Here is a 72,089-nt window from a genome sequence, read left to right as displayed (position 1 = left end):
TGTGACGTCTGTTATACTCTGATACTCTGGAGGCTGAATTTGTCTTTCCTCGCTGCTGCCAACTTTGTGGCTCACTGTCTGCTGAAGTGTGCTCTTTTAGCTTCACCTTCAAGCGGTGACATACTGAGACAAAAGAAAAAAGTTGGTGCTTATTGCCAGCCCCTCAGCAGGATTTGTGCACGATACTTCCGTATCAAACATTTTATAAAATAGTGCAGTTTTGGAGAGAGTAGTTTGAACGGAAATAGAAGTTTTTTGTTTTTTTGTTTTTTAAAAAAAGAAGAAAAGTTTACCTACACCGGTGACATTAAATCCTTGCTGCAGACCTGGTGACCCACTTTGCACCTGTCAGAACCCAATACAGGGCTCTTGGAGGCCATAAAGCTTACTCATGCAAACACAATCATTTCTGTTTCATTTTCATTTTAAAGTGATGTGTCAACTTTAACTGACACATACTGGTTCTATACCGGTGAGGGTTCACCTTTACGCTAATGATAACAGAGGTTTTTTATAAAATAAACTCAAGCTAATAATATAAATAATGTCTTGTCTTAGGTCTAGGTGGGAGTGGAGGAGTGGAGGAGTGGAGGTGGAGGAAGAGAGGTGTCCACTGTCCCAGTATTCACTTCTCTGCATGTGCTTCAGAGAACAGGAAATGCATGACTGGGCGTTGCTGCTCAGTGTAGGGATGGACGTAGCATTTGTATTCTTTTTCCCAGGAGTGGCTATATTTATGTCTATTGTTTTGGACAGAGAACACCCCCCCCCCCCTCCCTTGTCTCTTTGTGTGGTGTCCAGTTTGTGTGTGTTTGTGTGTGTGTGGGCTGTTGTCTGCTGCTGGCCAGCTGGCCAAAGTCCAGTAATGAAAATAACATGTTGACCAAAGGATGACCGCTAGAAGATGACAACGGCAACTTTCTTTCTCTACCTTTTGTTTACTTGTGAGTGAGGCTGTGAGATTCCCAGCGTAAGTCACTGAATACAGTCATAAACAAACGTACAGAGGCAGCACAACAATGGCTGGGAAGATGCATGCAGGACATCACACGTGTGTGTCTGCATGCGTCCGTCTGCATGTGTCCTTGTGCCCTGCATGTATACTGGACCACTGCAGAATAGTCTTTTTTAGTAATATATTCATGAAATATGAATATATCGCACTTAGTCAGGTGTTTATACTAATTAAATTACTATCAAATTAGATTTATACTACTATTAAAAGACCTCCTGCTCTCTTTATCTGGAAACTTTTCGCAAGAGACACAAATTAAGAGGCAACTTTATATATATGTACTATATGTGCTCTTCAGGAGCTACAGCATTTTTTTTTTTTTCAACTCAAATTTTTGCTCATAAATAGTGTAAGAAGTTTGTCTTCAACACCTCCCTTCTCAGGTGAAATAATGTTAAGGTTTAAAGGTTTTTTGTATAATCCAGAAGAAAAAAAAAACTTTCTTTGTGTCTCTACTTTGAAATAAAATTTGATATAAAATCCCTTCATTTGGTCTTTTTTAACTTCTATTTCAGTGTAGGTAGTTCTGTGACTTAAGGGTACATTGATTGGTAACTACCTTTTATTTGAATAATGAAACCATTCAAAAACTGAAGACTTATTTCATGTCATCTTAACGTATCGTATCTTATCATAACTTATCGTATCATATTGTTATCATAACTTATCGTAATGTTTCGTTATAACATATCGTTATTATAACTTATCGTATTGTATTGTTTTGTTATAACTTATCGTATTGTATTGTTTTGTTATAACTTATCATATCGTATTGTTTTGTTATAACTTATCATATCGTATTGTATCATATCGTTATTATAACTTATCGTATCATAACGTATTATGTTGTTATCATAACTTATTGTATCGTATCGTATATTATGCCAATTCAAAGTTCCTATATGTGGTGCTGATATGACCATAAAATAAGCCCTAAGGTACATAGGTGGTTAGTTCCCCACAAGGAGTTCCCAAAACTGCTTAATCTAAAAGCACTTTATGTAAATCAGTCTTCTCCCAAGAGTCAATCTAAATGAAAGCAGCCTGAAGTGGGCCTAGGGCTGTGATAAAAAGTTCAGTCATAGCAACAGAAAAGCCACCTAAGCCACCATTTTCCTTGTGTACACAGTGGTGAGGGACACAGAACAAATATAGACACGAAACAAGGAAAAGACGTAGGACAGAGGAAGGAAGTTACATCGGTGTACAAAGAAGAAAAGCTACGCAGGGAAATCAATAAGCTAATGAGGAAGAAGGAAAAGAGGTGAAGGAGGGAACTGCCAAAAATATGACAGGAAAATAAAGAAAGAAGGCACAGGGACCAGGGTTGGTAAACAGTCAGACATGACCAGGTGGGCTGCAAGAGGAAAAGTGTGCGTCCTTTTACCTGCGACAACCTGCAATAGAGGAAAGAGGACGGTGCAGTGTGGGTTGGATTTAGTAAAGCATGTGGATAGTGAAGGGATAAAGGAACTGTGTAAGGAGAACAAATGGTGAATACATCTAGTAATGTAATACCTGCTGCATGAAGAATGGGTCTAAATGAATAAACAGAACTCATTTAGTGGTCGATTTCCCAAGCAACTACAGTTCAACAGTTATTTTGACACAAGCTTAATGCACAGGTGCAGCAGCAGTAAAATGAAACTGGAACATCCTGAAATTAGATTTAAAACAAAAACAAAACAAAACAAAAAAAATACAAATAATATGAAAAAGGGACTGAATAACAAGACAAAAGCGTTTGACCATAAGGTTTAATGTCAAACCTCAACTTTGACAAGCAACTGATAAGAAAGTCCAAAGGAAAATAGTGGAGTGCGTACTAAAACAAGGAGGATGCTGGAAACTGGTTTCTTCCCCTGGAATCACTGCCAAAATATTTTGAAATTTAAGTGGGAGGTGGATATGCTTCATCTCTGTGTGAAGCAACTCAGAGGACGTTGACAACACAAGTAAACAGTGGACACATGTCTTAGGCATATGCAACTAATGGTGAAATTTGGATTAAATAAATGACTAAATGTGTCAGTCTGAAGTTTGTGCAGTGAGTAAAACCCAAGTTTAAGTTTTGAAGATTCTCATATGTGAAATATTTAGAAATCTGGCCATCTGTTACATAGACTTCTGACATCAAACTCACATAGAAACGACCGAAATGACGAAAATGCTTAAAATGCGAACTTGCAGGCATCTGTGCGCTGAGGTGGCCACGGGAAAACTCGGCCACCCACCCTGATGGAGAACACACAGCGAGACACTGACGAGATCTGATGCAGATGTGAGCTCCACTGCTAAATGTTATCTCAGGACCCTTCTCTGTTGTGACAGTGGATAGCGTTTGCCTCCTGCAGCTCTGCAAGGATGGGACGTACCTCTGTACCAGGAGTAGGGTTGATGTGACCAGGAAAGCACTTGTTCGTTTTCATCTAGCGCATTTGACGGGTTAATTGTCCCCGAGGAGGTTTCTCTGGGTTCATGACAACAGGAGTTTATTAGAGGAAACAACAGCTGTTGATGAAGCAGTGAGCTAGCACAAAGTTGTAGCCTTAGGAGAAGTGTGTGTGTGTGTGTGTGTGTGTGTCCTGATAAGTCTTCGTTTTCCTTTACCCTCAGATCTCTCATCTTGCATCATCCATCAACCTTCTTCCCTCATCTGTCTTCCATCTTTCACCCTTTGTTTTTGCTTTGCTACTTTTTCCCTTATATCCTATCTCTGCCTTTTTACGTCGACGCTACATACGTCAACACTGTTTAAATGGTAAAATATCTGATTTGTGTGTGGGCAACTTCTGTGCTTTCATTCAATTTACGCCGCAACGTTGCCAGCAATCCCCACTCTGTCGTTCTCTGTACTGACCTGACTGCCTGTAAATTTACAGATGCTACGTCATTTGTGCAAACAATCAAATCTGTCATTCTTGGCAGTTTTTTCAAATTGACCGGTTGTTTATGTAGATGTATGATCTTTTCCACTTTTATTTAATCGCTTTTTTTTTTTTTCACTGTCTCTCCGTGTGTCTCAACCTTGGTGGTTGCAGGAAAGAAAAGCCACTGACAAATCAGGAAATCAATGATAGAACTTAATGCCGTCTGTTGTAAGTAAAGGTGTTCATTCTGATTTTATCTATTCAGTTTTTTATATCACACAGCTTATTGTGAATGACAATGTGGAGCAACAGCTGGAGCATGAAATGCTATTACTCTGACGCCTACTGTTTTGTATTTCCAACAAAGCTCTTAAGTCTTGGCCTTAGCAAAAGTTGACAGTCAACGATTGGGAGAAATCCAGTCCAGTGTTGTCTGAACGCAAAGTAATTGCTAAGTATCAAATCAAATCAAATCCGTTTTTGTTGGCATTTCCTTGCCTACATGTCTCATAGTTCCTTTGTCAACCTCCTTCAAACTGTCTGCTCAGATGTCGTCTCTCTTTTATGTATGGCAGAGATTTCTGTGAAAGTAACTGTTGTTCAAGGCTAATTAACTTTACCTCAGACGTGAGCCACTCAGTTCCAACCACACAAGGACACTCGACACAGTTGACTCGCTACTAAGTAGAGTTTTAGAGGCAGACATACAAAACAAATACGGCATACCAGCTCGCGGGTGTAAAAGCTTTCACCAGCGTAAGCCCCCTTTAAAGCAGGCTCTGCTAGGACCATTGCGGGATTATAAATCGAGCTGCTGTATGCAAATACACATCATTTGGGGCCTTGTAGAATATCTCAGCTACTTTCTCACATCAGTCACTAAGACTGATTCAGAACTATAAACAACGCTGTTTTTTGTAATCTCCGGTAATAAAGGTAAATAAAGACAGTGGTGAATGAGAAAATATGCATCTTAATCACAAATGGTTCCATTGTATGCCAACATGACTGCATCAGCAATTAGCCTGATGCTGATAAGTTACTTGATGACAGAATGACACACTCATGTTAAATATTTTAATTTGTTAATTTTTAAGTGTTGAGATTCAACACTCGTAGCACCGGAGATTACGGAGCATGCTGAAGCTTCCAGGGCACGAAATTCAATCTGAGTTTTATCTAGGTCATAGTGGAGATGGACACATAACATGTGAACTCAAGTCATGATGCACACACAAAAACAGCGAGATCCATACAGACAGTAGTTATTCAAATATAATGCTGCGCCCAGAATGGTGTCAAAGTTCATCTGGATACGAAACGCAAAACTGAGATCCGATCTGAGGAGCTGGCTTGACACGCATGCTGAGACGAGTGCTAATGTCAGGTGTGAACACAAGGACCAAAAGCTGGCCACATGTCAGATTGCCCAGATGTTCATGAAGGGTTTGACCAGGACCCTAGGCCACCTTCAAATATGGTCAGAGATTGGATCTTGTAAATGTGACCTAAACATGTCCTGTGGGTGTTCACACCTGCTTCAAGCTAACCGCTAGTGATCGCATTCTGCGGGACAGATGTTAATGCAAGGTCTGAACGAGCAACTTGTATATTTAGATCAGTGGATAGTAAGTATCAGTTAGTAGGTCTCCAGTGAAGCCCCCCTCCCGAGTTGGTAGCACGTGAAGCTGTTTTTAATGATCGCTAATGCTAATGTGAAGTTGAAAGTGTGCGACGTCGTCGCCACTGCATCGCTGATTAGGCGTTGCCACATTTTAGCGTATCCCAGCGATAGACCACAAGAACGCGGTAGCAAGGAAGAACATCTGGGGTGTCACAAATCCTCACATTGAATCACATTCGTTTAACTTTTTTTGCTTCGTAATTACTTAGAACTGAGTCACAAACACTGGAAAAAATTCACTCATTCAAGTCGTACGTGTTGTAAAGAAGAGGGGTAAGTGTAAGACAATAAAATTAAAGTGAACCGCCATTTTGTTTTATACTTTAAGTTTAAAATATACACACAAAATGACCCAAAAATTAGTAATACAACCTTTGTGGGAATAATTATTGTTCAACTTATTCATTATGTGTGTTCAATCATTCCTAGTAGTGTACTTTAAAGGCTTTAGTTTATTAGCATGTATAAGCATGTGGAGTCTTCAGCAATTAACTTCTTCATATATGAATTATAATATAATATAATATAATATAATATAATATAATATAATATAATATAATATAATAGTAAAAGGTGGAACTGCTGCAGGCCTTTTTTTTATTCTAAAATATAAATGCCCATAAACCCCAGTTTGCTTGCCAGTATTTGAAATTGTTATTTCCCCTCATTATGTAAGTTCTTGCCTTTTCCCTTTGCAGTACAGGTCGATTATCCTGGCTCGCTGCATCTGCTGTGCAGGAGGCATTGTTATGAGGCTACCCTGTTAGAGCGTTGATGAAAGAGTCCTTCTTAACAACTAATTTAACACCTGGTGAATGTGGCGGCTAGCACTTTATCTGCTAGGGGCCGTGGGAGTTAGGAGCGAGGGACATTCCCCAGAGACACAGCAAGTAATCTGGGGCAAGAAAGTGGCCAAATTGTAAGCAATAGGTCTTATTCTGGGCTATGAAACATGAAAACGCCCACATTGTCAAAAATGTGGTGGAAGGTTAAGTCATATGTAGGCGCAGACCATTCAGGAATCATCTATTTAACACAGTGGTGTGAAGTCAAGAAAGAAGCTGTAATTTTATTTGATGACTCCCTCATTATTAGGCTTGATAGTGCAGGAGAGAGTGAGAGGCAGAGACAGCTGTCCAGCGCCTGGTATGTTGTTACTCCTTAGTTTGCCTCAGGTCACAGAAAAAAAAAACCCAAAACATTTATGTTTGTGTTTACCAATGAGAAATTACCAAATATGCATTTTTACTTAGAGTGTTGAAGGGCCATATTTGCAGGTTCGAGATAATTTCAGGACTGTCAATGTGCTCACATGCATTCAAATTCTGACTTTGTATAGCCGTGTGCATGGTGTCTAATGTTTAGTTTAACGCTTGGGTATCATTTGTGTGCATGTGTCTGTTTGAGTGCTCTTGAGTGCAACGGTGTGACAGCACTAAACAGCTTGGCCTCACCCAGGAGGTGTCACAGTCATTTCAGCGGGTGTCATAAGGCCAGCTCGCTCGCCCAAATCAGGCTGGTAAACTCAAAGAGCTGCCGTCACGCCACTCATTCCGCTCAATACAGCTGTCAGTCGCAGCGGTCCCACTGAAAAAAAAAAAAGCCAAATGGAGCGAAGAATGTGCGGGTAAGATGAGAGGAGTGCACTATAAGGTCTTTCCAGAACACCGACTAATCAAATTCCAGCAGCAAGCACCGGGACTTGGGACTTGGGTTCTAAATTTGTCAGGGGTGGCTGGGGACCTCAGAGGACCCAAGGGACGGGAATGATGAGTTCAAAGTGGGAGTGCATGACAAAAGAATATGTGATGGGCAGAGTAATTGATTTGTCAATAGCCTCCAATCAGGGATCTGGAGTTCCTTTCTTAAGCACTGGGAAGCAGTCAGGAAATCTTTGCATGTCATCACTCAGTTTTGTCAGGCTGAATTTTTCAGATGTGGATTCTACGATCTCCTAATAAATTCCCATCAAGTCTATCAGTCCAAAGCTCTCTGTCATTTTATGAAATCAAACAGAGCAGATTTTAAGTTCTATTCAAAGAGCTGACAATAAAGTATTTATTTTATCAAGAGGCACCTTAAGAAGCTATGCACTGAACACATTAAATCTCTGTTGTAATGCTACCGATGTAAAATAAGAGGTGACTTTTTGCTGGTCACAAGTGACAGACAGCAGGAAGGAGTGCGTTCATTGGCCTTTAGGACAAACTTTCCGATGCACCCATCCCTCAAGGCTTTTATACCAGAGGTCACATGAGCACCTTTGTAGTTCTGCAAACACATGAATCAATTTACTGTCCCGAACATCAGCACCTTTGGCTAACAGATCTCCAGAGTACTGTTTTGTTTTACAAATCTTTGGTTTCCCTTCCTTTTCCAATCAAGTATTTTCTTTTTTTTACAAGACCAGGATGAGCCCGGGGGCTCTGAAGCGTTTACGCTTGGAGCCAAGGGTCAGTTAAGTTTAGTTGCGCCCTGGAGAGGGAGCGAGTGTTTCACCAGAGAGCCTGACGAGAGAAGTCACCTCCTGCACAACCAGCTACCTCCATATTGAATGTGGATTAGGGCGGGCCGGTTCACTCCCATTGTCAGGATGAAAGAATGGATTGTCTTTCATGTCTTGAAGCTGGCTGCCCTCTGGGTCTCCTCGTATCAGCTCTGCTGATCTGACTCCTGCTGCAGGGAGGGACTTTGAAAATTAAAATGCTGTTGCTGAATGCTCCTGATATGATAATCAAGAGATCAAGCAAAGTGTTTGCATCTCATTTTTATTAGTGCTGTTATTGATCAAAATGAATGCTCACCCTTGATGGGCAACACCCACAGATGTTCCCATTTACACCGTAACTCCCCATCGGTCTTTAGGAACTAATGAAGCTGTTTGCATGAGTGGTAAAACGCCTTCAAGAAACTCTACAAGTCCAGTTGCACTTGTTTTTATTGATAAAAAGAGGCACATTTTGAGGCTAAAGGTCTTCTGTTACATTTTCATCATCATTTAACTCAGCCCTTTCTCTCCATTTGTGCCCGTGCCCCTGCACATCATTCTGCACTCTTATGGAACTCATTACGTCTCATTATGTTTCATTATGTCTTTCTCTCAACCAAAATTTCCCAAACAGAGTAGGGTTGCATATCTTCTTGAAAATGTTCCTTTGTTGTATTTAACCTGCGAGAAGTCCTACGTATGTGTGGTGGCGGCGGTGGTGGTGGTGGAGGGCGTGGGGCAACTTCGGGCCTATTTTGTGTGGTCAGTGCAAAAACTGCCAAAATGATTTTCAATTTCTTTCCTGTGATTGTCTCTGTGCTTTGGGGATTTGCATTGTGTTCAGTTATTTTTTTTTTCTTTCCACAAACTCCACCCATCTGGCTCTCGAGCTGGATTCAAATAAACACCCAGCAGACATCATTTGGCCATAGTTGGCTCCCAGGTCTTTTCATATGTTCTTTTCTCCACCTTTCAATTTTGTGTAAGCCGTTACTTAATCTAAAGGAAACTGTGTAGAAAAACACTGTCACATTTTAATATACATTTTTGCAGAGTTAATCCAAGTTGTCCCTTCAGTAAAATAGAAGCCATGGGTATGAAGTCATCTTTAGAAGAACCATTCAATCTTAAATCTGAAAGCTCTCAGCATTTATGAATTTGTATGGAATTTGGTTCACACATTTAGTTACCCCTCAGGATGGAGTTTAAACAAACTCAAACAGTGCCCAACCTGAGAAGCAGTAGCTTTGCTCTACTCTGTGCTTATTAGTAGCATGCTGACATGTTGACATTCTACACTGTGACCGGGAGGATTAGCATGTTGCTGAAGTTAGCATTTATTTCAAGTGAAGTGCAGCCTCCCAGATCAGGGCTGCATTTGCTACCAATCATCAAACATGGAACGCAGGATTTCTTTCTTGTTTTGTTGTGTACATCATTACGTGCACAGTGACTAAAAAAAAAAAAAAAAAAAAAAAAAAAGCCCGCAAACGTATGACGGTGGTGCCAAGAGCCGATCAGTGTTTCAAAGCAATCACTAACTAAAGATACAATCAGTGACAGACAGCGATGGCACAGAGACAACTGAGTACATGATTACTGTTCATCATCTGAAATTAGCAAGCAGTTAATACCATTTAAAATCAGCTATAGGAGCTTTATTGGGTCAGCGGGGCCGTGCATGCCGCATTGTGTAAATTCTGTCATCTGTCCATGCCGAAACAGTGGACCAACAGTGTGGACCTCCCAAGATTTATGCCACGCTGATAAACATGTGTGGGCAAGTCAGTTTATGCAGACACCCAATATACCGCATAGAGCACAGACTGCATGTCTACAGACCGTGTCCGTTTTGGAGTCCATAAACAGTTTGTGTTTCTCTCATAACTGTGAGAATTTAATCTGATTGAAAAGCCACTCTTTTGATTTCTGCGTATGCATCTACTTGTAGACAATACGCTAACCCCCAAACAATCACCATTAAAAGAAATACAGTGGTTATTATTGTAAAACCAATAGGAGGAAGTTTGATTTCATTACACAGTATAAGATAGAGTTGTTACGTTTGTGGAGACTGGAAATGGTCAGTTTTAGTCTTTACTCTGCCACTGACCTCTCTCTTTTCTCCCAAACGCTTTTTGATTCTGTCTTGTTGTAATTCTTTGATTTGTCAGATCATTGGATTTAGCAAAGGTGAAGGGCCATAGGTGTTAAAATTTCAAACAGACAAATGGGTTTGGGGCCTGGCAACACAACTGAGGGCGATACAGAGGTCAACACAGCGACGCTGGGGTGCTCTCAACATGCAGACCCCACTGTGAAGAGCTTTTCTCCAGAAGACAAGGCCTCCACACATAGCAGCCAAGGCCTCCTACTGTTAGCGGAGGGACCTAGGGGAGGCTACTGTTTCTGCCACTGTCAGCGAGATGGATGAGGGGGGAAACACAGGAAGAGGGAGAGCCTTTTTAGGCACGGTGACATCTTAGACTGTGTTTGACACATGAACACAACATCACGCACGCCCTCAACTTCACTTGATCGCTCACAATGAACATATGGTGTCCCCAAACACTTAAACACATATGCAAATGACATCACATCACTGCTGACTAAAATGACCAAATTAGATTATCGCGCCCTCACGGGGGAATACAGAGTGCTCCGGACACACGAGGCAGGGCGCACATATATGAAGGCACACGTGCCCAGGACAAAGGTTGGAATTCACTGAGAAAGGGCAAAGGATGAAGCTATACTGTGTCACTGACAGGCAGGGTGATGGATATGACGGATCAATCACCCACTCAATTTAATCAGGACATCAGTCACTAAACCCTATGGGATGGAGGCTTATAGTAAAGTGGGAGACAGGAGGGGGAAGGATGAGGAGGGGACCGGCGACTAGAAGCTCTTTATAACCACATTTAACCCCTGATGAGCACGGGGTTATAAATCAAAGTGCTGGACAAACTGATAGAACTGGACTGTGGTTAGCATTTGACAAAAAAGCCAGTCGGTATGCAGGCTGTTAGTTAAGCTGGAGGAACTGAAGTTTTTTTAGTTAAGTTTAGTTTAAATGTTGACCCTAAGATGCAGCTAAAAGAAAAGCAAGAGGATCATCAATGTTGTCAAGATTCAATTAAAAGCGTCTGTACAGAGAAAATGGTGACTTGATGACAGGCCAACAAACTAGACTCCAATTCTCTTAAACCCTTTTTATAAAGGAATCTTTGTACAGTACATTGTACTTTAGAGGTGGCACAGTGTTGTAGTGATTAGTAGTAGTTCTCCATGTACCTAGGTGGGTTTTACTTTGGTTGCTCTCGTTGATATGTCAGGCGGTCTCAGTATATGCCAAGAGCACAACAATTACTGGGATGTAAAAAGAGCACGTCTGGTTTATTGTGACTGAGAGGGTTAGCGTTACTAACCCTGTCCAGATTCTAGTACACACAACCCTGTGAAAATGAAGACTGTATCCACAGCCAGTCCACGATTGCCATCCCAGCACATTTTTCGACAGCCCATGTGAGACTGTAAAATTCATCCAATCCCGTGTTCCATGTCTTTCTCAAGGAGCGTGCTCATGAAATCTGACATGGTCTTTTTAACAGCTGGACATGGCTACCTGTCCCTGTCCATCCTTTTTCCTCTTCACAATGAAACTGATAAACTTATCCAAACTACTGACATTGCAACTCAGAGGACTATGCGATGAAACATGGAACTGGTTAGAGGGGGACTCAGATGCACGACTCCAAACTCAGGTGGTGGGTAAGTCTTAACTTCCAAAAATAACGAGGGAAAAAGGTTACAAAAAAAAAAAAACACAAAAAAAAGACTAAAACAATACTGACAATGGAGTACGACACACGTTAGCAAAAGACTGGAAAGATATTGACATGAGTCAGAACGGCAAACTGGCAAAGGAGGAAACATGGAGATTAAATGGAAAGGGAATAATGAGGCACGGGAGAGACACATCAGGGTGGGGCCAACAATCAGGGACAGCAACTACACGGGGGAAGTGAAGACATCTTGTCCTCTGGAGGGTTGTGGGGGGGCTGGAGTCTATCCCAGCTGTCTTTGGGTGAGAGGGGTGGTACAGACTGGAAACCTGTCTCAGGGCCAACACAGAGAGACAGACAAGCATTCACACTCAAACCTACAATTAATTTAGAATCACCAATGAACCTGACGAGCATGTATTTGGACAGTGGGAGGAAGCTGGAGTACCTGGAGAGGAACCCCCACAGACACAGAGAGAACATGCAAACTCCACACAGAAAAGCCCCAGTCGACCAGTGGATTCAATCCCAGAACCTGTGCCAATCACCACATCACTGAACCATTCATTTCAAACTTAGGTCCTGTTCAGACCTTGCATTAAACTGTGTCCTTACTAATCTGAAAGGTAGAACTTAGATATGAGAACCAGTTCATCGCTTCCTCTTTAGTTTCACTCTTCAGCTTGGGCTGCACCTGCAGCACAGAAGGCAAGCAAATCACGAACAGCACTTCCAAGACAGACAAAACGTTAAAGAGTGGATCATAGGCCGCTCCCACGGAGATAAACTGAAGAAGTAGCAATGAGTGGAAGAGTTGAAAGCCCTTAAGTAGTGTTCCAGGCTTGATTGGATGATGAGAAGCAGGTGAGTCAGCAGCAAAGTCCCAGTGAGCAGCAGCTCCAATCAGCACACCGTGAGGAAGAAAGGAAACAGACGGACACACAGAAGATGACAGTATGGATTGTGTGACATGTCATGGAATTCTACAACGAAATACCTCCTCTTTTTGCTGTCTGCAGCTCACCATGTTTTTCTAATATTCCTTCAGTATTTGGAACTCGCTCATGTGTCCACGGCCCCCGCTGTAATATGTCTAGAAATATGCAGAAGTTGGGGCGCTCACCTGATGTAAATGTGTGCAAGTCCCCTGGATGATCTTCACCATGATGAGAAGTCAGCTCACGCATCCCCTCTGGAACCATGGGGCACGTGTGGATCACCGCAAGATGGCAATTGATGCAGATCATCGCTGTCGTCATTGCTTTGCCAGAGTGACAGGGCAGTTTGAGGGGGCACATCGCCTCACTGACTCACGCCAGTGTACTTGTTGTGCTAAAGATTATAGAAACCAGTGAAGGGAGACTAAAAGTCAGTGCTTGGCGCTTTCATCTCGGTATGAATGTTCTCCCCGCGCCATTCAATCACGGTGAAGTGTTTCCTGAACAGCAGCCAGAAAATCCACATCTGGGAGGTGAAGCTGTTCCGGGCCCGAGTTGATAGAAATCTCTGCTGCATATTTGCTCTGCGCTGATTAAACTGAGTCATGCTATCTTCAGACGCAGCAAATCAGCGAGATTCCTTTGTGAAATGTTTGTGCAATGCTAAGACGATGACCGCTGCCCAGTGAGGAAACAGGTTTCTGAACATGAAAGCCGTCCCCTCGTTGTGCGTGCTTTTCAAGGAAAGTACTTTGAGTGATAGCTGTACGTTAAGACCTTGGGCCTTTCCTTTTTGCTGGTTCTTGAGCTTTCACACACTGGCAACTCGGTGCTCACAGCGTCACTGCGACTGTGTCTTCAGGAAACGGCCATTGTTACAGTGGGGAACAGTGGCGAGTGTGAATTTGGGAGCTGTGTGTGTTTGGCGGCAGGAGGAGGAGGAGGAGGAGGTGGGCGCAGCCTTGTGATGGATGTGTCTCTCTTCCTGTTTGTAGTTTCTCAGGAGTGCTCATTTTCCCATGCAGGGAGTTATGTGCACACACTTGCTGTGCAGCACACAGTGGGAGAAAGTCAGGCCAAAGAAGAAGGAGTAGAGGGAGATGAAAGGGTTGCAGGAGTAAATCACATTCCCCTCGGACTAAGAGATATACGCCAGGAGGGCTAGATACTCTATTAATTCAAACTCTTCATTCCCTCTTGCATTGGCATTAAACTGTAGCCTTTGGCACATACTCATATTTTTGCCTTTTCCTATGAGTTGAGCAAACATGTATCAACTCTCCGCAGCCACTGACAGGTTTTAATTTCAGCTCATAATTGCCCCCACGCCCGTTTACTCGCTTCAGTTCTGGATGACAGAAAAACGATGAGACCTCCGGGGTACTGCGGCAAGACGAGAGGAGAGGCAGACCGTTTCTTCTCAGATGAAGACAGAGACAAAGAGCTGACCGGATCAGCTTCCAATGCTTCAAACCTGACCCCCGACCTTTCCACTCGGCCTGTCAGAATCACCTGTCCTCCTCTCTCCCTTTTTGACCGGCCCCCACAAGTAAGATGACCCACTGCGCTGACCACCGCTTGTCACATATATGTGGTGGTGACAGCCAAGTTCCCTCTGAGTCTTTTGTCGTAGAGGTCATCTCTGAAGCTCATCTAACACTTAATTGCATCTCTTGGGAAGAAGGAGACATGCAAGTCACATGCAAGGTCTGCAAACAAATCGAAAGGGGGGCAACATTAAGCATATGGCAGTCGTACTGAACAGAGAGCTCTTTCAGGGTTAGAGAGTTTGAATTGAGTGGGTCGCTGGGATTGCCGTTCTTGAGTGATGGTCAGTCAAAGGATGGACATCTGGCCAGTGAGAATATACTTTTGGCTGGTTGGGTATTTGTCATTCTGGTCTGAACAGATCTATATTGAAACTCTTACCTAGCGTAACAATAAACGTAGATTTGCAGCTATGTCAGTGACAGTTGAGTTTTCTGTGAAAAGGAGTTTCCACCGGACACCCTCACAAATCAGCATAGTTGAATACAATAGCTTTTCCAAAAAAAAAAAAAAAAGTAGAGTAAACTTGATTAATTTCCTTCCTCATCATATCTAAGTAAGAGACTCTCGTCACAGCTGTCCTTTCCAATTGTTTGTCTGTGTTTCCTATCTGGTTAGATCAGGTCTGAGTACCCACAGGATCACTGAGGTCAGCTTTAGCTGTACTTGGTTCTCCACAGATCGAGTATCTCTGTTTTCAGACCCAATCCACATGCTTTCCACGTGTAATGTCAGGGGAGCAGAGCCCCGGTGGAGACCTTTATGTGCAAATACATAGAACATGAACGCTGAACATGACACAGAGCTAGTTCAAAACAAAAGAGTCCACAGTGACTGAGCAACAATAACCCTAGCTACAAGTAGTTTGTAAAAATGAATGAATGCCCTGCCCCTTCCCTAAACTTAACCGTCGTGCTTTGTCTAGTAATAGTCTAATAATATACTCTAAGTTCTCAGCTTTTGTGCCCTTGAAAATTGGACTTTTCTCCCAATTTTCATGTGAATACACTCAAATTAAAGCTGAGAGTCTGCACTTTAAGTCCGTGTTCATTGTACAACAATGCATTGAATAACAAACAGATGAAATGAGAACAGAATGCCTTTGTGTCATTGTCCACATACAATGAAATTGAAAGGGCAGATGTTCACTGAGCATGCACAGCAAAACTATCAAAACAGTAAAAGCTATAAATAAAATGTATTCGACTCTAACATAAAAGTTTAACAACAAGACAAATCACCTTCACTGCATGACCCTGTTCTCTTAAAGAGATCCAGACTTTGCAGCATCTAGTGATTTATGACTCTGGGTTAAAAACTGTTTTTAAGTCCGTTTGTCCTTGTTTTGATTGTCCGGTAACGTCTGCCTGAAGGCAGCAGTTCAAACAGAGGGGGTCCTGGGTGGGATGGGTCTTTGAAGATGCTGCAGGCTTTATTGAGGGAGTGGGAATTGTGTAGAGACCTTCGAGGGAGGAGAGAGGACAGCCAATGATCCTCGGGGAGGTGCTGACAGCACTCTGGAGCGTTTTCCTCTCTGCTACTCTCCAGCTGGCAAACCACACACGGGTGCAGCATACTGCATGTAAATGCTTTTTGAGTCAGTTGATTCTTCCCGAGAACAGAAGTGTCTGCTGTAATGTGCGGTTTATACCTCTGCATCAGTTTGATGGTTTAGTTGTGCATCAGCCCAGAACCTACGCAGACCCTAACATCATAGCCTTATGCATCTGCATATGTACACATTTTCTAATTGATTGTTTTGAATCAATGAAGAACACACTGAGGAAGGGTTAACTGAGGAGGTTCAAACTGTACGGCAAAAGTTTCATTCACCGACAAGTGTTTGGTGTTTTTGCAGAGCGAGCCAGACTGACAAGTGCACCAGAATAAAATCCTAGCACCGTAGCCGGCATAGGTGCGGTTACAGTATCCCACAGAGATATAAACTTTGATTAACTCTGTAACACTCTCCAATATGCTCTCTCTATATGATCAGCTCCATCGTTCGAGGGGAGACCCACCGCTGTTCTGTGTTGTCCAATACCTCTTAGTCTCTGCGACTGTTTACCAATTTTAACCATTTTATTCACCACCACTCTGTACAAACAGCATGTCTTTATAATTCTATTTCTCTCTTAATATTTCTCAGCGTTGTTAGTTTTGTATGTTTTTATCATTTCCTGTAAATTTGTTATTGTTTCTTGTACATGTTTTTGCGAAATTCTGCTACCGGGACAAGGAAATTTCCCATACATAGGATAAATTATCAATGTTTTATGTCTTCTGTAAACCTGTCTATGGTGGTGGGTGTGCAGTTGTAGGTGTAGAGTAGGGGGCTCAGCACATAGCCCTTTGGGCTACACACTATACACTATGGTCACTACTCCCTGGACATTTATGTCTATAGTCCATCAAGAAATCTATGTCATACTGTGTATAAACGTATATATTCATTCACTCCACCCACTCTTTTCTGCACTATTCAACTCAGGGTTGCATCAGCCACTTTATGTATATTGTATATTGTCACGCGCTATGTCATGTACTCTTTAGTCTACTTTGTATATACAGGATATATACATTTATTTTATATATACTCAACATTTGTAGTAATTTCAGTAATTTCAATCTTGTATTGTGTTGCACATGTCAGAATTGGCAATAAAGTTGACTTGACTTGACTTGAAATACCAGTGCAGACACTGCAGAGATGTGGAGGCCTACTCCAAACCTTTGTGGGCGAGCTGACAGGAAGTCTTCAGTAAAAAGGCAGAGGGAATGGGACGGTACCAAAAATGTGTCAGTTAACATCAACCTAACGGTGAAATTGCAATTTCAAGCTGACAAAGTTGAACCTGATCAGAATGATTATCTCCTCGACCTGATCCAGTCCATATCCCCGGGGATATCTTGATAAGCAGGGACCAAGTGGACATGTAAGGAACACAGATTTAATACAGCCAACATTTAACACAAAGCAAATGCTTGTAATAGTACAGTATTTATTGTAAGCAAATGTGGCAAACTACACACACTAGAGAATAAACATACAGCTCCAATGAGTGAGTAATGATTGGTGTGTTGCGTGGTATCATTTGTCTGCCCACTGATTGTCACTCTTCAGTCCAGTGACCTCTACCTCCTCCTCTCCTTTCTTCCACATCCTCAATTTCTTCCCCATCCTAAAATCTCCACCTTCGCCATCCTTCCCTTTTGTCTCCCGCCGCTCCTCACTTCTCACATAGCCAGCCTGAGGTGAAAGGACTTTTCTCATTCAGTTCTGTGGAAGGGTGGGGGGAGGTGGGGCTGGGGTTGGGGCGCTTGCTTTCAGGTTCTCTTCCTCAATGGCTCTTTATGCCAGGACCCTTGGGTCATCAGCATGACAATATGACAATGTGGCAGGGCTTTTTAAAAGAGATCCTGTGTTTGTTAAGTGTTTCTCCCCCTGAAGAGCAACCACGGGCAGGGTCAGGGGACGTGAAAAGTGACTGTGAAAGAAGAGGGCCAACTTTGATCAAACAATAGGATTGACTTTTTCATTAACTTGAGCCATGAGAACTGCGTTGTCTTTCGGTGTGTTACAGATTGTAGTTGTGGTATGTCTAAATGGGATAATGTATAATTCATCGACATCTTGCTTCCATGCTGAGATTTTTAATAAACCTGTAAATATGTGACTTACATATTCTTAGGGAGTTCTCGATAGATAGAATTCATGTACACCTCATGTGTGAAGTAGTGTTGAAGTAGTAGATCGCAGAAGTTTGTCATAACACATGAATATCTGTGGGATCAGTACAAACTCTCCGATTGTAACAACATGTATGTTTGGAACTACTGCATCCACTGTTATGACTGTAGGTGGATCATAGATTATAATATAACATATGTTTCAGACAGACCACATGTTCAATTTCTCAAACCCAGAGATATTGCCATGTGAAAAACATGGCCCAAAACAGCCCTAATTCAGTAACAAACTCCACAACCATAAGGCCAAAATGAATAACGCTGGGTTCTATGAGTAAAAGACATTTTTAAAATACTGTAAATCCCTAGTCCTGCAAATAACTGGCTTATCACAACAAGTTGGTAACGAGTCTACCAAATTCCATATAGCGGAAAAATTGAGCTAAAAATTGTTACTGGTCATAATAGTAAAATGACATGAAAACGGTCTGTGCGTTGAACATTAATCTTTTAAAATTGTGGCAGGAGACACTTTAATAACAGAGCAGTCCAGTGTGACACAATCCCAGATGTATTGCCCAGTGTCTGGAAATAATCAACAGGATTATGGCTCTCAATCATTATGAGGACATCGCTTATTAGAGCTAGACCAAAAAAAAAAATCTGGTATAATAAGCACTCATTGTATAATTTCTGTGAAATACTTGATCTTTAGTCATGATATTTCAGCCTCTACTATTTTAACTTGGTTTTATTTTTCAACTTTGGTTGCTTTTTATCCTCCCCCTCTCCTCATGTCACTCTGTATCTCTTTTTTCCTATAATTTCCCAAATAAAGGTTCTCTGTTTCTGATTCTGATACAACTGTATTTGCTCTGTATTTTGTAATATTTCTGTTCTTCTACCATATTCTTGTATTTTTTCATCTAACATATATTTTTGCACTGCCTTGCCCTAGTCTGCCCCAAACAGCATTTTAGACCAGAATTTGAACTCCTATAAGACTACAAGCAGGACATCCCTGATGTTTATAATGTTCACAATGCTCTGAATCCATCCATTAACTCCATTACAATTTAACAGTTGTAAAAACTCCCTAGCTCATGAGTGGTGTCTTATTTTCATGACATCGTCACATTGTACAGTCTAAGGGCTGCGTGGGAGCCCACATTCAGGGCCAGTGGGGGGAAAACACTTTTGATCAAGTGCAGTGGGGTGCGTCTTCACTAGACCACAAGAAAACCCAGAAGCCACCAAAATAATTTTGGTTCAGGTTCATTTTGGCTCAGGCTGATTTCCACTGTAGAACAAAGACTGATTGATGCTGCTGATAAGATAGATACTTTGTGGCCTAGTCAGCGTTGATATTGGCCAAGACTTCTGCTCTAAGGGAGTAAGTGGGGCTCCTGTGTCACATACATGATACAGACTTAAATCTGGGCTGACATGTGATTATTAGTGACCTATCTAAATAGTTTCTTCTGAGATCCCTTTTGAAACAAGACAGCGGTTCTACACCCCCATCTTCTCCTTTTGTGTGACTGCCCCTTCTACAGCCTACACCTGAATCACCAGAAAGCAAAGGAGAAAAAATCATTTTCCACCCCAACCACCACCTTCCATTCGTCAAAGGGGGGGATTTAGGCGCCATTACTTTCCTGCTACCTGAGTAAAACAAAATTCAGATTCCTGAATCATTGAAATAAAACATCAACACAAGTTACTCAAAATTGATTCCTCTGTCTCAAACAGAGGATTAGAAGCTAGAGAGATGGTGGGAGGGAAGGCACATTTCCACAGTTCCTCATCACGCGGGCCATTTTACATCTGTGTGGATGTGGAAGTGACTCATTTGACAAGTGATATAAGCTAGCAGAAAATATTATTATTCTTGATCTACAATCAATGGTGAACATGGCATTTTGTGAGCAATTTATTTCTTTCTACTAAAATTAGACTGAGCTGTAATTAATGAAAAAAATCTTCTGAAGTTAGGGCACTTTCATTTTTAGCTTGACCTTTTCAAAACTGGTTCACTGGGCTTTTGAGCATGTGTTTTTAAATATAGTAATGCTAGGTTATTTTGAGCTCTGCAGCACTCCAGGGAGAGTTATCACAATGGCCTCATTTTTCCAGAGTGGGATGGCAATCTTTGCGTACAGGATTGTGTCATTGTCAGGTCGTGTTTTTCTCTTTACCCCCTGTTTCTGTTTGTTGTTATCTGATGTTCTTTTCCCTATATATTTACAAGGGTCGCTTTAGTCCCCGTGCATGAAATCAATGTTTAAAAATGAACATAGGCAAAGTTAAATACAGGTCAAATACAGACAAAAAAATTCAGTGTTAAATTTCTGTCAGGCTCAGGTCTGTTTTAGGTTTTCACGTATATATATGTAACTCAAAGACATGCAACTCCACAACACAATATTTGTAGCCACTTTGCATCTTTTTAGGTCGTTCTGTGAGCCCCTGTGGTTGTTTTATTCCCATTTGCAGAATTTTATTTCTCTTTGTGGTTGTTTTATGGATTTTTGTAGTTGTCCTGATGTTTGTTTTTCTAGTTAATTTGGCCTTTTCATTCAGCTTACATGCAGCATCATGAATAAACAATCTGTTAATTTATATTATACACAGTCTGAATGTGGTTTACTTTCCACTGAATTAATTTGTAAAGCGGTGGATTAGTAATCCACCACTTTATATATATATGTATATATATATATGTATATATGTGTGTGTATATATATATATATATATATATATATATATATATATATACATGTTCAAGTGTATAAAACAGTGCTAAGCTTCAGTTCTCACTGCTAAGACTTGACTGTTTAATAATAATATTATATATATAATGATAATGTGTGACCAAATAGAAATATATAATTATATACATACATACACATACATATTACACATAATATTATTATATTATTAATTGCACAAAGAAGAATACCCACTTCAAATGCACAAACCACAAACCTGTCAATGTGTCATTTATAATTTTGAGATTATTAATATATATTTTTTGCTCAAATAAATTATTTCCCTCCATAAAGATTGTCTCATTGGTATTTAAATATATTCCATGCTGCACATTGCCAACCTTGTGATTTGAGGCGGAATAAATAAATGTTTATTTAAGAAACGGCGATCAACCAGACGATACCGAAGACCGACGGAAAATGCCGAACGCCGCGGTGCATGCTGGGAAACTACAAACTCGACGAACCGCCATCTTTCTTAACAGCGAGTTAGTAGGGCAAATAACAACGAGTTTCAAATTATTATTTCTCCAAAGGCGAACCGTTGAAGCAGTTGTACTTAACCTTATATCGTATATAACAAGTAAAGAGAGGCGCGGGTGTGGCGAGGTTTATGATATAGTATACACATCAGCCGTAACGCGCACAGCGGTTTGGTGTAGGCGCTCGACAAGTGGAGGTGGTCAACATGGGCCGCTCTCGAAGCCGCAGCTCGTCCCGGTCCAAACACTCCAAAACCAGCAAGCACAGCAAGAAACGGAGTCGGTCTCGGTCTAAGTCGAGGGACAGGGAGAGGTCCAAGAAGCGGTCGAAGTCCCGGGAAGCGAAAAGGAATCGGCGCAGGGAGTCTCGCTCCCGTTCCCGGTCCACCACAGCCTCGTCTCGCAGAGAGCGAGCAGCCTCGCCGCCGGAGCGCATCGACATCTTCGGCAGGACGCTGAGTAAGAGAAATGCCCTGGACGAGAAGCAAAGGAAGGAAGAGGAGGAACGGAAGGCAGAAATGGAGAGACAACGGAAAATGTGGGTATATTCAACCGAGAGCCTTCGCGAACGACGTTGCATAACGCTGCCCGTGTGAAACTGCACGAAGTGCTCAGCTAAATGCTAGGCTAGCTGCGTTCAGTTGTACAGGCAACGTCAGCTCCTTGCTCTAGGAAGCTACCGGAGAGCCACACAGCATCCTAATGTCGGCCGGCACAGGGCCCTGACTGCACTGATGATTGACCCTGTCAGGGCTAGACGGCTGACCTTTTCAGTTGGATTGCACCTCAGATTTTAGTTTTATAATGGATAGCTGCTATTCCTATACACCCGCTTTGAATGGGTGTTGCAGTAATGCGGTTTTAGAACTTGCAACTTATAATTCACCATAAAGCAAAGCTGCATTCTTGGAAATGTTTTCTTCCGCTGTTTTTAGCTCAGTGTGCTCTTTATCACGTCGCCAGTCAGCAAAGGTTCAGTTGCTGATTGGGCTGCAGCATCAAACATTTGCTACAGTCTATTGATTTTATACACGTTTTAACAAGTAATCAGTGATTCAAGAGGCCACCGCTAACTTGTAGTTCTGCTTCATCGCACTGCCTCTCAAAAAAGTTTACGTGAAGTGTTGTGTATGATTTCAATTTAATAACTGGTGCTTATTGTAAAACAGTAGCTGTTGTGGGTACCGGTTTACAAGTCTGTGTTCACATAAACTGCTCGCAACTTGTAAATGCACCCATAAGTGAAATTGAAATGCTGTCTGTTAACATCTGCTTTAGGTTTTCAGTTGCTGCATTTCCATTACCCCCCAAGATGCACAAAACCTAAATATCAATATCACTAAACATCTCATCTTCCATATCACTAAAACCCTTTTACACAAGGTGTTTTTTCAGTCATATCCATATAAAAGTGTATTGGAAAAGCGCAGTGGAAACATTTTTCAAATTTCTCTGGCACCAGAGATGACGTAGAGGAGCAGTCAGTCCATCTTCCTCAAAGTGTCGCATGACGACAATTTAAGAAAATTATCGGATATCGCGAGAGAAGGCTTTACGAGAGTCACTGCTCAATCGCAAAACACCTTTCAACGAAAGCACTTACAAATTGTACCTTATCAAATTTTGAGAAATATCCCTAAAAACTGTAATGGAAGTGCAGCTACTGATGCGTTTTTGTAGCCAGATGCTGACAGTACACCAAAACCTGGATTTGTTGCCACAGCAGTGAAGTTGTAAGTGCAGACAGAAGTGAAACTGTGTCAGTATCCCAGGTCTTAAAACGCTTCAGCAGTTGCCGCACATAATGGTTGCGGCACGTTCATTGTCTGGTGGCAGGTTCTGTCTGTCAGACAGGAAAGCTGCTTTTGTGTAGATAAGTGTTGTGGCCAGAGGCGGACGGACACCTGAGATCTCAGCCTCTGCCTCACATCTGGCGTCCTAGGTGGCTCTCCTTTTCTGCAGCTCAACAGCCACAGGGCCACTTAACCAGGTGTACAAATATAAATGTGAAGACACAAAGACTCATTGGATAAGGAAGGACATGCGCATGGGCTGGGTGTGGACTCTGGTTACTCAGTGGCTGTCAGGATGAAACCAGATCCATGGACGGTGGCGAGTGCGTTCACAGCGATGTGACTTCCCTGCTCCTTTATGGTAAAAAGAACGCTTTTGAAGTTCAGAGTGCAGCTGGAGTGAAAAAAAAAATAGCACTTTAAAAAAGCATTTTCAAAAGGTAAACACGTTGACAGGTGACCTCCATCTTAATTAACCTGTCACGGTGCCTTTGAACTGGCTGGGTGCTTTCATTCCTACATGTGTAGTAGTAGACTGGTACAGGGAGGCTAAAATTTCACACATTTGAAATACCTGGAGTGCGATGCCAGCGTCTGAGCACAACATAAATGATCTCATCTATAAAAACGTCTTTGTACTTGTGTTAGAGGTTACAGCCGTAAGTACCTGCTCTGCAGCTCCTGATCTAACCAGCTTATGGGATCTTTTATTGTTGTTTGTCTGACAAATCAGCTTTGATTAAAATGTACTATACTGGAGACAAACACTTAAGTAATTGCGTTCTTTACCATGGTATCATCATATTTTGTTAAAACAATTAGTATTTTTCAAAAATGCTCACATGCTACGATTCCAGACAAATGTAAATATAAACTTTAACTTGACTTATGGTATAAAGCAGCAGCACCAGCACATAAAGCTCGGGTTTTCCGAATGCAGCATTTCTACGCGGAGCCGATGTTGTAATTTCTGAAAGTGGCCTACACCACTTAAAGCACTGAGACTGGTTTGCTGATGACGGTTTGGCAGAGGTGTGATTCCTGTGTCTTTGCACCATTTTTCCAGACGGCAGCAGGAGATTGAGGAGAAGCTGATTGAGGAGGAGACGGCGCGGCGAGTGGAGGAGCTGGTGGCCAAGCGGGTGGAAGAGGAGCTGGAGAAGCGCAAGGACGAGATTGAGCGGGAGGTGCTGCGGCGCGTCGAGGAGGCAAAGCGCATCATGGAGCGGCAGCTGCTGGAGGAGCTGGAGAGGCAGCGGCAGGCTGAGCTGGCGGCGCAGAAAGCCAGAGAGGTAACGCTCGGTCGTTTGGAACGAAGCCCCTCTATTCCCTCTACATCTCCCCTACTCCTTACTGCCCTGTCCCCCACCCAGTCACCCATTCTGGCTGGTGCCAGGACATGTGGACCGGTGGAGGTGAAGGGGCCCTCCTTCTCTTTGCTTGTAATGTAACTCAGCCAAGGCACAACACACGTTTCATTGCAGGAGAGGCAATTCAGAGCCAGGAAGCAGACGTCCAGTATGGAAACAATATGTTAAATAGTGATAGTAGAGTATTCCCATTGATTTGCCTTCACACAACATACAGAAAACATAGAGCTGGAAGGACCACACCAGATTGAGAGTCTGCTAATTGGCTGTAGTCGGTCTCCTGAGCTGTATCCATGGACGTTTCTAACAATTGTATGATAAGAGTGTTGGTGCATGTTATTCACTGGAGAGCATGGCTAAAAATTTATCAAAGTGGGAAACAATGCATCAAATGTACTCATATCTCCTGTTCTTTAGATTGTGGTAGCAAAATGTAAGTGTACTGTTTTCACATAGCCACTTCAACTAGAAGCTTGATTGTGGCTTCTGATGGCAGAGCCTTTCAGGAACTGAGTTTTGCCATGGCAGGGTTACAGAACTTGATGGACTTTATTTTTTTTTTCCCCTGATTCAGTGTCTGATTTTTTTAAGATGAGAATTTCACAGTCACTTCTTTGTCTATCACCAGCCAATTTTAAACTTTTAAAAAATGCCTGACTTTCTTTTTGAAAAGTTGATTTTTATGTATTGGTTTAAGCCACCTTTAGTCCATTTTTAATTGGAAGCCTGACCCTCTAATGGCTTTTATTGTGCAGTTTTCAAAGGAACATTCCCAGGCGTCCCTAAATTTATTATTTGGCCATTCTCAACAGCTGTCCAACAAACCACCTACTGACCATCCTTAAGAAAATATGGGGTTTGTTTACACGGCAGCAACACTGTATTTTGACTGAGAGGGGCAGTTAAAGCCTACTGACCCTGACCTGCATAGGGAAGAGCCATTGGCTCGGTACTAATAGGGTGAGAAATGTAGCCCACGCGTCCCTTCCTTTAGCTACTTACATCTATTTAGTCTCTGCTCTCCTGCTTTCTGCTTTGTCGCTACCACTCTACTATTTCTAAAGCTTTCATTCTCTATCCCAGACAATGTTTACCCATGGGACCAGTAGAATTAGTAAGACTCGTCTGTAAAACCAGAAGATTATGGCTTGCTTTGGCGTATTTAGCTTAATAAAGGTCAAGCCAAGGCAGCAGTCCAGGCTTTATTCTGATAGGAGTTTTTGAACTCAGAGGATGTCCTGTCTCTGTTACTCTCAGATTTAAGTCACGTTTGATGTGTAGAACTATTAATTATATTTGTTTAATTCACAGACAGTTTGTCCTGTACAGGTTTTCTGTACCACCCGTTTACCAGCTCTTTTAACAATCCTTGTTTTAAGAATCTTCTATTAGACGGCATCTGCTCTGGAATGCATAATGATGGACCACTACATTTCCTGTTTGACAAGGTTAACTATCTCTAGTCTAACCTTTTATCTCTACATTTTTTTTTCCTAATAATTATTTCATTCAGAGATTTTTTATTTTTTTTTTTTTTTCCGTGGAGAAAGAAATGTGTTGTTCTGTACTCATGACTTGCTTCTTCTATAGGGCTGCTTCTAAATTTGATGTTTTTTTGTAAATACATTTGTGTTGTTTTTATTTTTCGAAACACAACTCACCACCTTCTTAACTAGCACTTGACCTGAGCTGGCCTGCAGCCTTTCAGCTCATCTGTGACTTGTGTCCTGTACTGTAAGTGTACCGTGGTCGGCTCCTCCTCGAACGCGCAGACACCACTTTGTACTGTATGCTCCTTCACCCTGCTGTCGTCTCGAGTGGGGACTGAGCCACTGTAAAGAAAAGGAAAAACACAAATCAAATGAATGCGAGCTGCAGGCGCAAGCTAAGCAGTACAGAGATCAGAGTTATAAAGAGGAATGCCGCGGGCATGGTATGGCAGAATCCCCCATACCTATCCACCCACCCACCCACCCATCCCAGGAGCACTTCTGTCTCTGCAGGGACCACACAGTCCGGACGAGACAGTAAATATTCAACCGTTTAATGCCGAATGCTTTCACCAGTTGTGTAGGTACACAGGCAAGGAAAAGGCGTAGGTATACGTGCATTGGTGAGCCAAAACTATTCCCTCCATTATTTGTATCCTTTTCTTCTTGCATATAATGATGTTAAAAACAGCAATTGTATTTTCTTCTAGACTGTATTCTCTGTCATTTTTATACATGTCTTCCATTTATGAGTGTGATGAGTGGGTTCCCCCCCCCCCTTTTGACTTTTGTGTTTAGATTTTTAATGTCCATCACAATAAAGCAGCCAGTGTCTCAGGTGTGGCGTAGCTTTACCTTTTTCTAAGAGGGTATTAGCAATAGTACAGAGAGGGCATTAACATAGCGGCTCCATTTTCCTCCCACAGTTCCCTTATGCTTTTTGCCCCCCTCCTCTGTGTATTTAAAACAAGGCTGACTGCAAAGAATGCCACAGTGTGGTCATGTCTGAGAGGATAAACAAACTTTTCTGTGGTGTAATGAGTTACGTGTGCGTGTTTGCTGGCGGTGACTGCGTGTGTGACGATTGGAGGGCGAGCATGTGTGCATGTGACGGTGCTTTGTGGCCGTAGCCTGTTCGTGCGCTAACATGGCATCGTGTCACCCATCTAGGAGGAAGAAAAATCTAAGCGGGAAGAGCTGGAAAAAATCCTGGAGGAGAATAACCGCAAGATTGCCGAGGCTCAGGCCAAACTGGTACGCCCTGCTCTGTGACCAACACCACTGCTACTTCATTGCCTCTCATTTGATACATTTCTCTGCTCTTAAATTCAAATCTTTAGTTGAAATATTTTGACATTCCACCAACAATCCTCTTTACACTTCTAATGCTCTCAGAAACACTGAAACCTAGACTTGCATATGACATACCATGAGTGGACAGATTATTTGTTGTGTGCCCCTTGTTTTTTGATAATTGTCATAATGACATTCAGCAATACACGGTATCAGTCTCAGTCTTTACTGAACGCATCTATGTGTATGTGCCTTTTAAAAAATTGGAAATATACATTTATGCAGACCTCAATGTGTTTACCACCATATGGCCTAATGGCTTGATAGCTTTGAAGGAGACCACTTCTGTTGAGTGGCTTTGAAAGCAGTGTACATTTCATCCAGGCAAGCTGATGCTGTAGTAAACGACTGCAAACACAGACACACAAAGAAAAGCAGAAACTGTAGATTCTGCTAAAATGAGAATATTTAGTCGACACAAGGCACAGATCATTTGATCCTCGTCTGACCTCCTTGTCCCGGCTTTTGTCTGACAGGCTGAGGAGCAGTTGCGTATTGTGGAGGAGCAGAGAAAGATCCACGAGGAGCGCATGAAGCTGGAGCAGGACCGTCAAAAGCAGCAGAAGGAGGAACAGAAAATCATCCTTGGCAAGGGCAAATCCCGGCCCAAACTCTCCTTCTCCCTTAAGGCCACCGAATGAGATGCTTCCCCATCATCGACATGTCACGCCCAGCCTTCATCCCCACCCAGCTCTCCTCCTCATCGTTCAGCCCCACTCCTCCGCTACGGAACGCTCGCTTCGTTTTGGAAGTGCTGACGGAAGGCAGAGGAAAGGGGCTTAACCCAGCGAGCGAGCTTTCTCATCCTCGTGAAGGCCAACGTTGTCCCTCCTGGTCTTGAAGAGGAAGCAGCTCTCACCCCTGAAGGATCTGACTGCTCCCTCCGTCCTTCCTCGGCCCGCCACACAGATGACTCTTGTTTGTTCTTTGTTGTTTGTTTTGTTTTTTTTTTTCTCGATTTTATTTTAATTTTTAGGGAACTTGAACTTTGATGTAGAATGCTATAACCTGTCCCTCCCCCTGTAAGTCTTAACTCTTGTGTAACAATGAGCAGCTATGCGTTTGCGCCCTTCATCACAGCCAGCAAACGACAACAGGAAGACAGTCCTGAGAGAGAAGGAGTGCGCTCAGTGTGAGACCTAGTGCAAATTGGGAGTTGGCTTGTGGTTGTTCCTTTTTCTATGTTTTAAAAGTGAGACCCTTAATTGGCAGACACAGTGGTAACAAATCACAGCACAGCATTTAAAAAGCACAGTTTAACTTCCCGTCCAGTTGTCCACCTCAGCTACTTCCTTTACCCGTATGCTGTCCCTGCCCTAGAAATCTAGAGCTTCTTTTCTCCCTGCTTCGGCTCTATCTGCCGTGTGTACACTTGTTCTAAATGGCATAACAGCATGTTGTCTTGAGGGGAAACATGGAGCTCGTGTTTGATTTAAAGTCGCTGCAGTGCAGGTGAAGTTGAGCCCGACTCAAAAGCTACCACTGATTGAACCACAAACCAACAGGATACGTGTCGTTTCCAAGATAAGGGGGCCTGTGGGTTATGGAGGAGACGGGTCTTTTCCTTTATGATGTAATGTAATTAGCCTTGCTGTGACACGCCGACTCCCACTCTCTCTCTCTTCCCCTGAGTTCAGATTGCATTATGATTCATGGTTACAAAACTTAAAAGTCGCAGTAATGGTAAATATCTGAGCTTTGTTTTTATCAGACTCTGTGAATTGTACAAAAACTCCCAACCTTCAGTCCGTGTCCTGTCTCAGAGCTATGTTGTAGTAAATTATCTGGGCAAGATGCCTCGCTTGGTAAGTCTTGATTTGTAGAGGATGCACAAGTTCAGGTAAGAAAAGGTTTGAGGTTAGTGCGAGTGCGTGCGAGTGTGTTTGCGTGTGAATGGTCGTGACTGACGGGCTGACCTCAGGTGGGTATATGACTTCTTATTGTGGGATCTTGATTTGTCATCCAACTCCCCCCCCCCCCCCAACTGTCAAGGGACTGAACAGATTAATAAATCCATTGAATGCCTACGATGACATCTGTTACTCTTTATTCACCCCCGGTAATAACATGGAATAATTTGGCAGCACTGGCAGGTTGAGACTAATACGGATGCTGGCATGTGAAGTCTGTGAAGACGGATCACTGCGCTCCAGCCATGAGTTCAAAATAAACGTTTAGGCACGGATGGAGTTAAACATTCACGTCTTCATCCGTGTACCCATGTCTCTGACGACTGATCTGTCCCGAAGTTCAAATGCAGTAAAATATTTTAGTAAAGACCACAGTCTCACTGTTTTGGCTTCTTTTTGTTTTTAAGAGCATTCTCAATGTCCACATTTTGAATTAGAAAAAGTATAATTTATAGTGCTACACAGACTGAGGAGTTGATCCCCTAGATTGACTGCCTCTGTTGCTTCTTTGTAGAGCGCTAACCTGTTCTCACCAGCTGACATTCCAATGTGTGCTCGGGTTTTTGTCGCATGTTCACGTCTTGTTCACATCTGTAAGTTCACAGCCATTAAGACTTGATCTAATATCAGACTAGTCTATCCCAGTCTATCAGTTTTTTTGACATGTTATCTGACACGAGTAGTTGTACGCCAGTCGCTTTCTGTTGTGACACTTCGTGGATTAGTAAGTCATAGGATATGCTCCACAGTTTGTACTGTATTTACGGCCATAAAACCATCTTCTGCATATAACTTCGCAGAACATGCAACATTATCTTCTGACCTCGCTGCATTCCTTTCTTTCTTTTCTGCACGTGACCAGAGCAGGAAGATTCTGCGACATTCTAAAAATTCTAATGCACATTCCAGCTTCCCAGTACATGGACCCACTTGGCAATTAGGTTTTTCACTTCAAAGCGTACCATGCATCTCACTTTTGTCTCATAATCTGAACGACTGGACCATCCTTTTACGGGCCAGGAAGTCCTGTCCGGTGCGGTTCCCCAACCAGGCGGTGAGACTCCCACACAAGGTGCCCTCGAAGCGTTAGAATTCCTGAGCGACGTGAGAGGGAACGTGAAGTCTCTGAGGCGTCTGAGGAGGAAATGCTGCCTGGCCTTTCAGAAAGTGCCCACTCTTTCCACCGCAAAGCCACTGATGATAAGTGGATGTAAGAATGTCAGATGTCACAACGGTGTGATACTGACCCTATATAAGGGGTTCCTATTTGACATTTCATAAGAACTTGTCTGGTGAAATGGACATGAAACTTAAAAAAAGAAAGAATAATACTGTGCTCCGCAACTTTGAATTATCTCAATTACTTCAGATAAGGTCACTTGACAGTCTTAAGAATATAACGGAGTCCTACTGATGAAGCTACCGTGGACACAATACAGAATTGAAAAGGTCAAAGTGTTTACCCCTCCCCCTGTCTGGTCCATGAGGATCTGTTGTGCCATTCTACCAATGATTTTTTCCATTGGGACCAATCAATGTCCTGGCATTGTCTGGATGATAAAGGCACATGACAGACAAAACATGTCCATTCCAGTGGAGGCATGAGCATTTAAAAACCCCACTGGTTGAACAATCCACTGTTGCTCTACAATCTGGAGAAAGACCAAGGTAGGATTACAACTTGTTTTTGTTTTCCAAAACCTATTAAAAATATGTAGGCTACTGCTCCAACATGTTTTAAAGTTGACTAGCCTAGCTTAGCATAGTAGACCTACTTTTTTGCAGCCCTTTGTAAGTTTATTTGATTAAACATATGTAAATGTTTTTAATTGACGGTGAAGTCATCGTTTTTACTTCATTTATTTTTGTTCAATAGTTCTGATAAACGCGTACAGCAAGTTAAAAACTTACTATAAAAAAAAGGGTTTCTCCTCAGCTCCATTGATTTAGTTGCTTGCTTCTAATTAAATGAGACAGTTTTTTTTTTTTTTTTCTTGATTAAATTCTCCAGTAGACTATTTGTGATCTCCATCTGAAACTTTCCACTTTTAGCCTGTAGCTGTAGACCAATGCCCGTAAGATGTTTGGAGGAGGAGGAGAAGCTGGACTGCTCTCTACTCTCTCGGGGGACATCCAGACCGCCCAGACCGCCGAAGCCTTAGTCCGGCGGCCCGCATCGGTGCCTCCACCACGGCCTGGTTCTCCTCCTCTGCCCCGTCAGCCTCATTATCAGACCGTGGAGGCAGCAGGGGAGCCCTGGACTGAGGTGACAGTAGCTATAGCACAGAGGAATTTAAGAAAGCACACAAATAACCAAAAAAATATAGAGATTTTTTTTTAACCTTTTATTTTTTTTTCTAATCCCAAACAGAACTAGAATACATATTAGTATACTCTACTGAAAAAGTAATTTTCAAAAATAGTGTAAAATACTTTTTTTTTTGTTTTTGTTTTTAAAATATAAAGTATTATTAAAGCCAGACTATGAAATGTGTAGATGTAAGTCTACCTTCAGTATTGGTTTATAAAAATGATTTTGGAAATCTATTTATTTATGTTTTTAGCGCAAATTAAGATACGACGTTTTTAATTGACGTTGTCCGGTAATAAATAAATAAATGAAATATAGCTATATTAAAAGCAACTCAAATATTAATAGGTATATCTTTTGACATTAGACTAGCATGGATTTATTGAACAAGAATTTCAATGAAATGTACTTACTTCTTTTATTGTTGAGGAAGTCCTATGTGAAGTGTGAGCTTACGTTTTAGACACAAAGACTTCTCTCTCCTACACACGCACACACACAAATAGGCTATAGATATAAGCTATAGCTTATGGGCCAGACGATTGGGTATGAATAGGATATTTAAGGTAACAACGTTTATTCACAACACAGTGCCTATGATTGCGACAGTGTGATTTATTCTGGAGAGATAAAGTGTATATCCTATCAAAACACAACTGATATGTATACATAAGAATAAAAAAATAGTTATTCCAACTTTATACAGATATATAGATGTGAATGTACATACATGTGTTTGTGTGCAAAAGAGATAAGTGGATTAATCAAAGTCTATAGCCTTTGGAAACAGAATTCTGAAGTGTTTAGGGGTTTTCTTTTTCAGTCTGTAAAACACATATTTATAGAAGGTTGCAATGGGACTCTTGTAGCCCTTGTTAATCGAATAGCCGACTGGCATTTGATCATTTTTGCCTTTATTTATTTTTTACACTTTTACACTTTTTTCAATTGCTTTAATGAAAGACACCGTGCAATAAACATCCAGTCAGCTGAAGACCGCTACCGTGGCCCTCTCTGTTTATTCCAAGATGGAGTGGGGGGGGTTCGGACTCCTCAATTATCTGCCTGGTGTTATGTCAGCCTGGTCATCAGCTAAGCACACAGCCGCAATCCACAGCGGCCGCCTTTTAAAAAAGTGTGAAAGAGAAAATGAGGAAAGAGCCGTGATCGAATTAAGTCGTTAAAAAGTGTCAAAACTTCCCACCTTGCTAACGGCTCGGAGGGCAGTGATCCGGCCTGCACGGCTGGCGGAGGTGTGCGTTTGTGTGTGCGTCTGTGAGTGTGTGTGTGTGTGTGTGTGCTCATCAAATTAGAGGCTGTTTACTAAAAGTCGGCGTTTGCAGAAAAGTGCGACTCCGGGTCGTTTGCATTCGTGAAATATTATGCTGAAATAATGTTTTCTCGGTTAATTGGGCTATGCAGATCAATGCAATGCCCGGCAAGGTTTCTAACAACCAAATCCTGTAAAATAAGTAATAACAGTAGCGTAATAATAAAACGCTTTTTTAAACTAAAACTTTTCTTGTTGAAGCAGTCTACATTTAAACACTCGAATTTCATTTCGAGTGTTTTTAAATTGTATTTGCTATCTTTAATTCGGCCGAAGCCGAATTGTGTTTTGTGTTTTTATTTTAATTTAATGTTATGTTTCCAATCTGCTGTGCGACTCCCCTCTGTTGGTCCTCGTGCGGGATTTCCGCGAGTGGGCGCTCGTGCCCTACGGAAGAGCCTGAGCCGGGCCACAGAGCTCAGCTCCGTAGGTTCAGCGGCTCCAAACAGTCCTGCGAGCCGCGAGGGAATTAACCTTTTCTCTGTGTTTTCAATATGAGTATCAAACAATGATTATTTGAGGACTGAAATCCTTTTTTATTTTTAAGACAATTAAAAACGCCTCTTCTGTGCTGAGGTCACCTGCTAGTGGTCTTATCATAGAGGATCGGAGTTATCACACAGGGAAGTTGTTTAACTGCAGTGTCATTAACACAATATAATTATATTTTTTTTAACATGACCTAACGCGTGGAAAACAGAGGGCGACGCTGTCATTAATTGTTTCTGTAGTCTTATTTGCTATTTGCACCTGCCCGCTCACAATTTCGGCTGTAATTTCGACTCGTTCCTACTGAGCCAGTTGCCCTCCTTTGACTGACAGCACAGCTCCTATTGACTTCCCAGTCCAGGGACCAATCAGCGGCGTCGAGGGCGGGGCATGGGCAAAACCAGCTCCACCAAATATTCTCAGTCGCGCTTCCTTGCAGTTACTTTCTATCCAGGCTTCGGAGCTGCCGCTGAGGTCTCATCCTCCCTGCGCCTGTAGGGTTTTTTTTTTGCTAGGGGACAGATCGGCAGGATTGAACCGCAGCACTTTTCTTTTTTATTGTATGTTGAGGGACCTCTAGAATGAGAACTTCCATTCCAGCTCCTTTGATTTCTTTCATTCTCACATTTGATCATTTTCTTCATTTTGACCATCCGACCTCATTGTTTCGCCCTCATTTTTCTGCTGCTGTCAGCCCACAGTTTGTTGCTCACTGCCACCAGCACGAACTGAGAGGGAAATAGCCTATGTCACCATTCCACCACCAGCCATCACTGTCCCTTTCTCTCTGCTGCTCTGGATGTTGGCGTGCATTGCTGGACTATAACGCAGAGGGATTTATTTTTGTCCAACAGCGGACACCACCACTTTATTCTCTCTGAGGGATGTATTACAGCGGATTGAAGTCTTGCACTCCGAACAGAGGAGAATAATAACGCGCTGTCAACTAGCCTATTGTCGTGCGCCTTTGGTTTTTGGAGCAGGTCCTTCACTTGGAGATGATGGTCCGTGCGCATTGCCAGTGGATATAAGGTGAAGAATTTCCGATCAGCACATTGTGGAGCTGTTGTCGTCTGATAAATTTTTTTGGTGTGTGTGTGTGGACACACAGTTTTGGTCATTTTGAGACGGATTGTGCACGCAGACCGGAGGCGCGCAGGCTAACCATGGGGGACTCGATGTGGAGATATTATTTTGGAGTTTTGTTTATTGCCTTCAAAGTGGACTTGTGCCGGGCGCTCATCCTGGAGTCCATATACTGGAACACAACAAACACCAAGTAAGTGGAGCGCAAGCCGCGCTGATTAGTGGCCCTCGTTGCGCAGCACGCTCTCCCGTCTGGAGACGATTTTAAGCCCGAGTCCGTTGAAAAAATTAACAACTGAATTTTAGCTTGATCGCCGACATTATCTCTGTGTAAAATGCACGCCTTCAAAATTTACACGCAAAAAAATCAAGTCAGCATACGCGAGCAGAACAAAAAAAAATCTCATCAATAAACTGAAAGACCCGAGAATTTATCCTGCGCTGTTATTCCCTTATGACACCGCCTATCGTTTTCCGCGGCGATACCATCGCGTCTGGAAAGTGTGTTTATTTTCTTCTCAAAGTAAACACAGCTCGCTTGCTCACCTCTGTGCTTTCCACGGAACATCAATGGTTTGCGAAGATCCCCGATCACTCCTTGCCCGCCCGCTCTGCTACTTCGCCCCCTCCCCACACACACACACACACACACACACACACACATTTTAACTGAGTTTGGGTTTGTGTCTAAGTCAGTAGAAAACAAAGTAGCATGTCGCGGTAAAGCGCACGGCAGGTTCGAGAACAATAATGCCGGCATCCAAATACGCGTGTCAGCATAAAGGCGCCTGTGTCATAGATGCTCGGGGTTACTGTTTGTGTCTCCTCGCCGTGGTGGACTATTAATTCGCCGTGAGGGCCCGCTCGGCCGTGCGTTATGAGGAATCAGCCCAGTGGCCCAGGAGTTTGTGTAGGCTGCGCATTTACGGGCATATTGCTGTGAATTTGGTGATGGGGCTTTTTTTGCCCTGGCATAGACTAACGCTTTGCTTCCTGGGACAAATAATTAGGTTACTTATTTACAGTTCTATTTCACTGTAACAGGTCCAAATCAATCAGTATGGCAGAGGTTTGAACTTGCTGTAATCATATTATAAGTACCGTGTGTACAGTTTTTTTCCCATCACACATATATTTAGTGTCATTTCCATCGGAGATCACGAGGAATAATGAGAAACTGTGGGGAAACGAATCCAGCTTGTGCTCGACACGACGAGGCGGAGGCTACACGGAGCTGGTGGGACGCTCCCCCGGGGCCTCGGATGCTCTGTTGTCGTTTGTGTGGGGAGGGGGAAATTAAATAATGCACATAACTAGGATTTTGAAATTCTCCATGCGGGAAATGTTGTTAGAAAGACGAAAACTTTTAATAGACACCGCTGCTCTGCAGTCAATACTGAATGTCTGTTTATGTGCACGACTATACATTCAGACGTAGAGGTGGTTACGCTCCGTGCTTTGTTGTTTGTGCTTTTAAAAGATGAGCTGTGACCTCCGTTGGGGTGATCGTTACGAAATGAGGCGAGCAAACAGGCATTAGAGGACCCCGATTCTCGCTTTCCTGTCTTTGTTTCCACGAGTAGGGCTCTACTACAAAATTCTCCAGGCCAAGAAGGGCGGTTAGAGTCTTTTTCTGCAAATAAAAAGGTGTCTTTCATCTCTTCTACACCCCTGATTTTAGCCCGGCGGGTGGCGCCCGTCTTTGTGGTCGTTTCGTCACGGCCAAACTCCCAACTCCTCAATAATTCAGCGAGGGCCCCAGCGCAGCCAAAAATGCCCACCGCCTCCCTCCGTGAAATGCACACAGTGGAGACGTTATGATGGTCTAACAGGTGTCAGTTGTTGCAGGTTCCCGTGCCGTCTCTTAGAATTGCTGAATATGTGCGTTAAGTCGCGGCAGTGCGTAACCGTGCGCGCCCCGTCTGTGTGTCCCTCGTCCAGTAGAATTTGCTGTGTAGTCTGTTGGGACTGAGCTCTTCGTCTTTCAATTCGGCAGCCTCGGCCTTCTAGCCTCTTTACTGCCATGGCCATGTGTGCCTCAAACGCGTTTGTATCCAGGCGGCGACGCACCAAACCAGCTATTTTTTTAAGACTGCAGGAAATGATTTATATTCTTTCTTTGCTTCTTTGTTTTTTTAATGACTATAGTTTAAGTTTAAACTTTGGAAACATAGTCTGCATTCAGTCCTCATTGAAGTTTGTCTCGATGTTGAAACCGCGGTGATTGCGCGATGTACACATTTGATACATTCATATATTTCAGCGTGTAATGTCACCTTTTTGCCTTTTCATACGTGCGCATTTTTCTTCTCTGTTTTATAGCCGTAAACGCAGCTCCCTGCTTCATATTTTAATAAGAATGAAAACCTCCACAAACACATAAGTGCGTCCACACCCGGAGTAAGTGTAAACCCCGGGCAGGCGCAAAAATACAGCGGGCATTCCGGCGGAATTATCGCGTCTTGTGTGCGCTCCCGCTCCGCCGCTCTGTCTGGGATGGAGGTCAGGGGCGAACGACGTGCACCTTCTCTTTTGTGAGACTTTGAAAGCGAGCGGTTCTATTTGCAGAAGCAAAAGCTCAACAGCACACGAGAAACGCCTGACTTAATTTAGAATCTCTCCTTTTGATTCTCTCTTCTTAATGCTGCCGTCCCTCTACACAATTCTCCGTGTGAGTGTCGGTGAAATAGAGGATACCCAAAATTCCATGATCCCTCTAGCAGCTTGTGGAGACTTTTTCATGCCTGCTTGCCCGTAAAACATGAATATCTTGGTCAGCAGTATGTTCAGCAGACCAAGATGTCCCTGCCTCTGCCTCTGCCTCTCTCCTTTGGTTTGTGTTAGCCATCCTCTTTGACTATTCAAGGAAGGATGAATGTTAGACATGTGAATGCTCCGAGCCAGTCTAATGCCTTTGTGTGTGTATGTGTAGGCTCGGGGAGAGGATGAAGAAACATTTAGCTCTCCCTCTCTCTCCCCTTCTCTTTCACTGCATGTGTACCAAAGTGTGTGCTTGCACGTTTCAGTAAAAAAAAAAAAAAATTCCCTCCACAGGGCCCAGGGCCGTGTCAATTAAACCTCATTGTTATTTGTGTTTTACTGCTTTACTGCCCTTATGCGTGAGTACCCCAAGACAATTTTATAAAAAAAAAAACAAAGAAAACACGAGAATGACCCCACCACTACCTCCTCCTCGGCTCCTAAATCTCCTCCGCCACACAGACACAGCACATAGCATCACACGCACCTCCTTCGTCTGGTAATCCATTTTGTAGTTGGGAGGGAGAAACAAAAGGGAGGCCTGCTTTACATGGTTTATGTAAAAAGAGTGCTCCCTCTCCTCCACTGCAGTTCATTAAGAGATTACATAGAAGCCCCAAAGGCCCTTTGTGACCGGGCAGGGACGGGGGCACCTCTGTGGGTCCTTTTGTGAATGTGGAAGGACTGAGGGAGTGTGTTATTGTGCGTGTGTGTGTTATTGTGCGTGCGTGGTGTTGGTGTTGGTGGTAGAGATCCATGAAAGTTCCCCTCCCCAACGCTTCTAATTTTTCTTACCTTTTTTCTACTCTCTCTTTGTGAGCAGAAAAAAAAACCCGTCGGTTGTTTTAATTCAGCTACATTCAAGACAAAAAAAAACAAAAAAAAATAGGAATGAGACGCAGAGACGTGCTGCCATTATGGAGCTCTCACTGCTGGAAGCTGGCTTTTTTATGATTACTGCCAAGAGAAATGTTAATGATTAATATTTTGTAATAAAAGAAAAGGGAGAGGCGGAAAAAATAGGAAAATTAAGCAGAGTAGGAGAGAGAAGAAAGGAAGAAAGCGCTGCGTCCCTTGGGATGAGGAGGGTAATTATGTCTAGGCCCGCTCGGGTCTCGTAGGCCTGGATTATTGGATGAAAGGTACGGGCAGAACGTGCAGAGCACAGACAGAACCAGAGAGGATGAAGTGAGTTTGGGGCGCAGGCTGACAGTCAGCGTAAAGGCCTGAGTCCCTTCAGCCAACAGAGGGCGAAAGTCGAGGTGCTGCTGGGGAGCACGGGTGGATTAACCCTCGCTGGAGCCCGAGCCTGTCTTCTTTGTCTGCCGCCTAAATGAATCCTTGCTCCGCAGCTGGGATTCAGAGTCACAAACAGTTGCTCTTGATCTGCAGTAAATATTCACCCTCCCCTTGTTTCACTTTGTTTTCTCATAACTTAAGGGCCACAGGATAAGAACGTCGGGGTGGGGTGGGGATTACATGAGGGCTGCCCGAGCCATTGTGTCTCTATTCGGTCACACACAAATCCAACAATCCAGTGGTTTAAATAGAAAGTTTGAAAAGGGAGCGACAGGAGGGGAGAGGGCCGAGGGGGGTTATACAGAGACGGTGCAAGGAAGAAAAAAAAACAGAAGACAAGAGTTTTATTTCAGACGGATCTAACTTTACTTTACTGCCGACAGATGTACCCAAGGAAGAAGGTGTAGGCAAATCACCCCCGCTTCATTCCCCGTCTGTATTTTCCTCTTTTTGCCCCCTCTCCCTCGACACACACACTAAAGAAGGACAACGAATTTAAACGCGGTTCGAAGATAAACAAGAAAAACAGATGTCGAGCGGCAAATTTGCTTTCAAGTGTGAGGGACTCACCCATTGTCACCACCACCACCACCACCACCACCACCACCACCTGTGGGCCTGAATTAGCACGCGATACTGCTGTTACTTCACTTTCACCCATTTGTAAGAGCCAAACTGGTCCCGAACATTTACAGCAGCCAAATGAGATGATCTAATTACCACGTGTCGTTGCTTTAAGATGTGATTTGGAACTGCTTTCTGTTATTTCATCCGTCTTCTTCCTTTATCCAGTTAAAGCTGCGTGGGCTTCTTGTTGTTTGTGCGATACGTGCCCTTTCGTGATGAAACCTTGCTGGAATAATAAAAGTTCTGACAGAAGAGTACCAGCACCCGTGGCTCTTCTCACCTTCCCACCAAATGTCCCCACAGCTCAGTTGGAGAGGAGATGAAACGAGACCCAGCAGCTCCGTGCGGCCCTGTTAACTCCGCGCCGAAGACTGATTACACATTCTATGTGGGCTATGCTTTTTCCACCAGCCATTCTCTTGTTGTGGCATGGCAGTGTTAAGAGCTGGCTATCGCAAGTGCACACAGCCTGGAGGGGCATCTTCAGATGTCTTGTTTGGTCTGACTTAGAGCACTGAACTGAGAGACACTCAGTTTTAAATCGTATAAAATTAGAAAGCAGTGGCGGATCCACACATTTGGAAAATTGGAAAATGCTAGAATAATATTAATGCAACTATTTTTGCTTTTTTTTCAAAAAAATGATTAAACACACTATTACAATATGTAATACATATAATATATGTAAACTACGTACTGGCCCAGGACTGCACTCGGAAACTGTAATCACAAGGACTTCAAATAAAAAAATCTGCAATTGATTAGCTGATGGAAATCCAAATAATGAAGGCAAAGCTACCTTTTGACCAATGTGATCAAAGTGAAAATATATTTTTTTTGATGGGAATATGAATGTAATTCTTCACATTAGAAGTTATTAATTCTGGCAGCACCCCACAGCCTGAACACTCTCTGGTAAAATATCAACTGTGTTTAATTAAGAAATCAATACAGTGAAAATGATTAAATTATTTCATGAAGTTTTTTCTTTTTTCTTTTTTTTTTCTGCATATACAGCAACTTTGCCTTAATAATATAAAAGTTTGCCTACAAGTCTAACTCATGTTAAAGCTGTTGCGGCTATTTATGAGGGTGTAATCAAAGGAGGGGTTGGGTGAACAGTCAAGGAGGGCTGGAAAAGAGAAGGGGTAAAAGGCCAAGAGCGTCTGGAAGTGGTGGCGGTGGAAGAGGGTCAGGGTCAAATTCATTTACGATCATGAGATAGCGGGGCGAGCCCCTCCCTCACTCCCCTGCCCCTCATCTTTTCAACCTGACAATCTCTTGTTATGACTACCGCGGGTCCAGATGTCTGGTGTCCGACACGTACATTCCCTCTTTGCATCACTTGTATCCAGAGCTGCCCTCATCTCCTCTATTGACTTTTTTCCCCATTTATGCTTCTTCTTCTTTTTTTCTTTTTTTTTTTTACAATGAGATAATCCAGAATTCCTCGTATAGCCATTAATCAGCCTCTTGGCAGCTCATCCTTGAAGCCGCATTCAGACTATTTTTTTGTCAGCATTTATTGAATGCTCTCATTACACAGCACTTAGCTGTAAATCATCTGGCTGAAATACAACAGTGTAATAGAGAGAAGGGTGTGTGTTAGCCCGGTGCTTTTGGCTCTGCCTTTGATAGATCTCCATTTGGAATTGGAAAGACAGTGAAAGAACAAGATAGAATGGTTCTGATATTGTATCTCATACGCTGCCAGGACGAGCGGGACACACAGGGTGGACAGAAAGAGATGAGTACACGCATGGACAACAGTGCCATGTTGGTTTATTCATGTTTGATCTCTTGCTAGTAGCCAACATCCTGTGGAGCAGAGCAGGAGCTCCTACCTCCTGTCTGATAGCAGTGTCAGATGTGTTCAAATCAACCTACAGCTTACGTACAGTGGGCGTGGGCTTTTGTGTATGAGTGAACCGACCGACTGAAAAAGGGTTTTGTACTTTATGTAAAAAAAAACTTGGCGTAACTTAATTGGAGTTGTCTGGATATATGTGTAATAATGTCAAAAGCCTGGCTTGGCGTAACACTTGTAGGTTAGTTGGCAATACACCAATTGCCAGTGTGCCAGTGTGCCAGGGTCTGGGTGGGGGCCTGTGCCCCTGTAAAGCCGCAGGCCTAGTAACGCCCCTGATATGGACGTGGAATGTGTTATCGTTACATTCAAGGCTCCCCTGGAGCAGCCTCTGGAGATTAACCATGGGCCGCGATACACATACGTGGCGAACGTAGGCACGCATGCTTGCATCCCCGCATAAACACACGGGCCCACTTTCATGCGCGAATGAGCCCTTCCAGCAATGCAGTTTTTCACACACACACAACGCATCAGCGCATGCACACACCGTACAGCTCCACGGTGCTTGTGCTGAAATGATGCCCCAAGGCTTTTCTTAGGACCTTGATTCTCTTGCTCGATCTCTCTCTCTCCCTCTCTCTCTCTCTCTCTAGCAGAGATGAGAAGACGATGCCAGATGGCGCTGCAATGCATAGACATTACGTACCCCCGCCCACTCGGTGGCCCTCACTGGACACACTGTACCACCGCTAAGTGCGCCCGTGGGGGTGGGGGCTGGGGTGAGGGGGGGTCATAAGAAATATTCACTCGGCCTAGTTAGCGCTGCAATTTGTGCATCAATGTGTGTACCTCTTGCGCGCGTTTGCGCGTGCGTCCTCCCGCCGGAAGCGGCGGGGATGATGCGCGCTGTTGTGGAGGCATGGAGAAATAATGCAAGTGTCTGCATTTGTGTGTTTGAGAGACAAAGATAGTTTGTGACAGCGTCGCTAGCAGCCTCGATGTGTGTATGCTCCTTGCCTCTACTCACACACACACACACATATATATATATATATATATATATATACATACACCAATATACACCAATACATATTATATTTAATGTACATGGTAACACAAAGGGTCCTGGCCAGATGTTCATTAGGGTATTTTCAACGTATTCTGGACTTGCCATAGTAATCAACCCATCCTTTAAAAATCCTCCTGGATGTTCATGGTTAACACTCAAAATTGTTTTGCAGATAAATACGGTTTCACCTCTAACTCAAGCTCCAACTGTGACTGTGTATGCAATCGCCAGGAACTTGGAGACTAAATGGAAACTTTATTTTACTTTAAGCGAAGAATTCAAGGAATTTCGCGCACACTCCCAGACGCAAAGCCTCTGGGTTTTCCCCGTGTGCCTTTCCGTTGTTGTCAATTTGGCATGCCACACTAGGCTTTTTGTTTTTTGTTTTTGTTTTTTAATATTTCTGTTTCGTATGCCAGCATAGTTCTGCCGTTTCTCTCACATCCGGCGAGCGCGCTCCCTTCTCCTTATTTATCTGCTTAATTATTATTCGCTCTTTCCGTCGCTGCCACTGCTCGGAGAGAAGCTCAGTGATTTTACCTTCAGATATGAGGGTCACTTTGCGCCGCACGCACACACACGCACGCACATTCTGCCATTATCCTTCTTCATCTAAATTTAATGGAGACAATCAGTAATTACCACATCAATAATTGAGCCGACTTTTTGGAGAGGCTCTGTGGCAAACACTCCAATCCACGATGCATAATGAATGACTTCTCATTAGTTTTTTTCTGTGGCTAACTAATATCCCTCTTTTTTTTCCCTGCCTTTTTTTTTCTGTCTCCTTGCAGATTCGTGCCAGGTCAAGGCGTGGTACTATACCCCCAGATTGGGGACAAGTTGGACATTGTGTGCCCTCGCGTGGATGGCGGGGTGGGAGATGGCGTGGAGTATTACAAGGTGTACATGGTGCCCAGGGAGCAGCTGGAGAGCTGCACCATCACCAAGGCTGACACACCGCTCCTCAACTGCGTCAAACCCGACCAGGACGTCAAGTTTACTCTGAAGTTTCAGGAGTTCAGCCCAAATCTGTGGGGACTGGAGTTTTTCCGGGGGAAGGACTACTACATAATCTGTGAGTACATGTCCATTCAGGGAGACACCACCTTAAATAGTTTGGGCAAGGTTAAACAGCCAGTGCCACACGTGCGTAGACTCATGTGTATCTTTCTGATCCATCCACATGCAGTTTTGTACCACCACGGAGTTGGTTGTTTGCACTTAATAATATTCTCTTCATCTATACAAAAAAAGGGAGTTATTCGGATAGCGATGATCCTTTGAACATCCCAGATCGAATGTATTCTTCCACTGGAAGGCTGTAGGATGTAAAGATAAACATTTTCAGGCAGTTTGAAGTTCCAAAGAGTCTATTATCTCTGTCTTGTGTGAGTAGTCCAGCCTCCAACAAGATCCAACAGGATCATCATGGGCTGTTGTGATGTTTAATAAGATGCGTATTCAAAACACTTCAGTCGACAATGCTCAGCCCTTAAGGCTCCATATCCGTGTGACTCCTGACTATACGTACTCTCAGTCACCAAATGCATTTTTGGCTAACAAGTGGCCATCTAGTCTTCTTCCCTGATTGCCTGTGATGTACTAACACCATCCTGGGAGGAAGCTCTGATGGGGTTTAGCGATGGCCCCCTGGTTTGAAACATGGGAGGTGGACTGAACCATCTGTGTGGCGCTGGTGGGGGGGTGCGCCGCAGATAGGGCCATCTGCGAGGCTCTACCACAGCCATCTGTGAGCTGTCACAGTAGGGGAAGGCCATATTTCTGACTGAGTAGAAGAGGGAAGAAAGGGGGAGTGAGGAGAAGATGAAAGAAGATCAGGAAGTACTGAATCGTATACAAACAGAAGAATGCGGTAAAGTAAGACCAATTCATCTAAATAGATGTGCGCGTAACAAAGGATTACACCAAACAGTGGAGATCCTGACGTAAACTCAATGCAGTTGCTGAGATCTGCACGTGGCTCCATAGGATTCAGAGGTTGACAGAGTTTCAGAGAAACAGGTTTCTATAGTTCTTCTTAGGCTAATTTAAAACCAAACTGGCAACAGTGGCTGTTCTGTCACTAATGGGTCGTAGCTGCAGGTTATTTGCATGGTGGGGCCTGTTGCAGGTCTTGTAGGTGTGTCTTGCAGGTGGGACAGGTATTGAGGCAAATATGCTGGAGCAACTAAGGCGGATCAAAGGTCTGAGAATGGCTCTTTTTTTTTTTTTACCTTTTATAAATTAGGTTTGGTGGCAAATGAGCCGCTGTAAATGAGAGCGTCTGACTGAGCCTGAACATTTTTCTTGCCCAGACGCTGAACAGACCATTAGATATGGTTTGCATATCTGTATGTGCGCGCTCAAGGACTACAAAGGCTTTTGACTGAAGAGGTGCAGCAGCGATCACCCGCCCCCCGTCTCCTCCTCGGCTCTCGACTCCAAACTCTGCTCTTAATTATTGATGAGCCAATGCTGGTGTTTACTTAGCCCTTTTCTCCCCGCGCTGTGTCTGAGCTCCATCCGCTCAAAGGGATCACTCTGTGGCGGATCGGCATCTGGAAGGCAGGGTTACATTCGGTTTGAGGGAGCGCGTGGATGACAGAGTGCAGCATGGGCGCTGGAGGTGCAGGCGGATGCATGCGCATGAGGGCGAACGTGCACAAACACTGATACTACACACACATGCACACGCAGTCACGCCTGCATGCAGGCCCTGCGACAACAGTCTGCACTCGATATCCACATCCATCCATGAAAAAAAAAAAAAACACGCACTCCACCACCCTGCAGAGTTAACAAGTCGGAATAGAAAAGAGCCGTTGGAACGTTAAATTCAGTTCTTCCAGTTTTGGAGTTCTTGCAAAATGCCCTCCACTGACATCCTCGCTCCCCCCCCCACCCCCCCCACCCCCCCCCCCCCCCCCCCCCGCTGCCTCCATCCTGCCTCTCTTTGCCGCTACCCAAAATGCTAATGTGCAGCCCAAAAAAAGGGGAGAGTGCGAGCTGTTTCTCCACTGGAGTGTGTTACTTTTTGTTGTTAATTGCCTCCCCTCGACTAGCTCTGGTCCCGGTTCTGCAGTTTTAGCGGCGCGCTGCAGTTGCATTGTGGCGAATAAGTTGTGCATTTTGCGTCGCTCAGCACCGGGAGAAAAGCACAAGCCACAGAGAGACGGGAGGAGATGAATACGCGTGCGCGTACGCGTGACTCTCCGCTAGTGGCCCGCGACTGCATGTGTGTCAATGTGATGAATTAATGAGGCAGGATAGCTAATAGAATAATACTTGCGGCGTCACTTGCCCCGTGTACCTCTAATATGGAAGATAGATGTGATTTTGTTATCTGTTCCCGTGAACGCGTCCCAGCAGAGATGTCCGAGAGCCGTCAGTGTGTGACACCGCCTCAGAAAAGTTCACCACAAGGACTTCATTAGCCTTTTGGTGTGAGCACTCGATATGTAATTAATTAACCAGGGTTTAATCCTCCATTTCTTCTCATAATTGCCAAGGCCCCCACATCAATGCTACGGATCTGAGTCTCAACCAATTGGATTAGTGCTGCCTCGTGTTGAGTATTATGCCAAGGCCAGAGCTAGATTAAATGGTTATCTTCGACCTCTCCAGCGCGCGCACACACAAATAAACACACTTGAATTACATTGAAATAAACGGGGCGTCATGACTCAGCTTCGGACACCTCAGTCTTTATTTTGCATAACGACGGGCCTGCGGATATATTTCTGATGCATCCATGACAGATACGTTGGTGTGCAGCTGTGAATTTGCAAATTGTGTGCCCAGTGTTTACTTGCGTGCCTTGAAGAGGCACTGCGTGCGGATTTATCACCATGTTTTCACGTGTGCACATTTGTATATCTGTGCGTGTGAGTGTGTGTGTGCTCATTTCTGGGTGCCTTTCTAAAGTTGCCGCACACAATGCTGCTCCAGTGGAGAGCAGATGAGTTGGATGTGATTGTTTGCGGCAGCATGGCCCGCAGCCGGGAAACCTAGTGAGCTAGATGATTACATGAGCTAAAGAGGGGGAGAAAGAGAAGAATAAGAAGGGAAAGAGGGCAGAAGGAGTGACGAACGCAAAATAGAGCTAAAGAGGAAGGAGGGAGACAGAGAAGGAAAAGGGAAAAAAGGAAACCGAAGGGAGAGGGAAGAGGAGCGAGCTAAAGAAATGGGAGTATGGCAAGAGACGGAACGAGGGTGAAGGGCTAGAAGAGGGCAGAAGAAGGATGGGGACGCATTTATAGACAGAACAGACAAGCACAGTGAAATTTCATCAAGGCTTTAATCCCCTCTTGCTTCAGTCACAACAGAAAAAGAGTCTCAGTCTGGGAGCTCCGAAGGGGGAACATTTCTCTCATTAAATTTCACAAGAGTTTGGAATGGCCTTATTGGATCTCGGTTAGTTCTTTGTTCACCTCAATGCAGCCAGGTTCAGAGAATTAGAGCGGTGGTTGGGTTATTATCACATTATGAAAATGGGTGGCAGGATTAATCAGCTGTAGTCTACGCAAATATGCATCTGGGAGGATTTTTTTTGTGTGTGTGTGTTGTTGCCACAGCTTCCAGAATTGTCTCTCCCCTGTAAATTAAATTCATAACTTAATCTTAAGTGGATTTAAGTAATGACTTTAAAATGTTTGTGAGTTTTTGAGAGCGTGCACGAGCGTTGGCAGTGTTCATTGGAGAGCTACGGTATTTGTGGCGACCCAGCTTTGCCCCGGCCTGTTCCTGGTCAGGTCGCTGGGGTCCCTAAAGGGGCCGAAGGCGCCTCCTATCACGGGTGATTAGAGCACTCGGTCGTGACGGGCATTAACCAGCCAGTAACCCCAGCACTGTAATGATGTCTTCACGCTCCACGACAACCCAACGGATGGCAATTATGCTTGTCGTTTAGATCATAGCTGCCTTTGTCTCTCTTGTCCCTCTTTCTGTCCCACATGCGGCCATGTTCCGTTCATCCGTTCCCGTCTCCCTCTCTGTGCAACACACACTTTCTCTCATTCTGTCTCTCTTCATTTATCTCTTTGTTGCCACACCTTTGCTCCGTGACAGCGTTAATGAGCAGTCCAACGTTGCCTTTCAGAAGAACGCTGTGTGTTAATAATAGTGAGTTTAAAGTTTTACGAGCCCCTTCATGGTGGACTACAAATGGTTCAGCTTTTAACTGACATGTTTTCATGTACTAAATATTGGTCAATTTGATCTGAAACGTAAAAAAATTTGAAAGGACACTACAGCATTAGATCAGAGTTAACCAATGTAAAATTAGATTGGAACAAGCTTAGGTGCAGTTTGGTTAGGTATTGTGTGGTAAACAGGGTTTCATTTTTTGCTGATCCCCCTCTTGTTGAAGTGTCCTTGCTCCCAGTGCGTGACACTGGTATGTCAACGATTAGGTAGATGTGTCACTTAAAGCGCCAACAGGTAGATATTCACAGGCTCATTTACAAGCTCATTCTTGTTATATGGCCCAAGAATGTCTGTCAGTGTCAGTTTATTTCTAAAGTACACTGAAATTTTTAACAGAATTGCCAAAGCATACAAAGAAGCAAGCAAAGAATAAGGAAGGCCAACACAGAAAGAAACTTACAGCTCACTAATTGAATCAAACATGAGTTTCAAGGAGGGATTTCAATGCGTACCGATCACGGACTCAACAGTTTGCTACTGAATGTGAGGCATAACGTGGCGAGACGAACTCAAATGGTCCATTGGAACGTTGTGTGGTTTTGTGACAGAGCCCAAGCCGTCCACTAGCCCTGATGTAGCTGCTTCCTGAAAAAAGAAGAAAAGTGAGTTAAAAGCTCGGTTAGGGTTAGGGTTAGGGTTAGTTTGAGTCTGGAGTGCGGCGCACAATTGACTGTCTTGTTAAACACGGGGTGATTTTCTACCCTTGATTCGATAAATGTGACAAAATTAAGTTAAGGAGGGGGGGGTCGAGGTGATTTGTTTGTTTACAACACTCAAGTGGGATCCAGCTGGAGAGCTGTAGGTTTGTTGCACGCTCGCACAAATGTTACAGGCTGCTCCATCGACTCCGTTCGACTCACGGCTACCATTTATTTAAGACTGCATGTGACGTCGTGTGTGTGCGTATATGTGCTGGCCCGTTTTTTTTTTTACAGACCCACTCAAGCTGTCACTTAGTCTCAAGTACTTTGTCACAGTCGGTGAGTGATTGTTCCTGATGGCTTTTTGCTCCTGTTGCAGAGTGCGTTTCTTTTGTGTGTGTGTGTGTGTGTGTGTGTGTGTGTGTGTGTGTGTGAACGTCTACGTGTGTAAGACCTTTTCAAACCTAAACCCCTCATCTTAACCACGGTGGAAAGCAGTGAGAAAACAGTCTTATAAATGTTGAAAGAAAATCAGATGCAGCGTTTCAGTTTTCCTGCTGTTCCTCCCTGTGCTTTCTGAAGGTCACACTCCTCCTCCTCCTCCTCCTCCTCCTATGAGTCTTACCTGGGCGCTATAACGTGAATGGTAGCTGGTGACTGAATCTGTCTGCTAGGGACTCAGATTAACTGGTTAGCTCTAGCCAGCTAGTCTGTCAGCCAGTCCAGCCTGGCTTGGTCTGACTGGGACGGGAAAGGCCAAGTCATTCCGCCAGCCTGAGCCAATTCAACAATCACATTCAGTTTATATCCCAGTCAGGCTTGCCTGAACTGCAGCCTTGGCATGGAGAGTGTGCGTTTTACTCCACATTTAAAGGGAAAGAGGAGTTTAAAGTTTTAACTCACTCCAGTTTAAAGGATTCTTCTTCCAGTGTGTTTGAAATGGCACGGGAATGTTGCAGCCACGATAGAAAGAGACCAGTTTATTGGCTTGACAAGAAAATATGAGACTTCTTTTGTCTCTTACGTGTTGCTGGGTGCTGATGTGTTAAGTGGTTATATAGGGCAAAGGGAAAGACGAAGGTAGGAGAGTGCGAGGAAACAAGGCAATATGGAAATCTAAATAGCCCTTCCGTGCAGTAGAGTTCTCAGCCTGCGAACTCTGACCTGATAGACACAAGTGGGTTCGGGCATGCATGCACCGCAAACCAAACACAACATTCCCTTACAGTGGTGATCAGTTAGCAAAATAAGCAACATTAAGGTAGTTAATGGCATCCTTCCAGCATTGGAAAATTCATGTGTGTGTTGCCCGAACAGGTTTATGAAATGAACGCACGCACGCACACTTGTTCACCCAAACACACACAGAGGAACAAGAGCACAAGCCTTTAAGGAGCTTTGTCTATAATGTGCTTTTCGGTCTCCACTGGAAAGCCATAGGTCAGCTAGAGAAGGAGACGGGGGAGAGAGAGGAGGCGAGAAGGAGGGTGGGGAGGAGGGAGGCCTTGTTAACATGCTCTTTGTGTCTGCTCCCATCACCATCCTATTGAAATAAGGGTATTCGGATCAAATGATTGGTAGGGAAGAGAAGAAAAAAAAGGAAGCGAGAGCGAGGATAGTGGAAATTGAAGGGCTGTGCAGGGCTTAAGCTTTAAAACACATTTTAATCAGGTGTATCAGAAGCACCTTCCCCCCGACTCCTTCGCAGTTGATAGGAGACGGGCAAAGGTCTGAGGGAAGAAGATGACGGCTGCAAGGTGGCCATCCCGGATCGGATGGTGTTCGAGACTGCTGAGGAGGCAGAGGGGAGTGGTGGTGGTGCTGGGAGGGTGGGGGGTGAGGGGTGGGGGGGTGTCGTAGTGAATGCAGGCCACTGAGTGCTGGCGGGAAGCCAAGCCGCTAAGCCCTGGCAGCTCGTTAGCCTCTGTGTTACTGACCTGATAGACCACAACCTCACTACCCCCACCTACCCTTTTCTTCTCTCCCCTCTTTGCTCGTTCCTCGTCCCACTCTTTATTCACGGTAGTTGCACTTCTGCCCAGCAGCCTTTAGAGGCAGCATAGGTAAAAGCATATGAGCGCATATATTTGTAGTTGAAGGTAAAGGGCTCCCAGCTGACTGAACCTGTCTGTACATATCTGACACAATTACGCATATTTGATTTTTTTCTTCTTCTTTTTTTTTTAACGCAGTTTTCATTCGTAAAACACCCCTAGAACATCGGCTCCCTGAGCCCACTTTTACATCTTGTCACATATTGCACCCACCCAGATCCCAACATCGGCTGCTGTCCCTGAAATACAGTTTAGTAATAGTCCACTTCTGTTTTCACTTGGATTTAAACACTTAGATCCTTTAAGCTCTTTTCATCTAAGGGCCATTGAGGTATTTACCACCCCCTCTGTTGCTTTAATTTCACTACTTCCCCTGGAAAAGTGCCCTATTTTTTCCTAAACCCTTTCTCATCCCCTCCTGTCCACATCCCTGCACATTTTTTCCCTTCTATTTCATATTGTCAGCACATCTTCGTTTTTAAGCCTGGCAGTAAAATTGGGTTTTAGATCAGAGCATTTGAGGAGGGCTTTTTAAATCCAAAAGTGTGTTCTTTAATAACTGGCTACCGCTCTCCGGAGTGTCGTTAGTGCTAATGCACAATAAGCTGCTGAGTTTCCGTCGGCTGGCCAAGATGGCCACTGTCAACGCAGTTTTCTCTCAGTCCTCTCTTCACCTCCCTTAACTGCCTCCTTCACAAGGCCCATCAGCACAGTTAGAGATATTACAGTCACAATTACTCAAGCTAATTGACTTAGGGGATGTGAAATATTCCGCTGGAGAGGAGCGACTGAGGTGATGAACAGGCAAATTGTGATTTCATTAAAGGGGCTATGAGTCATATCCTTCCTCGGCGGAAGGCAGTGAGTGCTTCTGTTGTCTTTGGGAACTGGCTGTTTTTCGGAGATATGCTTAAGGTATATAAGGCAGCGCAATTTCCGCAGCACATGCCACCCCGACCAGATGCTTGCAGTGACAGCTAATCCTAACCCTGTTCCTCTCTCCCACTCTTGTCTGCTGCAGCTACGTCTAACGGCACTATGGAGGGCCTCGACAACCAGGAGGGAGGAGTGTGCAAGACCAAGTCCATGAAGATAATCATGAAAGTGGGACAAAGTGAGTATTGAATCACTGAATTACATTTGTGAGCGCCCGCAAGCATGAGCAGGCAGTCACAATGCAGCACATACATTCTGCAAAAATTCTGTGCGACTCTGAAAATGCCCCAATAAGGTCATGGGAGGCTGTGCAGCATGCAGCTCCATCGTCTCCATGACACCTGGGGCTGCGAGGGGGCAGGAAATGTAATCTAGTGGAAGCCTAATGCACTCAAACACACACACACACACAATTGTGTATGCTTGCATGCACATGTGCACTGGCAGCATCTGCCGGAATACGCTCTTCCACATAAACAGCTTTCTGCACACGCAAATCAGGTTTAGATGCTCGAAAAACATGTAATGCCGGTGATCCGTGTCCATACATGCACAGTTCCTGAGTGGAAATTCAGCGCACTGCCACACAGCAAGCAGACCCCATACTTAATTATAACAATAATTATTCATTAATCAGTTGCCTGGTTGCCACCTAGAGTGGTAATTTCCTAGGGTTGGCCTTCTAGTCAACACCAGCACCAGCACTACTGAGAATCAATGAAGGTCAAGAGAATTAATCAAAACCGCTGCACTCTGAGGAGAACAGGTGCTGAACATGCCTGGAAATTGGTCCCATTGCTTAATAGTTCTGACAATCAGCCCCAGTGTTTAAAGGACCTGCTTACCAATCAGTGGATTTATTAAAAGCAATGTAGTACTCAGTGTGATTCCGGAACAGGGTTCAACTTGAGGGCGCTGGCAATTATAGTAGCAGATGCTCAACAAATGACTTTAGTGTGACTATTCTGGAAGTCAACTCATTTTATCAGAATTTAAAATCATATGGGTCTGTTGGTGAACCCAAACACAACCACCAGCTCCTCCAGTTTTACCAGTCTTGCATAAATAAAGGAATATAAATAAGATAAAGAGTACCTAAGCCCTCGGAAATTCAGAGATCCCTGAATTCACCCTGTTTTAACGTGTGCACAAGCGACACTGACAATGCCTTTTAATTCCTGTATCTACCATGTGCACTTTTCAGATCCCTCTGATCCTAGTTTACCCAAAGAGTACCCTACCAGAGTACCCTCCTCTCCTAAGCACCCAGACGGCAAGGACAGCTATAACCCCAACGAGGTGTTGGAGAAACCAGGTGAGATGATCTCTTTATGGTTTAAATCCAGAGGAAGTGGTAATTGAGTGGAGGATTTATTGAAACAATTTGGCATTTCGACACAATTGTTTAGTCATTCAATAGCAGACAGTGCTAACTAAGTGCGTATGTGTTTGTGAGAGGCACTGAAGTGTGTGTTGAAGGAAAGAAAGGTCAACGATTCATCAGCCAGTAATTGAATGTTGCCCATAAAACTGATAGGCATCTCCAGCCCCTCAAGGACTTATAAGGTAACTCCTGGCTGGCTCTCTTCCAGCCTTAACCCGCCGCTTAAGTGACATTTTCAGGAAAATGATCTGATCGCTGTCTGCCATCTTTTAACGACCTATTCCAAGTACAGACACACACTTGTTTCTGCATCAAATCACCACTCAGGCAGGCGCGCTGCTACGTGCACACCGCCCTTATCTACGCTATTATATTGCAGTTAAAATTCGCCCAAGAAGAAAATCAAGACCGGCAATTTCCGCAGTGAGCCGTGTTCAGAAAAAAGAAACAGGAAGGGCCCAAGAACAAAAACAAGCTGACCTACATAAACAGTCCTCGAGTCCTTCCCTCCGTGTCCCTGTTCATTGAGGGCGTGGTTCAGATTTCATTCTACAAACCCGTCCAACCTCATGCACAGAGAGATGTGCCCTTTGGAGCCACACTGGCACTGCTCTCCGCAGATGTCAGTATCTTGCTCTCTGTGTTTTCCTGTCTGACGCTTTTTGTGTTTCTCCTTCCCCGTCCCTGCCGCTAGCAGAGCACATGGGTGTCAGAGTGCTATGAGCAGAGCATCTGAGGCAGCATAATCCGCTTGTCAAACACGGGAAGGGTCCTTGCTTTCGAGATTGCGCCTTGCCATATCCGCCACCCCCTACCACAGAGAAAACATTTTTTGGCCTTCAGGAGAGCGGTGAAAGACATGGGACGCGGTAATCCTGCCCGCTCGTGGAACACACTCTCATCTCACCCTTGAGTGCTGTATCAGTGTGTCCATCGCTGGGAGTCAAAGCACAGCTTGGCTTTCATAATTGATGTCTCATGATGGCATCAAATATTTCTTCCAGTTTTCTTTCCTCCGGGGCTATTAGTTAGAATATTAAGTTGCTTTTTATGCCTTTCAAACTGCAATTTATTTAAGTGCCATTTGTCTGTATTTCTCCTGCCTTTGTATCTCTAACAGACTGCTTGCCCTAGTTTCAAGGTTGCAGTCTTCACTGGCTGAATTAGAATAGCACAGATGGAACATGACCTTTATACAAAAGCTTCCTATAGACAAGCTTCACTCTTTTCTATAACCATGAAAGTATGGTGAAGAAGGTGAAGGCAACAGCGAGCAAAGACTGGGGAGAGTAATGCTCCTAAAAGTTTGCTCTGCTTCTACCGATTTAAATTGTTTAAAGGTGTCGGTTCAACTTTTGGCCCGCATCCAATCCTTCCTAACAAACAGATCAGGGATCGTACTAAGTGATCAGGTGAACTGTGCGAAAGTGCCACCTCAGGTTTTCTCATGTTACGTTCCTGTGACAGCAACAAACACATATCCAAGGGTTTAGCTGGACAACAAGGCCGCAGACCATGAACTCCCACTGTCATTGTGCTCACTTTGGTTTGGCGCTCTTTCTCCAGGTGTGGCGCTCAGAGACGGCGACGAGAACAGCGGAAACGGCGGAAAGTCGTCCAGTGCCATCGGCTCCGAGGTGGCCATCTTCGTCGGCATCGCCTCAGGCAGCGTCATCTTCATCATCATCATCATCATGCTGGTCCTGCTGCTGCTCAAGTACCGGCGGCGGCACCGCAAGCACTCGCCACAGCATGCCGCCACGCTGTCTCTAAGCACCCTGGCCACGCCCAAACGGGGCGGAGGCAGCGGAAACAATAACGGCTCAGAGCCCAGCGACATCATCATTCCGCTCAGGACTGCTGACAGCGTCTTCTGCCCGCACTACGAGAAGGTCAGTGGGGACTATGGACACCCGGTCTACATAGTTCAAGAGATGCCGCCCCAGAGCCCAGCCAACATCTATTACAAAGTCTGAGGTGGAACATTTAAAAGCAGGACCTGGAACAGTCCACGGGCAGAGCGGGCTTCTGGTTTTGGCGAAACGCCGCCAGCACACCCGTGAACTAACACTCTCGCTCTATCTCTCGGTCTCTCTCACTCTGTTCACTCCTCTCCCTCTCCTCGGACAGTTTGTCACTATTTTTTCCCCCTTTCTCAAAGTTTTGCTGACACTTTGTCGCTCTGGTTCAGTCACAGTTAGCGTGGACGGGACGAGCGGAGGGCTGGAGAGAAGGCTGCTGCTGCCGCCCGCTGCTCCTGCTGCTCTCTGGGGCTTTTGGGAAGTGGAAAAGGCAACATCGTCTTTCCCCAGCTTCTCTCCCCGTTTCATTTTGTGCACTGCAGACGGCATCCTAGGGGGGGGAACTGAGTATAAGTGGGAGGAGAAAGTTAGACAGACGCACAGCATGTTTTTGTTGTTGTTGTTTTTTTAGTTGGGAGGGGGAATGTTGGAGGGAAGTGACGTTTCTTGCGGGCAAAAGGAAATAAAGGAATGGGCTACACCTACAGAGAGACTACTCCTTGGAAAAAGAGAGGGAAAAGAGACAAAAATGGAGAGAGTTAAAGGAGGATATGGGCTTACCATGAACTCACAAAATGGCTCCCCTCCCATGATACATACTCACCAGAAAGACTCTGGATGTACCAGCCAGATGAGGAAGGAGGAAAGAGATTCTCACTCTCTGGGACTTTTCCTGAGTGACTCATGGAGATCACCTGTTCGCCCTGCCACCCACATGCTCACCATCACACAGACACACACATTCACCTACGTGCACAGACACACAGTCTCTCACAGTCGATGTGAACTGTTTGGGTTACACTCGTTCTCCTCATTCCCAGAAATGTTTTCAAATCACTTCTTTCAGATGTTACTTGAAGGTTTCTTTCTTTTTTTTTTTCAAATATATATTCCCCTTTTTTTGTTTTTGGTCATATCTGGTTTTCATATCCTGTCTTAGTTGAAGTGCAGATAGTTTTCCTTTCCTGTTGTGACATCGTCATGTTGGGTGTTCAAACACAAGCGGCCCAACAGCGGCTAGGAGTGGCAAGAGTGTGAGAACCATATCCCCGGAGTGCAAAAAAAAAAAAAAGAAAGAAAAAAAAAAGTCAGGTCTGCCCAGGTGGCTTTTGCAAAGATTGGAGGACTTTCATTTTACATAGTGCAGCACTTTTAAACCCAATTTTTTTCTTTAGTACCTCCAGCCTTTGCAGTGACCACGGTGATGGCTAAAGATGGGAGAGCAGCTGTATCCCGTCAGATTTAGTTGCGAGGGCTTGCCTCTAGAACCTGGGCTTTTCACACAGGAAAGCGTTAGGGACAATAAGAAATCCAATTCGCCTTACTGTTTTTTTTTTTGTTTTTTTTTTACGCTTCAGGTGAAGAAGAGGCCCGAGATCTAGTTGAGGTTAGCATAGCTAGGTGAAAGAGCTCTAGGTACTGTATCGTTTACCCTTAGGGGTGCAGTGGTGATTATGGGTGCCCTAAGGGCCCAACATCAGCATGACCGGTGCTCTGCTATTCTTGTTTAAAAAAAAAAAAAAAAAGCACAGGGACATCTACTTACATTGTCACTGTTTCTCAATATCCATTAGCATTTCCATACCTTTGAGTTTTTGATTTACTTCTTTTGTTTTACTAAATAGATGTACATTTAATAAAAGTACATTAAAAGATGAAAAAAAAATAAAAAAAATAAAAAGCAGAATTTATTTATGATAGACACATAGAGCACATGTGTTGTCAGGCGGTATGGAGAAGAAGTAATGTTAATATATTATGGTATAAGTGCACATTATGCAATCTAGGTTTTTGATTATTTGATATCTCTCAACCCACGAGTCCCATATTTTAACGGACTCTTGTTCGCAGATGCAGGACTCCGTCTTGAGGGGGGAGGACCAGGGGAGGCTGGCCCAGGCCTCGATGCCTGCCCAGAGGGGAATAGAGTTATCTCACCCAAAATAGCTTGCATTGGTGTACTCAAAGACAGAGTAGCTGTGTCTCCCACACTCACTCAGTGTAGCATCTCCCAAAGGATATTTACCATGAACACCCAGTGCACCCAATTATCCCCATTTTCTCTGTGCGTTTGTGTGTGTGTGTGGATTTCAGTGACATCACCTTCATTAATATCTTTGGGTTAGGATCCTAATTGTGACATAAGCCTTTCACAGAGCATATATCAGCCCATTGTTGACATTGTCATTTGTTCATGAAGAACATCAAATTTCACCGAAAAGCCACGCCTTGTATGATCTGAGGTTTGTGCCTCTGAGAGGCTACAAAATCTGCAAATATGCAATTCTTATTTATTTTTTTAATCAATTCTGAGAAAAAAAAACACCTATGGAAAGTGTTCTTAACCACTGAAAGATGTAACAACAAACCAACGACACAAAACTAGCAAACGTATGTCTCACAAGCCTGTTGTTAGCTTTCATTTCCTGCATTATTTGCAGTATTATTTGAACCTTTTCCGTTTTGACTATGTGCTGTAGTACAAAGGTAAACTGTGAAAAATGAAAACATTAAAAAAGCATATGGAACACACGTAAACAAGTATTTAAGAAAAGGTGAAAATAAATCACACACATACAACAGAGAAATTGCTGTTTAGTTGCTGCCGTTCTGCGGCAGAATATGACAATCTTATTAGTTTCTTTGAATCTGGCGTCCTTTTCTTAGCTGCTACTCGACTAACACTCTCCCAACATTGATCAGGTTAGCTCTGACTTGTTCTGAAATGTTGTAGCTATGCTGTGAGAGTCTTAGTTCATGGGCTAGGAGAAGTACCTCAGTCTACTGTAAAATGCCTTGCTCGTATGGTCAGCCCTTGGTCACTTGACTCAGTAATTTTGCACCGTACTTCTGTAGGTAACAAACTGTAAATACATTAATGTTTGTATTGTATATGGATCCTGGGTTGTTACAATAGCCTTATTCACCTTTTTAGGAAAGTAAATGGAAAAAAAAAAGTACAGAAAAATGGAATACACTTCAGTAAAACAGAGCATACTACTTTTTTGGTAAATAGCTTATGTAAATAGTGTCCAGAACCCAATAAAAACATTTTTTTATAAACTCTTAAAGTAAGATGTTTTGTATAAAATTTGAATTTTTTGCTATGTATTTTAGCTAGCGCTCAATGGAAAGCCCATGTCCTCCCAACTCCTTCCCCTTTTGCACTGTTTCCATGGTAATTTGGTTTAAAAAAAAAAAGAGAAAAGTTGCCAAACCGACTGCTGCATATTTGTGCCATAAGTGTGTACCATAAATATTTATTGAATTAGTTTCTTTTTTTTTCCCCTTTTTTTGTTCTGTTAATGATGATTTTCAGTCCAGTTTGTAAGTAACACAGTATTATATTTGCATTGTTCGTTTGTCTACCCCTGTTTATTTTTTTCTTTTTCTTTTTTTTTCTTCATGTCATAGTTACCGAGTGGCTGCAGCCCTCCTCTCCCTTTTCCGTACAGTATAAGATGGCCAGGCTGTGAAAAACAGTTTTAACATTCAAACATTTAAAACAATTCAACGTAAGGATAAATGACACACATTCCACCAGTCTGTTACAAACTGAAAATGTTTTTCAATAAAATGTTTTTCCTATGGACGCGCTGTCTACTCGTGCTGCTTTGTGTTTTCGCTGCCTTACTCCATGAATAAATAATGTCTGTTTTTTCGCTCTTTCAAACAACTTGGCAGTGAGTTTATTACAGTTTCAGAGACTTATTTTAGATGTTATTCAAGACTACAGAATGACTCCAGGGGACAAAGTTCATCACAATGTTACCATACACTGCCATTTCCATCTTTATTTTACACACTACATTTCAGATGGGATATTTAAAATGTAAACAGCGAGAGAAAGAAATCAAGATTTCATTCCATGTTTTTAAATGAAATTTAAAGATGATGGATCATGGATTTGTCCCCACTGAGCCATAAGAGCATTAGTAGGATCCAGCACAGATGTCTTGACTCGCAGTTGATGTTCTAATTCATCGCAAAGCTGCTGGATGGAGTTGAGTTTAGGCTTCTGTGCAGGTCAGTCGGGTCGTCAAAACCGGTCGTCCTTTATGGACACGAAGCAGACCACACTGTCACGTGGAAAAGCTTTACCATTTTGTCATTCCACTTTGTGTAGAGTACCACTGTATGCCTTACTATTACACCTTAAAGTGCGGTTTATGCCTCCGGATAAAGACGGTGTAACCTATGTATATAGTCGTTGCCAGTGTAAGCCATTCGTACTTGTGCGCTAGTCTGGCTCAATCTGTAACAATACCACCCAAACACTAGTAGTGCTGTGTTTTATAGACCCCCTTCACAGTTTGTAAACAATGTGATGTTTTTTTTGAGGGGCAGGGCTTAACTGGATGCAAAACATCTTAAACACTATAGTTTGTAAACAGTGGTTAGCATATTTCAATTAACTGTTTCTGCACGAATGGCCAAGGAAATCACATATTTTAGAGAATATACTAATACACTCACTCCCCAAGACCGTGAGTGTTATTTTAAAAAGTTGCGGAGACGGAGAAGCAGCTGGAAACAAGTTACTACCAAGCAGACTAATCGATCACAGGTCTTGCATCGCCATCACGCATTGTTACATTTCTTGGGAGGTGCACACTAGGGTCTGCGGAAGATGTGGGCGTCAACTGTCACAGAAGTGTAAACTGATATTTTTTAATACTATTTCACTAGAGAAAAAGAACTAAAAAAATAACTGTTTGCACAGCATTAGTTTTACATGAGAACATCCTGTGGTTCAGATATTACCCCCCTATGTCTGTGTTTAATGTGGTGCATTCACACGGGATAAACAAACTGTGTTTTAGTCAAATTTACATTCCGTTGTTATGGCTCTGCTACTTTCCGTCATGTTCCACTGAGTGTCACAGACGGTTTTAATTACCTTGGATAATGAAAATATATTTTTGGTACTATTTATCCAGGGGGAGAAATTACCAACGACCTGGGTGTTTTTAAATCAGACCCACCTATCCTGATGAACGCATTAATGATGATATAATGATTTCATCCGTCTAAACAGATGAATACTTAAGCAACATTTTGACTTTGCGCCCTAATATCTGTTCAAACTTTGAATTATAGCACATCCTTTACAATTCTTAAGTGACATGAGGCAGAAAACAGACGCGAATCAAACAAAAGTCGCGAAAAAATTAAATCGCAGATGTCGATTCACATTGGATTATTATCAGAGGACCAAGAATTATGGTAGGTAATTTGTGGTGTAATTTTTACTACTTATGCACATGATTAAATCACAGATGATTTCCGTGATTATTAGAAAGTAATGGAGTTGCTCAAGTAAAACTAATAATGTGCAAATAGGACTAAAGAAACCCTAAATAAATAAATTGACTCAGGAACAAGAGGACCGTAGGACTTCACTCACAAGTGGAACAGGACACTGGTCCTGCTCACAAATAAGTTTACTATTTTCCAAGCCTACTTTATTTTTTGTCATCTTTCGAAGAGAAGAGACACGTTTGCCCTCCACAGAATGTAGGGCAGTGTGGAGCAAAGGGTGTTTATTAGCTGTTTATGCTTCATTCTCAGTGTGAAAAATGTACACAATTATTAAGGCGTGTCCTATGTGGCATGGTGACTCTATGAAACTGAACCCACCCCTGTCGAAATATTCACTAAGCTGGTGAGTCAGTGCTGTGTTGACGGCCAATATATCCAGGCATCCAGCCTGTATAACCAGCCACACTGCCAATAAGTCAGGAGGACAGCCTGCCAAATCATAGCCAGGCAGAGACACGGCCATAGCAAGCCAGACATCCCTTCTACAATAGCTGGCTAGCACCAGACAGCCAGCCACCAAATCAGCTCATGTAGCCCGTCAGCATGCTGCATAGCTCCATGTTCAGCCTAGGTTTCAAGCAACAGGCAAGATTATAGCTGTGACAGCCAAGCATCCAGCCAGCCAGAATTTGTGGCCCAGTCTAGATTAGAGCGGTCAGATTCTTGGCTTTATTTTAGTATAAACACTAGACCACTGAGTCTGTATTTGCTTTCTGATAAAGGTTGAACCACTGAACTTGAGAGTCTTGCAACAAGGTTGGACGCATCACACAACTACTTATTAATTTGTGGGTATAAAGTTTATTTTGTGATTTTTGGGTTTGAATCTGGACTCCAAGGCTGTTCTGGCTGCTGCTCATGTGGACGTAATGACAGTCATTGCATGATTAGAATAAGGCCGTTATAATTTCCGCAATTTTGAGAGCCAACTAAATAACAAAAACATCTGACTGTGCAATGCAGTCCACGCAATACATACAACGTGTGTGTAGCAGCCAAAGGCCAATAGTGTTTTGACTACATTTAAATCAACAAATAAATTATGAGTGCGTTTATCTTAAGCTGCGATAGTTGAAATTAAGCTTAAGTAGTGATACTTTGAAATAACAGAAATTATGTGTTCGGCTTTTCGTTGATTATAATCGTACGATACAAAAATAACTCAGCACATTTTCCATTGAGCATACGCTGGCATTCAAAATGGAATTCAATTCAATTCAATTCAGTTCAATTTAATACAACTCTATTAGACTAGAAATAGAGAGAAGCAGTTAGCATTGCATATCGTCTCCCTATTCTGGCACCGCCAGTGTTAAACCTGTGAGACCAGACCCTTTGTTACATGAATGGCTTAAACTGTATTAAAAAAAAAAAAGCAAAATAAAAAAAGAGAAAGCTAAAACCTCATAGCTGACGACGACTAACCTTTTTCTGTTTTTCATCATTATCCAATATACCCTTCTATTCTCTGCCACATCAGCAGCACGCATTAAAGATATTAAAGCCACTGGCTACCTATTCATCATTTCTAACCACGTTGTCTTCACAGCTCTGTGTTTGGGAGGCTTCAGCTGAAAATAAAAATGTCTCCACAGCAGTGGAACGCCTGACTGTTTATCGAGGGAACTTCTTGAGAAGCCAAGATGAGAAGGAAGCAGGAAACGCAAAGAGAAAACAAATTGTGAGCCTCAAATCATTCTGCTCTCTCGCAGTGGCCTGTCATCTCCTCGCGCCTTCGCAGTTTGATGAAGACGAGAAAAAACAAGGGTGGGGGGCTGGAGAAGGTTTTCTGAGTTTTTTTTTCCCTTTTCTTTTTAACTTTTCTGTTTTATCTCCCTCATGTTCATGCCTGGGAGATGCAGTCGAGAGGCGATGGGGTTTTTCTTTTTGGGAGGCTGAAGAGTTTAACATTGCAGAGTTCACTAACGAAGACCAAGACCTAACTGATGCAAAAGAAAAAAAAAAGTTTACTGGTAGACAGAACGCCAGGGAAATGCATGGAAGGATGAGAGGGGTCGAAGAGGATGGATGAAAAGGATCAAAAGGGAAGACATGATGGGGGGAGATGAATGATGCTGAAGGAACCGAGGGAGTGAAACTCAGGGTGGGGGCACATCTCAGGAAGGTTTAGCTCCTTGTCTCTTTGCTTCCTGAAATGAAAGGTGGAAGAGGAAGAAAACAAATGAGAGTTTTATAGAGGTTGATGTTGACAAGTGAGACAAACAGGAGGGTAAGGACCTGCCTCTGTACACCACCGGTCAAAAGTTTGGACACATGTTCTCATGGAATTGAATGTGTGTGAAAGTGTGTTCAAACTCTTGACTGGTGCTGTATATAAGAGCAGGAAGTAATTATTCACATGAACTGGAGTTATAATAGCTCATTAGGCAGGTTTTTATGCTCTTCACTTCTCTCTATAGATGGGATTTACAGCTGTTAACAGGGAGCTGGATCTTCCTTTCCTTTCAAAGAGCTGCTCAAAAGACTGTCTCATTTTGATATTTGTTTATTTTCAGGATGCCAGCCAGGGAGTAACTTTCAACCGGGAATTAATCACTGGGAGGAATGAAAGGGAAGGTTTGGGTCAGAATAATCCAAACTTATCTTCAAAATATATTCTCTTATCTAAAATGCATGCTGCACTTGATGTTCAGTGTTTTCCTCTGCTGTGTTTATGGGCGGAGGAATGCGCGACTCAACCACGTGGATGAGCTCAGTTGCAAGTGTTAATCACTCATGCGTAATGTTATGACATGCGACTGTAACATTCCATTCTAGCATCTCATACGTGGACAGAGTAAACAAGTAAATCATCTGGGAGTATCGCCTTTTCACAATAGGGACATAATCCACACAGAAACCCTTGATTCCTGCTGTGTGACTCATCCAGAAGTGTGGAGTATAGTTACGGATGGTTGCGCATGGGGCACATTTGCCATATATTTTTTATTTTAGTTCAGTGAAACTAAACCCAGCCACTGTCCTCTAAAGGGTTGATTCCCGGATGAAAAAGACACTTAAGTGAATAACTGTGAGGACAAGTATGGATTTACACCCGTGTGTGGTGGGAGAAAAAGAACAGAGATATGTCAGCTGTCAACAATGTTTGTGAAAAATTGTTCTGTGCTGTAGCTTTAATGATTGTTTTTAAAACTCAACCTATTTTTTAACTAAACCCATCTTGAAATCTGACATGACATTCTAGGTTTCAGAAACTCAAAGACTAAATATAAATACACAGTTCAACATGTATTTGGAATGCTAGTGTCTTCTGTCAGCAGGTTTGTAGATGTGGATGTGAGTCAATTAAGTGCCCACGTTCCTGTTAATGAAGAAAGATACGCTCCTGATTGACAACAATGGCGTAGCATTAGATACACAGACCTAAAGTAAATCTAAACCATTGGATGTTAGTCAAGTGAAGAGTTTTTTGTCTGATTCTAAAGTGCTGGACTATAAGAAACCCTGAACATACTTGTCATGAACCTTTGAGTGTTAACATTGTTGACTTAGCACTGAGGTATGTAAATACAGCCAACACCTTTGACGAACTAGAGATCAGTCCGACCGCATGTGTACACACACTTGTACAAAAGTGTTTCCATTTCCTGCATTTACAGCCTCCCTCGCATGTTGTTCTACTCTGGCATTGTACAGAGATCCAGCTCCACCTGACTTCTTTGTGTGGGTGAATGGGCGGTGTTACCACTGGTGGCTCTCATAGTACAAAGAGGAAGACAAGAAGAAACTTTATCAACCTAATCCCTTGCCTCTTTCCAATGCTCTGTGATTTTGTTTTTGAACACGCCTCAGTGCCAAATAATCTTCCTTCCTCTAGTTATTGTTCTGTTCCAAAGCAGAGACACTCTGAGAGAAATGATTCACACGTCACCACAGTGACATCCATCACGTCATGTGTCCCTCGGGTATGACGGGGCAAGTAATCAGCTTTAACACTAAATAATAAATAATAAAATCCAAATTATAGCCAGTTTTCATGTGCATTTTGTTTCACCAATCAAATTTAAAATTTACACTATGTATGTATTCATTCACATGAATGATTCTTTGACCAAATGTTGCATATTGTGTGTGCATGAATTTGCATCCTTACCCTCTGGTCTTTGTGCTAAGCTACGCTAATCCTTTCCTGGGTCCATCCTACATTTAACAGACAGAAAATCTTTTTTTAATCCAAGATGTGGCAGGTGTTCACTATATACAGTAATTCCTTTCAAAATAAGTCACAGGTCATTTATGTACTATTATTATGTAGTATTTCAGGGAATGCATCTCAGGAAGACATATCCAGGTTCCGCACAGGCTACGTGCAGTCTTACTAAGAATGTGCACGCTTCACATTTAGCAAGAAAAAAAGGCCGGGTGTAGAAATTTTCCTTTTATAAAAAAATGAAATGGATATTACTAGTAGCACTTTCACCATTTCAAGCAGCAGTCAGGATGATTGTTCTGGCCATGAATGGAAAACCAGTGGCAGCCCGAAAAGTAAGAAAAATCTCTACAATAAGTGCACGATTTTCAGTGATCGGAAGGCTGCACTTAACGGTGATGGCTTTGTGGCTGCCATTGTCCCACCCTTGACACATGACGGTGTACGTGAACCTTGATTTGCAAAGTTAAAGCGCAAAGAAATGGGACTGCAGCATAAACTGGTGACAAAGTCCAGTCCACAATGAATCTCCATTACCTGAGAGGAGACCTCACACCACTGGACAAAGAAGGAAATCTATTCGAGCAGCCCAACTTAGCTTTCACTTCCTTGTTTCACCTGGGCTCCGTTTCACTTGCCCTCCTTTTGCTCCTCCTTTCCAAAGTGAATTGACCTTCTTACTGAAGTTACCACTGCAGAGTCCTCCCTCATTCTTCTACTCAGGCCTGAAAACTCATCTCTTCCAAAAGTACCTCCTTCAACTTATTTTTCAACTCCACATATAATTGTATCTCTTCACCTACATCTTGTTCTACTGCTTGATGAAAAAAGACGATCTACGCCTCACTCCTTCCCTTCTTACCACCTCTGCTACTGTATCTTTTTATTGTATTGTATTTTATTGTATTGTATTTTTATTGTATTGGCTGCTGTACAGGGAAATGAAACTTATGACATCGTCTTCACCCAGTTCACTTATACACAGGATGAGATGTTACAATCCCTTGTGCCAAAATCTGAGGCAAAACACTTTTAGTAGCCCAGTCCAACTGAAAAACCGACCAGCAGGCTAGCAGTCAGCTACCAACTAGCAACCAGCAAGAAGACACCAGCTAACTAGCCTAGCCAACAGCAGCAGGTAAGAAGTGATGGGACATGCAACTACATGTCAAACACTTCTCCCCTCTGCAAAACACATTTAGAAACTCAGTGCAAAAAAAAAAAAAAAGTAACAACTTAAGGACTTTTGTGTTGTGTTGCATTTTGTACGCAATGATTTATGTTATGTCCAATTATCATTTTATGTAAAGGAATATTATTTTATAGACACAACTGAGGAAAAGCAATTGTTGGTTACTGGTCACAGTGAGTGAGAAAGCTGGAGAGTGAAGAGAGGGAGCGGCGTTAACGAGAACAAAGCACTGAGTCATAGAAACAAAAAGCTATTTTCAGACTTTTAACAGTGGTCACATTCTAACACACAAAGAAGCGCACTCACACCTTTGTGCGATCCTGAGGAAAGTCACTGTATACTTGCCAAGCAGACACAAAAGGCCCAGACACGACAAAAGCAACATCACATACCATCATATCAGTATGAAAATATTTGCTTTTTAGGGTTAAGATGAGACCAGCATAAAAATCATTTGTTTTCCTGCAATCTTTTTTCCTGCTTGTGCTTTGGTTAGCTCAGGTGAACAGTCAGTCAGAGTACATTTTCTTTGCCAACCAGTCAACATGCTCAACTGAGCATGGGGTTTGGGTAATGTAGACACTATGTATCATGTAAAATACAAAAAATTGTCTTACTTTTTAGTTACAATTAATAGATCAGTAAAAGTCATGGATGAACTATTTTAATAAAAATATTTCGTTGTCAGATCTGTGACGCCCAAAATTATGTCATGCGCAAAATCCCTGTTTTCTCAGGCCCACCATTTTCAGGGTTTAGCAGTCATTTGTCTGCCTCTGATGCTCAGATTATGGACTCCCTTTGTCAGTCTTATCACCTCACTGTGGTTTCGTTCATTCCAAGCGTTCAGCGGCGCATGTCTACCGCACAAAAGTTCAGATCCCCATCTATCTGAGGGGTTTGGTGGATCTAGAAAATGAGGGAAATTAACAAAGCAACTCGGTTTCATTTTCATTGTTTTACTGGTAGAGAGGAAGGGGATTTTGCATATATTAATATAAATGGATGAATTAGCTTTTCTGGCTCAAAGAGGCAGATTCACTGACAGGTTCAGTCCATTGTGGTGGAGATAGGAAAAGGACGAGCGGGTCCAAAAACAATTGCTGGCTTTTTTTCTCCTCACGCTCCAGCTGGATCATCGGCACTGATCCGTATGATTGGCTGAAGATGAGTTTAGGTGCCGTGTCGCAGGGCTAATCGCATGGAGGGTTGCAGTCATTTGGATACATGGTGGAGTAATGAGGACACAAGTCCAACCAGCAAGAAAGGAGACGAGGTAGGTTTGGGAAAGAAATCTTATCAAAAAATTCCTGTATCTTGTTACCCACTTCTTATTCATTGTAATTATGGAGGGGTGATGGACTGATCTGAGTTTTAACCTCACAAATCCATTCTATATTTGTTATACAGGTGCATTGATGAACAAGTGAACAGTCCACCATACAAGATGTTAGTAGTTGTCAGCTGCCTTCACAAGGCATATCAACGTCATTTCTTTACAGAAAATGCTTCTGACCTCAGTTTGCCATCTAATAGTCATGATTATATAAACAACAGGCACATTTGTGTGGTCTGACCTTGGTTACTGGGACTTTAAAGTTACAAAATTAAAATCAGAACCTCTCTTCTACTAGCACAGAAAAACTACTTTTTGGCTTTCTTTAACAACTTGAAAACGCACGACTCTAACAGGAGAAAGTGAGCAATCAAATGGCATAAAACCAATTTCTGCTGAGGGTTTTGTGGAATCTGCACAAAGAAGGATAAAACCAAAAAGCATTGCAACCAATGGACATTAGTGATGCAATGGTCGCAAATGACAGGAACCAGTTCCCGTCATTAGGTGTCAATTCACCTTTTTTTTGGTCTTTTTTTAAAACTGGATGTGATTGGTCAAGATGTTGCAGTGGAAAACTGTTCTTTCAATGCCCACTCCTATGTGCGGTGTCCACACTGAGTGGGGGAGGGAAGGGGTTACACACACACACACACACACACACACACACACACACACACTGGCACAGTGGCACATGAACAGGAGGCAGGGAGATGGAGAACGTTGCAGAGGCAGAAACTACCTGCATTAGAAAGGGTAAGGAAACTGAGTGAAAGAAAACAGAGTGAAGTCTGACTACATTTAATGTGCTCTGTTGTACAAAGGCAGAGAATAGGCTGTGTAAAGTGAAAATTTCATACTGAGAAGGCACATGTGAATGTCCCGAGCTGATCCAAAAGAGCCGGAATTCCCATCACTAATGGACATAACAGAATTCTAAAAGAAAAAAATTAATAAAATAAACACGAAGGCGAGGAGTGAGCAACCTGACATATAGTTCAGTTCCCACAGCAGGAGGTTGTGTCTCATCCAGCGACGGTTCAGAATGGTACAGTCATGAAATAGTACAGTCTTATATGTTAGTAGCTCACTAGAATATATATAATTCTCCACACTTTGTGGCCTATTGCAGTGAATGCAATCCTATGGAGTAACACGCAGATCAGAACATTATGACCACCTTCTTCATATTGTGTAGGTCTCCCTACAATGGACATGGGCCTTCTGAGGGTGTCTCTTGGTGTCTGGTAACAGGATGTTGCTAGTGGGGGCCTTTGGGTCCTGTGGGTTGGGGATTCGCTTTCTTCTCAGTGTGCTATGTTATAGTGAAAACAATCTGAGCTAAAACAGGGTTCACATACGGTGTTATGTTTAGTCTCATTCAGTTAACGATTACATAAACAACTCTCTCTTCACTCAAGCCTCAGCCCAGACCACAAATTTATTTGTGGCGTCACCATGAGATGAAATGTGGAGTCGTTTGGAAGGAGGCAAACTGGCAAGTTTACGCCAAAAATGTTGGTTCGGTCAAACTCATCTAAACAACCACACCCAGATGGTCGCAAAGATGTGTTGCGTTCATCTTCCAGGAAAACTGTGAACGTTATTATCAATGCCAGGGAGGGGAGACAACCAGACAAATAAGGGCAGACGGCTAAAAGCAGACAGATGATGGTGGAATGACAGGTTACTGAAGCTTTCTCTAATGAACAAAATCTGTCACTCAGAATCTGGCTCTTCAGTCTGGACTCCCTTCCTCTCTGGATCACACAAAAGAAAAAAAGGAATAAGTCATCTTTGGAAGATCAAGCAGATTAGCAATGAGTTTCAGGATTTATTCTGCCATGACACCAGCCAGAAACTATGTATTTGTTTGTTCATTTACTTAAAAACACAGAAAACACACGTAGGTAGAACCTGACGCCTCATTTCCATCCTTCCAAATTATCCAAATGCCAGCATATTCCCAAAGTTGACAAAGCAGAAAGACTTTCATCAAATCAATAAATAGAGCATCACAATATTGAAACTGTGTTGTTAATGCCTAGAGTGGTCTCAAAGATGAAGAGTGATGTGAAACCAATGAGGGAAAAACAAGGTTCTTCCACATAACACAAGACGACCACATGTCATCTATCAGTAATGATAATGTACTAATCTAAGGGATTCTCTTATTCATTTATTTCTCCGTTCAGCATGTTGTCCGTTTCACCCAGTTTCAGTCGATCTGCCCGGTGGAAAAAAAAGTCACATGACGACAAGGATAAAAATACATTGGGCGGAAAGTGACAAATTTGCTCAGGTGTTACGTAAAATACCCCGAGGGACACCAAAGGCACAAAACAAAGCGGGCAACAGAACAAGATCAAACACGGTAATTAAAGTGACAAATGTAGGAACAAGAAAGCCTATTTAATAAGGAACGGTTTCATGTTTCAAGCAGGACAGAAGGGTTCTCAAGTTTATATTCAAGTCTCCACACACTCAGATGGGGCCCGAGATAGACAGTGGATGGATGTGTTTTTACGCAAAAGACTCTATGTCTTTGGAACCTTCTCCACCTACTGATCAACCAATCTTTCGATTACCAGAGACATCGATGTCTGACCGTCAGTGGCCCTGGTTGACTAAGCTCTACCATTGATCCTTTCTCTACTCCTGACCAGCCCTGGTTCATTCTAATCTATGAACATGGTATCCAACTGATAGATGTATGGGACGAGCAAATAGAGTGTAAAATGTCTCATTTTCTTAAACTTTCACAGTGCCTAAACATATTTAGTTATTGTTTCTGGACCAAACAGTGTTCTCTCTCGTGTACAGGCTTAATAGCTACGCACTGCCTTAAAAAACCCCACAGTGCATTCAAAATATAGAAATTAAAATGCCAAAAGTTTTTTCTTCACTGATCTATAAATTTCTTTTCTCATCTGGACAAAGCTATTTACAAAATGAGCCAAGAAGTCTGGGGGTGCATTAAAACACTTTAATTGGTTTTAAAGTATGCAGCCATAGGAATTCTAAGGACTGTGTTTGTTCTTTTGGTACAATCTCCTTGCAAACATCCAGTCAGAGTTCAGTCTTGTTAAACCGTTTCTCATGGATTTGCAAGGTCGTGACATTTCAGATTTCTGTACGGAGATTACTTCCTCTTCTCCATCTATAATCAAATTCACTTTTACTGATGTTGGAATAATAGCAATACAAATAGTGTCAAGACACGGTGGCAAGAAAGAACTTCAACAGAACCAAACTCAGAGGATTTCCCATCTGGCAGAAAAAGTATTATTCATTTGTTCTTTTGACTCTCTAGCCCTAGCCCATGTGACATTCATACACTCTTAAAAAGTCTACAACTGAATAAAAATAGTCACGCCCACAGCATATTGATATATTTGAGGGACGTGACATAGCAAGTTTATGTAACAGCATGGTCACCAATACTGTTACACTGGCAAAATATTTGCCAGTGTAACAGCATTGGTGACCATCTCAGGCTGAGTTTTGGTGTGTTCCACACTAGTCGCACCTGTGTTGGTGGTTTTTTAGTCAACTCAGTACAAATAAGTTGGTGACAGGTTATTCTGACTGGCTGTTCAGCCTGGCAAACCAGTGCTCTAGAAAAGATGAAAAGCAAACAAAACCATCAGATTTGAAGAGAACACAGAAGACTTGTTTTACATCTTCATCTCATCTGAACATTCAAATACAAAAAAAAAAAAAAAAAAAACTTCCACAATGACATCATGATCTAGAATGAGTAAACTCTATCCTTACCATAAGGTTTACAGACTAAACCATTACATACCAAACCGTAATAATGTCAAAATCTCAATTTACTGTTGACTAGAGAGCATTTATCATATAGCAAAATGTGCTTGAGTAAGCTAAACCAATGATTTGATACAACTAATCTGACAGTGAGGCCTAAATTTTTGAATTGATTGTTTTGGATCAATAAATATGGAAATGTTATCGGGGAAGGTTCAGAGATACAATCGTTTGTATGACTCGACTTCAGCGAAATTTCGGCGAACGTTTCAGTTGCCATTGTTGAAAGTGAAGCAGGAAGTAGAAACAAAAATTAATCCAACTGGCAAAAAAGTCCCAGCGCCAAGTAGCGTTTGGGTGGTGAACCAGACTGACGAGTGCACAAGTATAAATGACTGTGTCCTGCATAGGCTACTTTCATACTAGCCTACGCTATGACGTCTATGTCCCGCAGGTCCATGAAGCACGTTTTAGTCTTAATTTAGTTGTGGTTAAAGACGAGCAAATTCTAAGGTACTACCATACTACAGTCATAAGACCATGGACAAGTTTGAGTTGCTGTCATTTCAGGGTCCCTAGCTGGAGAACAAAAATATTACACCAGATGTCCTGAATGGCACAAGCACTGTTTAGTGTGTGTATATGCTTTAATTATATGTAAGGAGTCTCCTCTCCTTGTGCTATGTAGGCCATATGTTGTTTGTCAGTGTGTCCTATATGCTGCAAAACCAATTTCCCCTAGTGGGAAAAATAAAGGATCTTTGAACGATACAGTACATGTCTGGGACAAGGTGACACAGCAGTCACTAGGGCGATAATATCATCCCTTCAGAATGCTGAAACCACAATGCAGACCACGACAGGAATGGCTTTTCGAGAGTCTTTATTGTCAGGCAAACTAGAAACAGGCAAGAAAGGGGTGTGAAATCTTCAGGCAGGTCGATGAGAGCAGACGAGTAAAGGCTAAGCATGGCAAGCAGGGCGGTAGACAAAGACAGATCAAAAGACAGGAATCCAAAAAAAAAAACATTCATATTCATCCTAGGTATTTCAAAGATACAATCAGGTGGGGGTTGCTAGAAAACAGTTACCACGAAAGGTACAACCAATTGGAAGTGTATGGGAAGGTGAACCGGAGTTAAATACTGCCGGAGCTTGATGAGATGATGAGATACAGGTGTGAGAGTAGAGCAGGTGTGGAGCAATGAGAGGAGTAGTTGGAGAATTAGATGAACCACGTCCAGCCTGCACAGACAGAGGAGACGGGCAAAGACACAGAAACACCAGGGAAAAACGCAACGTAACCGACAAACCTGGCACATCCTAACACCTTCCCCTTTATTACATTTTGGGATAGTTTGGTTAGGGTTAGAGTTCCAGATTTGAGACTTTAGATGAGATCAACACGAATAACACGGCACAAGCAAGACATGAATAATAGAATAAATAAATCAAGCTCATGTAAGGAACTTTAACTGGGTTACCAATTATCTTTTTTTTATCAGGCTGTGTCTACAAAACTGTGTTTTAGGAGGAGTTTTAAAATATCACGCGGATATCTGTTGTTGATCTTGGCATTAAGATCTCACACATTTTTTAATTCCCATTCAGATCTGGTTGCTGCAGCGGGGGTCATTGATCATTGCTGTAATGTGGTCCAATGTTAACATCTGCATTATGTTAATACTTGAAAGCAGAACAAGATTTGTGGGCTAATTTTGATATCCACATGAGTATAACAAGCTGCATGGAATAGAGAAGTCAAAGTATTCCTATGTTTTTGCTTTTAATACACACACGTGGGATCTACTAAGTAACATCATATCTCATGGTGACAGTTTTCACACATAGCTCCGTATAACCTAGTTTAAATATGAAGCTCAATACTCTCTCTGGGAGGTGCAGTGTGACCCGGTTGTGTACACTCATACATATAGATAATATGCATCAAAGAGGGGGTGGCAAAGAGACACTGCAATAAAGAGAGAGAGTGAGCGAACTAAATGTTTGAAGGCTCATATCTCAAATTACAATAGCTACTTATAGGCCAGGGATTTCAGCTTGATAGTAATGTATGCAGGA

General features: G+C 43.0%; 2 protein-coding genes across 2 annotated transcripts; both read left to right on the top strand.

The window, feature by feature from the left end:
* Nucleotides 1-21,226: 21,226 nt before the first annotated feature.
* On the top strand, nucleotides 21,227-29,305 carry arglu1a (arginine and glutamate rich 1a). The gene is made up of 4 exons (XM_047600233.1): nucleotides 21,227-21,812; nucleotides 24,134-24,359; nucleotides 27,098-27,181; nucleotides 27,757-29,305. The coding sequence occupies exons 1-4, from the start codon at nucleotides 21,481-21,483 to the stop codon at nucleotides 27,919-27,921; spliced, it is 807 nt and encodes a 268-aa protein (XP_047456189.1). The 5' UTR covers nucleotides 21,227-21,480; the 3' UTR covers nucleotides 27,922-29,305.
* A 4,469-nt stretch (nucleotides 29,306-33,774) lies between these two features.
* efnb2a (ephrin-B2a) lies at nucleotides 33,775-57,807 on the top strand. Its single transcript, XM_047600893.1, has 5 exons — nucleotides 33,775-34,599; nucleotides 42,766-43,049; nucleotides 50,896-50,988; nucleotides 52,015-52,125; nucleotides 53,761-57,807. Exons 1-5 carry the CDS (start codon nucleotides 34,487-34,489, stop codon nucleotides 54,168-54,170), a joined length of 1,011 nt encoding a protein of 336 aa, XP_047456849.1. The 5' UTR covers nucleotides 33,775-34,486; the 3' UTR covers nucleotides 54,171-57,807.
* Nucleotides 57,808-72,089: the final 14,282 nt, after the last annotated feature.

Source organism: Mugil cephalus, chromosome 12, assembly GCF_022458985.1.
Source record: "Mugil cephalus isolate CIBA_MC_2020 chromosome 12, CIBA_Mcephalus_1.1, whole genome shotgun sequence".
NCBI lineage: Eukaryota > Metazoa > Chordata > Actinopteri > Mugiliformes > Mugilidae > Mugil > Mugil cephalus.
Note: the sequence above shows the minus strand (reverse complement) of the source record. Positions and strands in the feature narration are given on the sequence as shown.

What these genes read in the sequence shown, in the direction of transcription:
- efnb2a (XM_047600893.1), top strand. Translation starts at nt 34,487, where the DNA reads ATGGGGGACTCGATGTGGAGATATTATTTTGGAGTTTTGTTTATTGCC. An exon ending in TGGAACACAACAAACACCAA is followed by an intron (nt 34,600 to 42,765) that starts GTAAGTGGAGCG and finishes GTCTCCTTGCAG; the next exon opens with ATTCGTGCCAGGTCAAGGCG. An exon ending in GAAGGACTACTACATAATCT is followed by an intron (nt 43,050 to 50,895) that starts GTGAGTACATGT and finishes TGTCTGCTGCAG; the next exon opens with CTACGTCTAACGGCACTATG.
- arglu1a (XM_047600233.1), top strand. Translation starts at nt 21,481, where the DNA reads ATGGGCCGCTCTCGAAGCCGCAGCTCGTCCCGGTCCAAACACTCCAAA. An exon ending in CGGCGCAGAAAGCCAGAGAG is followed by an intron (nt 24,360 to 27,097) that starts GTAACGCTCGGT and finishes TCACCCATCTAG; the next exon opens with GAGGAAGAAAAATCTAAGCG. An exon ending in CCGAGGCTCAGGCCAAACTG is followed by an intron (nt 27,182 to 27,756) that starts GTACGCCCTGCT and finishes TTTGTCTGACAG; the next exon opens with GCTGAGGAGCAGTTGCGTAT.